This window comes from Bos indicus x Bos taurus, chromosome 2 (genome assembly GCF_003369695.1).
Source record: "Bos indicus x Bos taurus breed Angus x Brahman F1 hybrid chromosome 2, Bos_hybrid_MaternalHap_v2.0, whole genome shotgun sequence".
Lineage (NCBI taxonomy): Eukaryota > Metazoa > Chordata > Mammalia > Artiodactyla > Bovidae > Bos > Bos indicus x Bos taurus.
Window position 1 is genome coordinate 131,653,148 of NC_040077.1, and position 70,673 is coordinate 131,723,820.

Consider the following 70,673-nt stretch of genomic DNA (forward strand, 5'->3'; position numbering starts at 1 on the left):
GATGTATTCTGCATATAAGTTAAATAAGCAGAGCAACAATATACAGCCTTGACGTACTCCTTTTCTTATTTGGAACCAGTCTGTTGTTCCATGTCCAGTTCTAACTGTTGCTTCCTGACCTGCATATAGGTTTCTCCAGAGGCAGATCAGGTGGTCTGGTATTCCCATCTCTTTCAGAATTTTCCACAGTTTATTGTGATCCACACAGTCAAAGGCTTTGGCATAGTCAATAAAACAGAAATAGATGTTTTTCTGGAACTCTCTTGCTTTTTCCATGATCCAGCGGATGTTGGCAATTTGATCTCTGGTTCCTCTGCCTTTTCTAAAACCAGCTTGAACATCTGGAGGTTCACGGTTCATGTATTGCTGAAGTCTGGCTTGGAGAATTTTGAGCATTACTTTACTAGCATGTGAGATGAGTACAATTGTGCAGTAGTTTGAGCATTCTTTGGCATTGCCTTTCTTTGGGATTGGAATGAAAACTGACCTTTTCCAGTCCTGTGGCCACTGCTGAGTTTTCCAAATTTGCTGGCATATTGAGTGCAGCACTTTCACAGCATCATCTTTTAGGATTTGGAATAGCTCCACTGGAATTCCATCACCTCCACTAGCTTTGTTCATAGTGGTGCTTCCTAAGGCCCACTTGACTTCACATTCCAGGATGTCTGGCTCTAGGTGAGTGATCACACCATCATGATTATCTGGGTCATGAAGATCTTTTTTGTACAGTTCTTCTGTGTATTCTTGCCACCTCTTCTTAATATCTTCTGCTTCTTTTAGATCCCTACCATTTCTGTCCTTTATCGAGCCCATCTTTGCATGAAATGTTCCCTTGGTATCTCTAATTTTCTTGAAGGGGATCTCTAGTCTTTCCCCTTCTATTGTTTTCCTCTACTTTTCTGCACTGATCACTGAGGAAGGCTTTCTTATTTCTCCTTGCTATTCTTTGGAACTCTGCATTCAAATGGGTATATCTTTCCTTTTCTCCTTTGCTTTTCGCTTCCCTTCTTTTCACAGTTATTTGTAAGGCCTCCTCAGACAGCCATTTTGCGTTTTTGCATTTATTTTTCTTGGGGATGGTCTTGATTCCTATGTCCTGTACAATGTCACGAACCTCCGTCCATAGTTCATCAGGCACTGTCTATCAAATCTAGTCCCTTAAATCTATTTCTGACTTCCACTGTATAGTCATAAGGGATTTGATTCAGGTCATATCTGAATGGTCTAGTGGTTTTCTCCACTTTGTTCAATTTCAGTCTGAATTTGGCAATAAGGAGTTTTATGATCTGAGCCACAGTCAGCTCCCGGTCTTGTTCTTGATGACTATATAGAGAGAGTTTCTCCATCTTTGGCTGCCAAGAATGTAATCAATCTGATTTCGGTGTCGACCATCTGGTGATGTCCATCTGTAGAGTCTAAGCTCTAATTTTTACATCTTTAGAGTGACACCCACCCCACACCAGTATCCATGTCTTTGTGGAATCCCCTCCCCTTGACTATGGGCTGGACTTCAGGGACATCTTCTAAGGAATAGAATTTGGCAAAGTGACGGAATATTACTTTTGCAATCAGGCTAGCAAAACACTCTGGCTTCTCTCTGGCTCCCCCTCATGCTTCTTCTGAGGGAAGCCAGTTGCTGTGTTGTGAATTGCCCAGTAGAGTGGCTCATGTTTCAAGGAACTGAACAGTAACAGCAACAGCCTGTAGGAGTCCTGCCAACAGCACACATGTGAGCTTTGAAGTTGATCCTTCCCCAGTCGAACCTTCAGATGAGCCTGCAGCCCCGGTGATGCCTTAACTGCAGTCTTGTATGAGACTTTGAGATGACCCAGCTCATCCCAGACTCCTGACATGCAGGAACTGTGTGATAATAAATTTCTGTTGTCCCAAGCTGCTAAATTTTGGCATAATTTGTTACACAGCCATAGGTAGCTAGCACAATCATTACGTCTTTTTTTTTTTTTTTCTGTTTAGTCATAGAGCTTTTAATTTGTCCTCCCTTAACTTCCGCTTCCCATACCCCTCAACAACTATTAACAGACTAGGCATTCCTTCCAAGTATTTTCTGTGTTCACATAATTCAATAAAAAATATTATATCTGTGTGAGACTTACTGGACTTCCCAGTTAGTGTTAGTGGTGAAGAACCCGCCTGCCGATGCAGGGGATGTAAGAGATGTGGGTTTGCTTCCTGGGTCAGGAAGTTCCTCTGGAGGAGGGCACAGCAGCCTACCTTCATGCCTGGAGAATCCCATGGACAGTGGAGCCTGGCGGGCTGCAGTTAGCATGCGCTCACATATGTGAGACTGATTAGGCCATCCATTATTTATTCTTGAACAGCATTTTCTGGCTTCATTTCAGACACAGGCACCCAAAGTACCCCTGGCACCTGTGAATCATATTTGTTCCCTCCTCCCTGCCAAAAGGAAATCCTAAAGAATCTTGTAGTTTACATAAGCAGTTAGCAGCAGCTGGCAAGAGCAGCAGAGACATACATGCTTCTATTTATGTCCATGGGAATCTGGGACTTAGCTTTAGGGTCCTAAAACACACAGACAGCCTTAAACAATAGAACACATGCTGCTTGGAAATCACAGCCCTCAGAACAGCAGGACTGCAAAATGAAAGTGCTTTTATTTAAAACAAACATCCCAGCCTCTCTGCAGCCAAATGAGTGTCGTTCTTCCAAGGGGACATTGTTCGAACAATTTCTGGAATCCTTCTTTGCAAAGTGCCTTCCCCAGTCTGTTCCCATGAAGTGGTAAAGAACCTGCCTGCCGATGCAGGAGATGTAAGAGATGTGGGTTTGCTCCCTGGGTCAGGAAGATCTGCTGAAGGAGGGCATGGCAACCCACCCCAGTATTCTTGCCTGGAGAATCCCACGGACAGAGGAGCCTGATGGGCTACAGTCCATGGGGTTGCAAAGAGTCAGACACGACTGAAGCGACTTAGCATGCACGCACAGAACACTAGGCTCAGTCCTCCAGTCTTCATTCTTTGCCCCTCCTTCTATCCCACTCCTTAACTGGCTGACCTTTCTTGTGCCCCGGCTGAAATATCTCCTCCTTAGGGTTGGGTTGCCCTGCCCATTCTCAGGCTAGCTCCATTCCCCCTGCGACTTGTCCCCAGAGCACTTACTTCCCCTTGGGTGGCCCTTGTCATGATGGACAGAATCATTTATTTTTTAAAGATTTTTTAAAATGTGGACCATTTTTTAAAGATTTTTTAAAAATGTGGACCGTTTTTTAAAGTATTTTTTGAATTTGTTACAATATTGTATTTTTTTTATGGTTTGGTTTTTTTGGCTGCAAGGCATGTGGGAATCTCAGCTCCCCGACCAAGGACTGACCTTGCACCCCTTACATTGGAAGGTAAAGCCTTAACCACTGAATCACCAGGAAAGTCCCTAGAATCATTTAGATCAGGGATCTAATGCCTAATGATCTGAGGTGAAACTGATGTAATAACAGAAATAAGTGCAGTGCGTGCGTGCTCAGTTGTATCTGACCCCGTGAACTGTAGCCCACCAAGCTCCTCTGTCCATGAGATTTTCCAGGCAAGAATACTGGAGTGGGTTGCCACTTTCTACTCCAGGGGATCTTCTCGACCCAGGGATTGAACCGAATCTCTTGCGTCTCCTGGCAATGGCAGGCAGTTTCTTGACCACTGCGCCATCTGGGAACTCCCGACAGAAATACAGTGCACAGTGAATGTGGTGGGCGTGGCCCACCCCCAAACCACTCCTACCCCCTGGTCTAGGGAAGAACTGTCTCCCACTGAACTGGTCCCTGGTGCCCGAAAGGTTGGGAACCGCTGACTTAGATGTCTTTCCCACAGGTAGTCAGAACCCCGTGAGGACAGCGATTTTATCTGTCTTTACTGCTGCAACCCCAGGGTGTGGCCCCAGCCCTCCAACCCAGTAGGAACTCAATTAAAAAATTATTAAAAGAGTGTAAAAGCCTGTTTGCAAAAATCACGTCCACTCGCAAAGGACCCAGATTTGTCACCCTTCATAAGAGGAACAGCTGGCATGTATCAAGAGCTTACTGAGGGCCCAGCACTGGGCTCTCAATAAGGCATTCTTTCCTTTGATCCATAGACAATGCTGTTCCCTGGGAGCTGTCACCGCTGATTTACAGATGAGGAAATTGAGACTCAGAGTAATGAAATCACATGGTTAGGAGGCTGTTTAACTCCTACCATCTTTTTGTTGTTGCTGTTAAATGAAAAAGAAATATGTTGGGAATTTTAAAAATCTAGATATGTAGTAAGGAAAATAACCCACTACTCTAAATTTCCATTGATCAGAATTTTAACTGATGTTAATGTCTTGGCCCTTTTTCTTCCTGCTTCCTCTCTTTTCTTTCTTCACTTCTCCTGGTTGAGAACATTCAGAAGAGTGTGCTGAAGTTCTCGGCAACCATTTCTAGAGAAAGGCAGAATGTTGGAAATATTACTTTTCTGTCTCTCACGATGGCAGCGGGTAAGTCTGGGTGGGTAATGGAAAAGCCAGTCTTACCAGACAGTAGGGCTTCCTAGGTGGCGCTAGTGGTAAAGAACTAGCTTGCCAACATAGGCAGGTGTAAGAGACACGGGTTCGATCCCTGGATTGGGAAGATCCCCTGGAGGTGGGCATGGCAACCCACTCCAGTATTCTTGTCTGGAGAATCCCATGGACAGAGGAGCCTGGTGGGCTACAGTCCATGGGGTCACGAAGAGTCAGACACGATGGAAATGACTTAGCACGCATGCACCAGTAATCCCTGCAGATGCTCTGATCTCAAAAGAAAGGACTCCCAGGGAAGGGGTGAAACAGGAAACCCATGCTGTATTCTTACCCCAGCCACAAAGGCTGGCCCCAAGGCCAGTTCCTCCAGGGAGGACACCCAGAGCTGCCAGCCCCCTTTACAGAGCCAGCCCAGCTCCTTCCCTTTTCAGTCCTCACCTTCCTAAGTGCACCAACAAAACAGACTCCCTCTCCAACCCTCTTTACTCCCCAGAAGGCAGCGTGCTGCCCCCCTGCACTTGCTACCAGCCTGGATCACAGTGTGTATTTCTGAGCGTGAGTCCTATTTACACCTCTCTCCCTATCAGATTGCAAATTCCTCAAAGGCAGAGACTGTTTCTTATACATCTTTCTCTGCAGTATTTGGCATATAGAAAAGACTCAGTAAATAAAAGCAGCCAGACATCAGCTGCGGGAAAAGTAGAAAAAGACACTCAAGAGTCAGACCTGGTTCAGATTCCAGGTCTGCTACATCACAGCACATGGCAAAGAGCAGGCACTGTTTCTAGATCCTGGGGGTGAAGGAAAGAAAACAACAGTCTCAAAGGCCCTTGCTGAATCATCTAACTTCGGAGAAAACAAAACAGAACTTTAGGTCCCGCCCTGATGCTCCAGGCCAGTTTTATCTATCTGGGACTTATTACCCCCTGTCCAGAAACCTTCCACCCCCTACACCTGCCCAGAAGACTTATCACCCCCTGCCCAACTACAAATGCCACTCAACTAAAGAATACCCAAAACATCCCGCCTGATTAACGTTTCCCTTATCGTTTCCACAAACCTCCCTATAAATATGGAGCCTCCCTGATCCCTCTTGGGGCTCAGCCTGGTCGACTGTCACCCCTTCTTGCCTGAATAAAGGTAACCTACTTCCGTTGAGGTCATCTTTCCTTTTCTGCCTCGGCCCGAACTATACCTTACAAGGGGGAAGTGATGGGACCTGGATTTTGGTTTAAACTTTGCTGTGGTCCTAAAGCAAGTTACTCAACCTCTCTGAGGCCCAGGGCCCCCAACTGTAAGAAGGGGGAGATAGCTACTTTACTGAGTACTTTAAATACAAAATAATCCAGGTAAAAACACTGGACACACAGTAGGTCCTCAGAGAGATGTTTGCTCTCCCATCTAGACAAACAGCCCCCTCCGTCCCCTTTATACTTGGGGGTGACAGCATGCAGGGCCCAGGTCTGACTTAGCCCAGAACAGATTCTAGAAATGGCCGTTTGCAGTAAGACCCAGTCCAGCGGCCCCTCATCGGAAGAAGGCACAGAGACCTAAAGACTCAGCTCTCCACACCAGCTACACAGATCCAAGGTGCCTGATTCTTTTCCTGGCAGAGAGAGTCCAGGTCTTTCTATTTAATATAAAGACTGCCCCTCCTGAGAGCTCCAGCAAGGACAGAGATGGAGCTAAAAGCCTCTCTGGAATGTTTTGTGATGTTTATCATTAGAAAAGTCACCCAGGGCAGGACAGAACCTTGGGAAGGCAGATGGTGAAGCAGTCCAGACTAGGTTGGAATTTGAAAGAGGGCCCATGGGAAGGAGAGAGAAGGACCGGGTGCCCTGAGTTCTGGGGAGGACAAGAGGGGTTGCAAGGAGGGGCTGGAATGGAAACGCTGTATCACTTCAGGAGAAACCTGGTGCTCCAGTGTTAATTGCAAAAACAGTCTCCTTCCAGTGCCTGGGGGGTTGGGCCTGTTTGGCAGATGTCCCCAGGTTTGTGAGAATGTCTTCACGAAGTCCTCCAGGTGGTCGTCCCCTTTAGCCTGTGTAGGAATGCAGGGGCTCCGGGGCAGAGGGTGCTCTCCATCCCTCATTGGATCTTCTGCAGGTCCTCGGGCCCAAAAGATTCAGGCAGCAGTTCCCGGACTGTCCTGACAACATACGTGCCGTCCAGCTTGGTCATGTAGACAGCCCAGTCGGTGCCAAACTGGAAAAGAGGCAAAGCCAGCGTGAGGGAGGCAGTGTGGCTGAGGGGAGGGCTGCCCTGGTTTGAGTCTGGCCTGGGTTGAGTGCCTCTTACTGTCTAATGTGCCTCTCTGTGCCTCGGTTTTCTCACCTGTAAAATGGGAATGATAATAATCATACCTGGTTGATAGGGCCTGAGGGCGGAGCCAGTGAAAGATGGCATGAGCAGTTAGCACAGTGCTTGGCACATTGCTAAGGGGCAGTAAACGCTCTGTTCCGTGATGAGGACTCATCAATCCTTTGGCCACCTGATATGAAGAACTGACTCATTGGAAAAGACCCTGAAGCTGGGAAAGGCTGAAGGCAAACGGTGAAGTGGGTGGCAGAGGATGAAATGGCTAGATAGCATCACCAACTCAAGGGACATGAGTTTGAGCAAACTCTGGGAGATACTGAAGGACAGGGAAGCCTGGCGTGCTGCAGTCCATGGGGGTCACAAAAAGTCCGATGCAACTTAGCAACTGAACAACAATGGGGCTTTATAAGAACAATATCTAACCCCTGGGGCCAGATCCCCTCCTGTTGTGACAAAGGACAACTCATATCTTCCTCCCTTGGGGCTTCTCGATAACTTCTGAGAACCTGGAGAGATTGCGTGCCTGTCACACACTGTACAATGAACAGCAGGATTGCATCATCTGCGCTTTGAGGCAGGTGGATTTTATTCCCATTTTACGGATAAGAAAACTGAGGCTTTGCAGAGAAACATGGGGCAGATGATGAAACTCTTTGGGTTTCACTGTCTTGATCTGTGAAATGGCTTTAGAGACAAAAGACTTATCAGGCAGGAAGATAGGTGTCCTGGGTGGAGAGTTAGGTCAGCAGTGTAATGGAGCATAGCCTGGGGAGTTGGAGTCAACAGCCTGAGGCTCTACCTGGCCAGATGGAGAGTACTGGAGGCAGTGGGTGGGAGGGGCCCGCACGCAGTGCCTGGCATGTAGTAAATGCCCAGTGGAAGCCATCTGTACTGACAGCTAGGGCTCCTAGTGACCGCCAGCTCTGCAGCCTGCTCTTGATGCTTCGGCCTGAACCACCACGTTATTATCGGGCACAGTCCATCTTTTTAAAGCTAATGTTTTAAGGAAGGAAATTTCTCTGCTTGGCGGGCTCTGCCTGAGGGTGTGGGTGAAAGTTGAGTGGAGGCGAGTTTAAGTGCCAGGCCTCCAGCCCCCAAGCTTCAGCTCTTATTATTTGCATTTTGGTTTCCGTTTTGCTTCTCTCTCCTTCAGCTTTTCCATTTGCCATCTCTCATTTGCCAACATCTGATCTGCGTGGAGAAAACAGCCTTGAGCAATTAGACGGAGGCAGGGCCTGGGGAGTCAGGGAGCTGGCATCCTGATGTGCTTGCTGCCTGTGGCCTGGGACACGCCGTGGTACTGGGCGGCCATTTGCGCCCCTCTAACCTGGGGTGAATGAAGTCCCTAATGTGAATTCAGAGCCTTCCCAGTGGCATTTTTCATCTAGATTTGGGAAATGAGTCCTGCTAACTGTGCCTGATTTGCAGGCCTGGCGAGCAGCAGGAGGATGAGGATGTCTGTGTGTTCTAGAGATGCCAGTAACCCCCAAGACTCAACAGCAAAACTGAACCCCCCACCCGCCTCCCACCAAACTCCAGCAACTCCAAAGCGAAGCCCCCATGGAACAAGCCACTCTGATTCTGCACAGCGTCATGTTATCTCTACTGTGGCCAAAAATAATGTGTCCCTTTTGTAGGACCATGAAGGCAGGGAGGGGGCCTTTACGAGGGGAGCGTGGGCTTTGCTGTCGGCCGGAACGGCTATAGTGAGTGCCAGCTTGCCACTGACTGGCGGGCTGTGTGTCCTTCTGCAGGTCACTTGCTTCTCTGACAAACGGCCCACACTTCCCTCCAGGCGGGGCGAGGGGATTAAATGAGATGCTGTATTTAGAGGGGTCGAGGATGTCTCATCAGAGCTCAAGGCCTGGGGACCCTTCAAGTTGGTGGCTTTAGCCTTTGTGGGCTCTGGCCGGCACAGGCCCCTTTGAGAGTCCATCAGAGCTATTGACATCCCTCTTCCTCAAATGTACATGTGCATATCAAAAACCTCATTGAGCCCAGATTCAGAAGAAAGGATCGAATTCAGCCCCTTGGTTTTTAGAATTGAAGAAACTGAAGGCTTCCAACCAAGATCTTTGTAAAAAGTACATCAGATCCTTTGAGTCTCTTCTTTTTAAAAATAGCCACTGAATTCCCTTTATTCTTTTCTTCCCCCAACTTGTGTTTTAATATCACAAAATATACATAAGGTTTATCATTTTGACCATTTTTAAGTGTACGATTCAGTTCCCTTTATTCCTGGAGTGAAATATACCCTCTATCCAAGGACTACTAGACCCTGTGTGATGCGCCCCTGACCGCGTTTCTATCTTTACCCGTCACCTCCCCTCAAGCCCTGCCCGGTGTTCTAGCCTCTTTGGCTTTCAAACTGCTCATGCAACTCACCAAGCGTGTGGGCATTAAACTTGCTGCTTCCTCCACCTGCAAATCTCGAGATCTTGGTCTGTCTCATCTTTTCTCCTTATTTATATCTCTGATCAAATGTTATCTTCAAAGAGACTCCCTTCCCGGCCATCTAAAAGCAGGGGTTGGCAAACTGTTTCCCATAAAGGGCCAGATAGTAAATAGTTTATGCTTTGCGGGCCATTAGGTCCGTGTTGTAACTCTTCTCTCTCCCCTGGTAGGACCCAAGCAGCCAGAGGGAACGTGTGAATTGGTGTGTGGGACAACAACAAGCAGAAGTCTGGATTTGCCTGCGGGCTGTTGTTTGCTGACCTTTGACTCTGACCTAGAGTCAGCTCCACCTTCTGTCGCTCTCAACTCCTTTCTTCTGCATTTTTTTTTCTCTGTAGCCCTCTTCACTCTCAGCAACTCTAACTGTTGATTTATTTTGCTCCTTATTTGTCTGTCTTCTACACTAGACTATAATGCCTGTGAGGCTTGGCCTGTCTTTTCACCACTGTCTCGCCAGAGCAGGGTAAATGCCTAGCCCAGAACAGACACTCACTCAGGAAGTATTTGCTGAATGAAAGAATAATTTCCAGTGATTCATGCAAGCTTGGGAAGGCCTTAGGAGTCAGCCAACCCAGCTAATAGGACAGTCACTGTGTCTCTTCACTTGGCCTGGCTTGGCTCCCAGGGCCTGGAAGAGCAGGGAAGAGGAGGGGAGATCCATTCCAGAAAGAAAGGGAAGTTGCTTACCTCTCTCATGACCTGTCTGCAAGCCCCACAGGGTGAGATAAAATCATCTTGCAAGTCACTGGGGAAGCAGAGAAACAAAAACATGGATCAGTCTCTGGAAACTTGAGAATGATTGCTTAAATTCAGGAGTCCTGCCTGCCTGCAGATTAAGTCAAATCCCTCAAGGCAGTTCCTGGTTCACAGATGAGCCTGTCCTAGAGGGTGAGAAGAAGTGGACAGAACTTTCCACACTCACAAGAGGCAAGACCATGGCTAGGACTATTCTTTTCATTGGTGTGTTCAAAGAATGTTTAGTGAACATTTACTATCACCCACAACCCAGGGACACAAAGGTTAAAGCGAATTTGTCTCTGGCCTTCAGCCTAGTGGGTGACAAGGAAAACTAGATGAGTTATCATTTCAAACAACATACAGTAAGAACACATGGTAAGCAGGACATGATCCTTGACTAGGGAGGGAGAGAGAGTATTTCATGGAGGAGGTAGCATTGACCTGGTCCTTGGAGGAAGCGTAGAGTTCATAAGTCATCAATAGTGAGCACCTGATCTGCTCCAATCTCTGGACCAGGCACTTATAGACATTGTCTCATTTAATTCTCAGTATAACCTGAGCATCCAGATGACCATTTATCATCAAGGACACAGGTTCACTAAGATGAAGTAACAGAGAGCTATTCTGAAGCTCCGGGTTTTTCTCTGTTGCAGACAAGGGATATAGTACGTGCAAAGGTCCTGAGGCATAAAAGAATAAGACACCTGTGAGTCCTTGAGAAAACTGGGTACCCTGCATCTGAGAAAGTTGGAGAAGAGAAGCTTACAGCCAAGGGGTTGTCTCTGAGGATGAAGGCACCCGCAGGCAGCCCTCCAGGTCTGAGCAGGACAAAGGATGGTGTTTAAAGAAAGAGGAAACTGTAAGAACCTCCAAGCTTGATAAAGCGTCAGAGGTTAAGCCAGTGGTCACCATCATCTTTGCGCTTCTAAGACCCACAGTTCTCTGATGTCTCTGGAAGATCACAGGATTTAAGATTCAGTTCTTGATCAGTTCCTCCTTTTGTTAATTACATGTGATTTTGACCAAGTCATTTTAACCCGTGCAAGGATCATTTCTTTGCCTATAAAATGTGGGGAATAAGGTCATCCACACTGTAGAAATGCTAGGATAAAATGAACTAAGACGTGCAAAGAACTTCCTAAGTTTTAGAATGCAATACACACATTATTACTGCCTATACTAGTCACTGGGCATTATTCCTTTAGATAGATAAGGATATCTGTCATAATGTTTGTACCTTGTCATATACAGTTTTATTATACACGATGTGCTTTATGTGGTATAATATTATATAATTAACCTATTTTGTATTAACAATAATTATCACATTATTTAATAGATGCCTAGAATGTGCCAGACACCCTCCAAAGCATCTTACAGTGTTTCTCTCATGTTAATTGACAAACAGTTATTTACTGAGCACCTACTATACACCAGGCACTGTCTGTGCCGGGGATAGAGCCGTGAGCAAAGCAGGTGGAATTCACTGCACTCGGGAGTTTTTGACTAATCAGGTGAACCAGATAACCGGCAAACCATCAGCCTATCAGCCAACCACGTATCAATTACAGCTAGAGACAGATGCTGTGAATTGAATAAAGCAGCTGAGGGGAGAGAGAGTGGAGGGCTGCTGCTTTATTTAACCTTCATGACAACTCCCTTTTACCTCTGGAGGTCCAGTTAAAGAAAGCACCTGCTCATGGAAACGTGGGTCCTCACTGAGCACACTCACACTCCTAGCTATAGAGGGACCGCTTGGGGACCTGAGAGGGTGGGGACCGCTGCCCAGGATGCACACTGAGCCGGATGAACCCTTCTGGTTACCAAGCGGCTGATGTTGCAGCCAGAGCCTCTCGTTAGCTCTTTGGAGGATGTGCTTGGGTTTTTTTGGCTGCACCGTACAGCATTCGGGATCTTCCCCCGACCAGGGATCGAGCCCGTGCCCCCTGCATTAGAAGCACAGAATATTAACCACTGGACTGCCAGGGAAGTCCTGGACTCTGTTATTCTGTATTTATTTATTTTTGGCCGTGCTGGGTCTTTGTTGCTGCATGGGCTTTTCTCTAGTTATGGGGTGGGTTTCTCACTGCGAGGCTTCTCTCGTGGAGCGCAGGCTCTAGGGCGCCTGGGCTTCAGTAGCTGCGGCTCCCAGGCTCTAGAACACACACTCAATAGTTTTGACGCATGTGCTCTGGGATCAGGGATCAAACCCGTGTCTCTTGCGTTGGCAAGCAGATTCTTTACCACTGAGTCACAGAGAAGTCCACCAAGTTTTTTTTTTGTTTTTTTTTTTAGTTAATTACTTTGGCTGTGCAGGGTCTTAGCTGTGGCATATGGGATCTAGTTCCCTGAAAGAAAGTGAGAGTGAAGTCGCTCAGTCGTGTCCGACTCTGCGACCCCATGGACTATAGTCTGTAACCAGGCTCCTCCGCCCATGGGATTTTCCAGGCAAGAACACTGGAGTGGGTTGCCATTTCCTTCTCCAGGAGATCTTCCCAACCCAGGGATTGAACCCGGGTCTCCCGCGTTGTAGGCAGACGCTTTACGTCTGAGCCACCAGGGAAGTTCCCTTACCAGGGATCAAATCCAGGCCCCCTGCATTGGGAGCACAGAGTCTTAGTTACTAGACAACCAGGGAAGTCTCTGTTTTTTATTTCATTGCACGCATGTTGGCTGAGAGCTTGCTCTGTGCTAGGCAAGCCTGGGAGGGAGCAACAAAGACCTGTCCGAGAGTCCCGGCCTGCAGGACCTTGAAGTCTCAAAGGGAGATCAAATCTGTGTGTAAATGTCACAGCTACAGGCAGACAGTGGTTAGGCGCAGGGGAGAGGTGGGACTAGAAGCACCCCAGAAGGTGCTGGGCACACAGGGACCTTCCTTCCTCTCATCCCCCCCCTCTCCCTTTCCTCTAGCCTCTGCCTCCCCTGCCTCGTGCTGGGTATTGACAGTTTCCTGTGCTTTGTGCTGACCTTGGGCACACAATGAGGCCAGCTCATCAGACCTGACGCGCTGGAAACCTATCGACTTTGATGATGACAGCGGGGACCCCAGGGGGGAAAGCTCATCTCCTCGTTAGCCAAATCCCCCCTGAGCTGCACACATTGCATTTTACAGATCTCGAGGGGGCTCTCTGAGATGATGCACGCCCATCAGCACTAACAAGAGAGCTGGCACTTCCCATTCACTCTCTAACTCCACACTCTCAATTTAACAAATCATTAGAGCAGTAATGACTGCTTTTCTGGCTTGGGGATGCCAGTGCAGGCTGAGCACCCAGAGAGGAGCGGTTGGGCGCTGGAAAAAATGTAGTTTTTGTTTAAACAAGGACATTTACTAATCATCACAAACAAAACCCAGTCATGTTGAAGAGTAGACAATGACCAAGAGAAAAAGTCTTTCAACTGGAACATTCTGAACAGAGCAGGGCCACCTAGCCATTCTCCTTTTGTTGACTTTGGCCTCCTTTTCCCCAGAATATCATTATTTTCTTGGATCAGCTTTGAAATTGAGTTATCCCCTCCACCTCTTTTTTCTCCCCTGAAGTGTAATTCACATCCTGATCTCTGCTCATCTGCACAGAATGTTCCCAGGGCGGCCTCATTTATTCCTCCCAAAGCCGGAGGGAAGCCAGGACAGACCTTGGTCCCACGGAGAGCTCTCAGAAGCTGAGGCCCTCCTCCAGAAGCGCATCCTTGGCTCTAGTTACTCAGGGGAAAAAACCTTCAATAAAGTGGATCACCTCAGGGGCGAGACCAAGCTCCTTTGAGGATCTTATCAAAGAAATGGAGGCTGGTTTCTGTCATGCAGATCCCATCATCCTTGTTCCTGGTCCTCATATTTCTGCCAGAAAAGGCCTGCATCTCCCCGACAACGAAGACATCATTTACTCCTAGTCCACGACCCATACACCCAGATGTCTCTAAAGACCAACACCAGGTCAGCCCTGCAGTCTCTTTCTGGGTAGATTCAACATTTCCTACCTATTTTCCCTGTGCTGTTATCTTGCTAACAGAACTCTCTCTCAAAGACAATGCAACAGTACACACAAGAGTAATTTATCATTAAATCAGAAGTGTAATGGGGTCTGAATTAATAAAACAGCCCATTCATATCACTTGAATCCTGAAGCCACTGAGTCTGGGTCCGTGGCCAGAACTCAAAGAATTCCCTTTGAGGGCACACGTGGGAACTTGGATATTTATGTTTGGGGCATGTAGAGAGAGCTGATAAGTGCTCTTGTTCAGCCAGAACTCGGGCTGGAATCTGATCAGTTTAAACCATAACCTGGGTTGCCTGGCTGTCACCCCACCAGCCTGTCCTTTTATCCTGGTTCTTGCACCTAGGGGTGACTGATGCCAAGCAAAGGTGCCAGCTTGGACAGTGAAGACAGGATCCCCGGATTGGCTCAAGGAGAGCAGGGAAGAGGGTTTCATTTCCTGTCACAGCACAGCAAAGTGGAATGAGCTCTGGAGTCGGACTCTAGAGATCTATCTGTCCCAGCTTTGCCACTAATTCCTAGGAAAGCTGCTCATCCTCTCTGGGTCTCAGTTTCTTCAACTGTAAAATGGGTACAGTGGCCAGGAAGTCTAATCAGGTGACTTTTAGGTCCCTCTCACTTTAGGTTTCTTAGTGGCCTTTCTATTGTATCTTGTAGGGATGCTATTGTACTTGGCACTACTATCAGAACAAGAACACACCTCCCTTTGTCTTAGAGTTGTCCTGACTGTTTATCTGCTCTTTAGGCTTACCAAGGGCAGAGTCTGTTTCTTATTTATCTTCTACTTTTAGCCCTCAGCCCAGCGCCTAGAGTGCCTGGCACATAGGAAGTTCAGAATAAACACCACAGGTGAATGAATGAATGAGTGAGTAACAGGTGTGCGGTGGACGCTGGCTGGACAGATGAACGAGTATTGCTATGACTGGCCTTTCTCACTCACCTGGCAATAGCGATTGCCCTGAACTCTTTGTACCCTTCCGAGATGGCCTTCTGGATGGCAGTTCGTTCAGCACAGACGCTCAGCGGGTAGCAGGCATTCTCTATGTTGCACCCTGAGAAGAGAGGAGAGTCCAGTTGTGTTACCAGCAAAACCACTTCCTGTTGCATGTGTTGAGTAAGAAGCTTGCCCCATTCCAGAGCTGGGAGGGACCCGCTACTCAGAACAAGGTAGGGGAAGGAGAGGGCAATTTGACCAGAAGCACTGGGAGGCTTGTGACTCACTGGTGTGGTGGCTTTGCCCAGGGAATTCCCACTCTCGTCACTTCCCCAGTGCTGGCATCTTGAAGCAGAACCTGGGAGCAGGCGCAGCCTCACAGGGCTGATGACCCCACCCTCATTTTCCCAGCAGAGGTCAGGGCCAAGGGAGATGCTGAAGCTTAAGAAGGTGAGCAGAGCCCCCGCCTGGGTCTCAGAGACGGAAACCACAGCCTGGGACATGGTGGCGATGCTGATTCAAAGATCGGGCCTGGGTCAAATTCTTGATGTGGATACCAGCTGTCAGGGTTCTCTGTGAGTTGATTTGCAAAACAGAAGTGTCAAAAGCAACAAAATAAGAAACAAAAAGCTCCCAGGCTTTGCAAAGGGTGACTGTGATTATACAAGCCTTAAGGCCATCCATTTCCTCCAGTGAAAGGTGGGCTGCCAAGGTGGCACAGTCCGGAGTAAGGGAGTCTTCCCCGGTGGCCCTCTGTGGAGTGTCCCTGGGGATAAATGGGCAAGGGCTCTTCCCAGGAGACAAAACACTGGCATAGCCAGAGTGGCTGACCAGCAGACTTGCCCTTTGCAGGCAGGTGAGGCCATGAACCGATGGCCACAGGAGCTGGACTCTCCCAGGACCATCAGGGTGTGATAGACAGTACGTCACTCTTCACAGCTTGCCCTTCTCCCTGAGGCAGGATATTCATTGTTCCCCAGTATTCATTTTCTCCTTCTTCCTTTAAGTAATACAGGTCATTTTCAATCCAATATGGCTGACCCCATGGCTGCTCAGAGACTACATTTCCCAGCCTCCCTTCCAGCATTTCACCTAATAGGATGTGGCACAAAGTGAGGTAGGAAACTCCGGATCTCATCTTTTGTAAAGAGACTTGCCTCGTCCTCTCTTCTCTCCTGCAGAGACTGGGGCGGGGTGGGACAGCTTTGACCATGTGCTTTATGCTCATGAGGATGGAACGGCAACAAAACAGAAGGAACTTGGAAACCTGGTCAACTCGTGGAGCAGGGTCAAGTTGCCTGCTTGCCCTGGTGCGTGTGTGCCCAGTTGCTTCAGTCGTGTCCGACTCTTTGTGACCCCACGGACTGTAGCCTGCCAGGCTCCTCTGTCCGTGGGGATTCTCCAGGCAAGAGTACTGGAGCGGGTTGCCATGCCTTCTTCCAGGGGGATTGTCCAGACCTAGAGATCGAATCCACATCTCCTGTCTCCTGCACTGGCTGGTGGGTTCTTTACTACTAGTGCCACCTGGGAAGCTCTAAGTTGCCCGGGACCAGCTGCCTGCTCTGAATCATTATGGGAGAGAAAAAGAATTCGAGTCTCTGCATCTTGGGATCTTTTGGTTAGAGTAACTTAATCTATATCCAACTAAAACAGAGATTTGCAGTAAAAATAAGATGTAGCTTTGACAAAAAGAACAAAACGAAACTAGGTGGCCTTGGCTCAGCAGTTGGGAATGGGACTTCCCTTGTAGCTCAGTTGGTAAAGAATCTGCCTGTAATGCAGAAAGCCCGGGCTCGATCCCTGGGTTGGGAAGATCCCTTGGAGAAGGAAATGGTGACCCACTCCAGTATTCTTCTCTGGAGCATCCCATGGACAGAGGAGCCTGCCAGGCTAAGTCCATGGGGTCACAAGAGTCGGACATGACTTAGCAACTAAATCAATGTGAAAGAAAACAAAGATATGGCAAGAAGGAAATCTGATGGCCCTTGATACTCCTGGCAGATTATTTGCTAAAGCCCCAACCTGGAATAAACTGGAAGGCAAACTATATTACTGACTCAGAGGATTTTCTACCTGGCAACGGGAGACACCCTGTGGCAAAGATCTGGTTAAGGCTGTCATTTCCACCTAGCCATTGTTTCGGGAGCTTCAAGGTAGCCACCGTTCAAAAGAGGCAGCAGGGTAGGGCTGGGCAGGGAAACCAGTCAGTAAAACAGGGGAGTTGGCAGGCTGAAGAACTGTTGCACAGAAAGGATTCTTTGGGTGTGACAGAATTGGGTAGCCAATGAAGCCAAAGGTCTGGCCTATAAAAGCCTGCAATTGTTCCATCCCTAGAAAATACAGCGCCCCCAGACCCTACCATCAGAAGTAAGCTCAGAGAGCTGTGTGCCCTCCAGGAGGGTATTCTCTTGGACACTCACTTTGGCTGTATGGCCGAGGATGATAAATGGTCAAGGAAGAAGCCCCCAGAGGGCAAAGCCAGCAGCCTCAGTGGACAAGGGGGTTACCCCCAGGGCAGAAAAGGGAGGCAAGGTGGACTCCAGCGCACCAGAGTCTTCACACTTCTTGCCCCACAGACTTGGTAACTGCATGGACTGGTGGTCCACGGGTGTTCCATTTGCCTAATGGGAGATTTGATGACGGTTAGTCTTTCCTACTCCACATTGCGTGGTGCCCGAGCGGGAATGAAGTGAGGGGCAGATGACTATTTTTTAGTTTTCAGGCCCCTGGATGATCAGGGCCACATCTCAACCTGAGAAGGGGGACTGTGCACCACCAAGGGATCCTGCTGCTAGGGCTGGATGCAGCGGCTGGGTGAACTTTGGGTTGTCACCCACAGAAGTTGTAAGTGGGTCCAATGTGTGTGAAGAAAGAAGTACACAGATACTCACAGGCCACAGGGGGTTTTATGGCAAAGACTTAATTGTTCTCAGTGTTCACACTTCCAGTAGAACCCACTGAAGTTTAGGGATTTCTCTCTGGCAGTCCATTGGTTAAGATTCGGCACTTCCAATGCAGAGGGGATGGGTTCAATCCCTGGCTGGGAAACTAAGATCCCACAGGCCAGGAGGTGTGGCCAAAAAAAAAAAAAAAAAAATCCACTGGAGTTTAGCTGGGCACGTCCCTACCTAGCTAGAAACTGCTTTCCCAGCCTCCCAGGAAGCTTCGTAGAGTCCTATAGGTTTAGCCAATGGGATGTGAGTGCAAGTGTTGGATGAAACCTGACCCGCATTGGATCAATCAGAGCAGAGCAACTGACCCACACTGGGCCAATCAGAGCTGAGCACCTGACCTACCCTGGGCCAATCAGACTATCCCTCTGTGAGGGAATTTAAGTTGTTCTCTAACATTGTGAGTTGGGCCTGGGTCCTGGTGGCGGGCTAGTTTCTGTTCTTTACAGAGAAGACCAATAGGACACGGTGAAAGGAGAATCAACTCAGATGAGAGACGGTGGCAAGAGTCTGGCCTTCTGCTACCGGTTGCCCCTGAAGTACAGAAACACTCCAGCTCTGCCACCGTTTAGTTATAGGAACCGACGTACCCTCCTTTTGCCTAAAACAGTTTGCATGCCTTTGTATCATTTGTAGCCCCACGGGAATCAATTAATACAGTTGGGACACAGGACAGCCAGCAGTCAGGCAGTTGTAACCCTGAAAGGAGTGGTTGATGTTTATGGACTGCCTGCTTTGGCAAAGCACGTGTTCATATTCACATGTGAGTTACTGCAGCCTGGAAAGCGGGCGCCTGAATGCTCAGCCCCTCTGCTAGGTCAGTGAATAAATGAACGAGTCTTTCTTGCTTCCTACCTAGTCTCCCCAGCCAGGTTTCTGATCCCTGTTGGAAATGACTTCCTTTAAACATATCCTTGCCTGCTCGCACCTGCCTGCCCCTCCCACCTTTGCTGACCTGTGACCTTGTTTAAGCACCAACTCACCTTAAAACACAGCCTCACTGAAATGCCACAAAGAAAAAGAACCGCTCCTTGTGTCTGTCAGGCCGGGACGAGAGTCGGCTCCCTTGTGTTTGACTTTTGCTGCTCCCAGGAGCAGAAGAATTGCTCCCCACTCCACTTCGGTCTAGCAACCCTCCCAGCCCCTGCCTTGTCCCTGACTCAGGAACACTCTTCCCATTAGACATGATTCACATAAATATTGGGTTTTGCTGAGGTGCTCTTAAAGCAAATTGTCAGACTTCCAGAGGTCCAGACTCTGAAGACAATTGCCTGTGTCTGCTTTTGAAGTTCAGAATGACCTCTTATAGAGAACTCTTCCTTTTCTGTGTGTGAAAACGTTAACAATCCAGTAAAGGAGATGGAGAGAGTGTTTTAGAAGGGAGCGTGCTCACATACCCTACTGTTCAAATAGAATTTTGTAGAAAGAGTCCGTGGGTTCTGTTCTGCCTTGGGACCCTTTGCCCTCTGGCTCTGAGAATTTGGGAAAGGGACTGAACCTCCTTGAATGTCTCATTTTCAGTTTGTAAAACGAAAACGACAGCACCTTCCTCTCAGGCCTCTAGTGGGAATGAGTTGAGTTCACGCAAGTAAAGCAATGAGCATAAGCTCTGCTGCTGCTGCTGCTGCTGCTGAGTCGCTTCAGTCGTGTCCGACTCTGCGACCCCATAGACGGCGGCCCACCAGGCTCCCCCATCCCTGGGATTCTCCAGGCAAGAACACTGGAGTGGGGTGCCATTTCCTTCTCCAATGCGTGAAAGTGAAAAGTGAAAGTGAAGTCGCTCAGTCGTGTCCGACTCCTAGCGACCCCATGGACTGCAGCCCACCAGGCTCCCCCATCCATGGGATTTGCCAGGCAAGAGGACTGCTTCTCTGGAGCACAAGCCCTGGCACAGACTAAATGTCCAGCAGCTGGAGCTGCTATTCCTAATCGCCTGAATGGCAAGGCTTTGGTGGTGGTGGGACTGAGTTTCTGCTGCTTCTACTCAAGGTGTGACAGTTACCCTGTCTCTGCCCTTCAGGCCACTTTGAAATCCTTTCCATGATTACAGAAAGTCCCTCATCATCTGGTGCCAACCTGCGTACCTCTTGGACTTCATCTCCTTTTGCTTCCAAGTATACACCTGCTACAGGGCCTTTGCACTGGCTGTTCTAACTGCCCGGGACTCTCTTCCAAGCTCTAAGCACATGGCTCACTCTACCTAGGTCTCTGCTTAAATGTCACCTCCTCAGAGAAGCCTTCCCTGATTATCTAAAATTTCTTCCTCCCTCTACCACCTCCAACTCTCTCAATCCATTCCTCCTGCTTTAACACTTAACACTTTCCTGGAACGTCTCTATTCTCTAATTTCCCCATTACTCCCCAGGTATAAGTTCTTGAGGGCAGGGACTTGGTCTGTATAATGCATTACCGTATGATCAGGGCCTGGAACAGTCACTGGGCCCAGAGCCGAAAACAGTGATGCTCAGTTACTTATTATCAAAGGGCTGGATTTTTGCACTTTGATGCTAAGTCTCTGAGGTGCGAAGGAATAAGTGTATTTGAGGCCTCTAGCAAGTTCAAGTGTAATTTCCCAGTCTTGCTTTAAAAAACAGAAAGAGGAGGAAGGGAGGAAGGAAATCCTTGGCCGTGAACTGTAATCCTGAAAGGCAAGACAATATTGTTTTGCTTCCCTGAGCCCAAAGAACAAAAACATCATCTATCCAGGCAAACCAACTCCATTTCTGGTGTTCGCCTCACTGACTCAAACATACAGGAGAGACGGCCTGGGATGGTGCCAAGCTAGGGATCCATAATTAGAAAAGATTGTACCAAAAATAATACTATAAAGATAGTGCTATTACTACTAATTGCTTTCTTTTAATCTTTTCTTTTATTGCTTTCCTTTGGGCTTCCCTGGTGGCTCAGCTGGTGAAGAATCCGCTTGCAATGAGGGGGACCTGGGTTCGATCCCTGGGTTAGGAAGATCCCCTGGAGAAGGGAAAGGCTACCCACTCCAGTATTTGGCCTGGAGAAAGCCATAGACTGTGTAGTCCATGGGGTTGCAAAGAGTCGGACATGACTGAGAGACTTTCAATTTCACTTTATCTGCCAGGCACTCCATGGAATTTTTAACAGTTCTGTAGGGCAAATGCTATTATAACCCCATTTTACAGCAGGTAAAAGCTGAGACTAGGGGCAGGAAGGCAACTCATGTCCTGGCCTGACAGACACACAGAGTGTTCTTTTTCCTTGTGGCATTTCAGTGAGGCTGTGTTCTGAGGTGTTTTGGTACTTAAGGTAGAGCTGGGGTTGGATATCATCAAGACAACAGCAGGGAAAGGAATTCACAAGGAGGTGACTGGGACCAGTCCCCCAGAGAAGTGAGCACTGTCCCCTGAATCTGCATCTGCTCTGCCTTCTGAGGGATCTTCAGATTAGAGCAGGGCTTCCCACATTCAAGCAAGTGGGCATCTCCTGGAGGGCTTCTTAAGAGATTTCTGAGGGACTTCCCTGGAGGTCTGGCGGCTAAGACTCTGTGCTCCCAATCCAGGGACCCGGGTTCAATCCCTGGTCAGGGAACTAGATCCCACATGTCGGGAGGAAGAGCAAAGATTCCACGAGCTGCAACTAAGACCCTGCACAGCCAAATAAACTGTTTTTTTTTTTAATTAAAAAAAAACAACAACAAGATTTCTGAGTCCTACCCCTTGAGCTTCTGCTTTAGCAGTTCTGGATCAGAGCCCATGAACGGAAACTTCTAACAAATTCCCAGGAGGTGTCAGAGGCTGTGGGTCTGGGCCACTCGTGAGAACCACTGCACCAGACAGATGTCACAGCCATGTGTTTGAACACTCCCCTCTCTCCGTGTTCCCGCCTCCCTGCCCGCTGCAAATGCAACGCGGCAGTTTCACTAATGAATTCTATCCTAACTCAACCAGAGAGCTGAGGGGTGTTAGCGAAGCCTGTCTTTGTGATAAGCTGCTTTTGAGTGACAGTGGAGAGGACCAGTGGATGAGGCTGGGATGGGAACGGGTGGGCAGGGCTATACGGAGAGAAAGCTGGTTAGGGAACCTGGAGGCCTGCGGTATAAAGCATAAAGAGTGGTCCTGAGGTAGAAAGGGAGCCCCCGGGAGGGAATCCGGAGGGCAGGGACTGGATGGGGGAAGATAGATGAAGGATCGGGTTTAAAGGTTAAGTCAAAACAAGCTGCATTCAGCAGTTAACCAGAATGTCCTTAAGTTTTTTTTTTTTTTTTAAAATATGGTTTTTCCCTCCCAAATTAATTACAGCTGATCCAGTAAAGTGACTCCATGACCTCCCCCCTCCATCCATGGCAACGAAACATATAGAGCGCTACAATCGTTCAAAGAGAGGAGGAAAGGGAGGGGCAGACCATCATTCCAAGAGCTTGAGCTGAAGAAGAGGAAGTCCCCCATCTGTTGGGTGGTGCCCACAGGGTGGTCCTCCGTGAGTCTCCCCCAGCCCCTCCCACCTGGGCGGCCCTGGCTGGCCCCACCTCCACCCCCTTGGGTCCCATCCTAACTCTTCTCTGGGTCCTTGCTGCCCCAGTCCCCCAGCAGCTCTCTCTCCCCCACAAGCACCTCCTCTCCTCTCCCCACGGCAATGAGAGAAGGTAATTGTTGGAGTTATTAATTACCATCCTGGTGGCCCAGCTGCAAGGGGCACAAGGCCCTGGCCAGGGTCAGGGATAACAGAGGAAATAAAGCCATTATGAAGAGATCATGACGGCAAGCCTATCAGACTTGCTTTTGAGTTGGCCGAGACACCAGCTGCCCCTGAGGGTGGTAACTCCATGGAGGGCTAGTCTTTTGTGAGGCTGGAGAAAGTCACAGAACTGGGCCGATGCATCCCGCTATGAGCTATAAACTCACAGCGTCTGAGTTCAGCTGTGCCCTGTCTTCTCAGTTCAGTCGCTCAGTCCTGTCTGACTCTCCGTGACCCCATGGACGGCAGCACACTGGGCTTCCCTGTCCACCACCAACTCCCAGAGCTTGCTCAAACCCATGTCCAATGAGTCGCTGATGCCATCCAACCATCTCATCCTCTGTTGTCCCCTTCTCCTCCTGCCTTCAGTCTTTCCCAGCATCAGTGTCTTTTCCAAAGAGTCAGCTCCTCACATCAGGTGGCCAAAGTATTGGAGCTTAGTGTCTGTGTCCTAATCATCTCTGATTCACCCCCTGATGCCCTACCAGGTTTCCTCTGGTTGTTCAAGGTCCCCTTCTCTCCAAGCCTGGCCTTCCTGCCGTCTGCTCTCCCTTTCCTTCTAAGTAAGGAGACCCAGGGGTTCTGGTGAATGCCCTCCATCGGTCCCCTCTCCTCAGCACAATTCTCTCTGCCCTCTTCTGCACATCCATGCTGCAGTGAGGGGCAGCAGAAGGAGCAAGGAATTTGGAAACAGATGAAACTGATCCTCAGTTATCCCATTTGTAAATGTGCATTTGGCTCTTGGTTAGGTCTGCTTGTTACCTCCACACTCCTTCTGGTAGTAACAGATCACTCTCTCTGCATCGAGGCGGAGCCTGTGTATGAATCTGCTGGCCCCATCATACTATTCCATTGTGCCAACAGTGATTGGCCCAGGGATGTGCATGTGACTGGAGAGGGACCAATCAGAGCCCTTCCTTGGAATTTTTCCATCTTGAGCTAGTGGGAAAGAATTCTTCCCTCTCTGCTTTTAAGGCTGGAAGAATGTAAACTAGGGATGCCTGAGCTCATGTTCCCGATGCCTGGAGAAAGCCCACCTTTAGATAAGAGGAAGGAACCGGCATCCAGGATAAGGAAGAGCATGGTGGCGCTTGAGTTCCTGGATCCAGCTGTCCCTGAGGCAGGATCTACTTTTGCCCATTACAGTGCTGGTTGGTTTCTGGTGTCTGCAACTTGAAGTGCTCTAACGCATGTGGCACCCACTGTCTCCTCTCATGTGGTGGCTATGAAATCGCAAAAGATCTTTCATAGACGTGTTTGTGTGTGAGTGTGTGTGTGTGCTCAGTCACTCAGTTGGGTCTGACTCTTTGCGACCCCATGGACTGTAGCCCACCAGGCTCCTCTGTCCATGGGATTTTCCAGGCAAGAATACTGGAGTAGGTTGCCATTTCCTCCTCTAGGGATCTTCCTGATGCAGGGATAGAACCCACCTTTCCTTTATCTCCTGCGCCGGCACGTAGATCCTTTACCCCTAAGCCACCTGGGAAGCCCCATAGAACTGCTGCTGCTGCTGCTGCTAAGTCGCTTCAGTCGTGTCCGACTCTGTGCGACCCCATAGACGGCAGCCCACCAGGCTCCGCCGTCCCTGGGATTCTCCAGGCAAGAACACTGGAGTGGGTTGCCATTTCCTTCTCCAATGCAGGGAAGTGAAAAGTGAAAGTGAAGTCACTCAGTCGTGTCCGACTCCTAGTGACCCCATGGACTGCAGCCTACCAGGCTCCCCCGATCATGGGATTTTCCAGGCAAGAGTACTGGAGTGGGGTGCCATTGCCTTCTCCGATAGAAGTGCTTAGAGAAGGCTTAATCCATTGTAGTTATTAATATGACTGTTGGTCCCTGCCCACGATGTCCCAGCACCATCCAACTCTGTCTCATCCTTCCCCTCGTCTCCCTGGCTGGAAACCCTAGAATGATATTCTTTCCTTTCATTCTCATATGGCCCACCCTAGGTCCAATCCATGTGTTCCATACAACCCTCCCAGATAATTCCTTCCTCTTCACCCCACTTGCCAGTGACCTAGGCCAAACCACTCTCTCATACATTCAACGAACCTGAACTATAGGCCAGGCAACATGTAGTCAGCAAGCAAGACATGCATCACCCCCTTGACACTCTTCCCTCTGCCCCCGTCCTCCCTGAGCACCTGTCAGACGCACTGTCCTCAAACCCCCTTTCATGTTACTTTTCTTGGCTCCCTACTTTCTACCTCATCAAATCTCAGTGTCTCCACTCGGCCTTCAAAAGTCCTCCACAATCTGCCTCTAAGCCATCACCACCATGCCATTAATGGGAGTGGTAGAAGCAGTCACTAGTGGTGACAGTCCTATCGTGGGCCAGAAACTGTGTGCTAAGCACTGTCGCCCCTTTAAAGGCATGAGCTCATGGAAAGCTTCACACCCAGGGGTGAAATCCGACATCTTTCATGACTGAGGCGGCAGGGGCACCGCCCACCAGGGAGGACTGCTGGGCCAGGAACACCAGCTCTGCTCACAGCCATCCTGAAAGGCAGGCCCTGTGATCCTCCGTTTACAGATGTGTAAGCTGAGACCCAGGAGGGTTAGCCTGGGGTCACACACAGCCAAGAAATAGCTGTGCGGATGCAAACTCAGGAGACTCTAACTCCTCCAGGGCCTGTACCCATCCCATAATGCCTCCACAAATGCCCACTGCACGACCCTTTTCCTGGTGACATCAGGTCCTTCCCTGCCATTTAAACAGGCCCCACCTCTGCTCACTTCATCTGTTCTCTCCTACAGTCGTTGGCTGAGGCTCCCACTTGGAGCCATGGCCTGTACAAGAGGAGTGGAGACCTCCGTGGGGGCAGGGACCGTCATTTCTGCTCCCAGCGGCATCTCCAGCACTTGATACATTATCTAGCACATAATTGGTGTTTGGCAAACATGTGTTGAATGAATAGATCAATGCAAGGATGCGGAGGGCCCCTCTCTGTACACCATCCATAGGAGATATGGAGGTGCTGGACGAATCAATAGCAGATTGCATGTTCAAGGCCCTGAGCCTGTGGGTTGCAGTGTTGTTTGAGGTAGTGGTTAATGTTTAATGCTCATCTGAGCCACTGGGCCAGGCCTGAATTTCCACATGATACTCAGAGATTTTTGTATCCCCCACAGGAAAGCAAATTTGGGAGTCAGGGAAACTCTAAGTTCCAATCTCAAAAGGCAAGGGATGAGATGAACATCAAGGACAGCCCAGAAGGGCCACCATAGAGGGGGAGGTGTGGGACTCCAGCCAGGCTCCCAGCTGAACAGTGGTGGGGGCAAGGGCCTCACATTTGAGCCCGGGGTGCTTGGGGTGGGTGTGAGCTACCAATGAGATTACACATGTAAGCCTCTGGTCCTTCAGATGGCTGCCGCCAGGTGGAAGGGGGATTCTGGGCGGCAGCACTGGGCAGGCTAGGGATTCGCATCTATCGTCTGGACCAGTTCTCATCTGCGTGGGGCAGCAGTGGGAATGCGGGGGGAGGGGCAATTGGCATTTCCGCTTACCGGCCACCTCCACGCCCTGTTCCCCACTGTCATTAAAGGGGATGTCCCTAAGCTTAGCAAAAACAAGTCTGAATTATTGTTCAAGTGAGCTTTTCTATGAAGCCAGCAAACCAAAGAAAAGTCGCTTAGGAACAGATGTGTGCCGGCTCAGATTCCTGTCTCTCTCTCCGCAGGAGGGCACTCAATACTGGCCACCTGAAACCCACCTGGCTCCTTTTCTGCAAGGCCCGCGCTCGACTAAGGAGTCAGCCCTGGATTACTCGATCTCACGCCCAGCCAGCCCCCTGGGTGGTGGGTGACAGGAAGAAAGCAGGGTTTGGGGCGCCTTTGCCCTGGTCACTGAAACCCGTGAGACCTCGAGCAAGCCGTGTCACCTCTCTGGACCTTCTTCACTACAAAAAATGGGTGTAACTCCTAGGTTGATGGGTGGGGGGTGGGGGCGGTGAGGACTTGCACTTGTAGCCTTGAAGTCTTTGCAGGGTGCCAGACACAGAGGCGGGGCTCAGGAAGTGTTAACCCTCTCCCTCCCGGCTCCAGCGGGAGCTGCCCGAGGCTCTGCATTTGTGGCCTCCCCTTCCCCACTTCCTTCCCCATCTCGCCTCCGCTTCCCAGGCCCCCCAGGAATGGAAAGCCATGGGGCTTGAGCAGTATATTCATCCCGGCCGTCTGGAACGGCAGGCAGGGCCGGGGGGTGTGGCGGCCCTGCCCAGCGGAGAGGGGAGAGGGGAGACGGAGCACCCCTGTTGCCCGTCCGCGTCCTCCTCTGACTTTCCGCCCAGGCTGCCGCGGAGGGGACCCCCAGGCGCCGCCCTTACCCGAGAAGATCCTGCCGTCCCCGGTGAGAAGAGCGGCCCCCACGGGGAAGCGGCTGTAGGGGCAGTAGGCGGACTTCTTGGCCTCTTGGCAGGACAGCAGCAACCGCTGGACGTGCTGGGGCTCCAGGGCGAGGCTGGGACGCTCCTGGGCCATGTCGATCCACCGGGGCCGGCGGAGAAGCGGAACGCGAGCTCGCAGCCGGTGTGGGCTGGGCCCCACCGCGACGGCAGCTCCTCCCCCGGGGTGTGTCCTTGCCGGGAGGCGGCCAGGTGCGCGCCCCTGGGGGTGCTGGGCAGGGCGGGTGAGGGAGAGGGCTGGGGACAGAAGGTGTGTGTGTGTGTGCTCGTCCCAGCGTGGATGCCCAGGGTCCACGGGTGCTTTATGCGCTCCCGTGGGGACCACTCCCACTGCTGGCACGCTCTGATGAGTCAGAGGGTCGGGACGGATGCCACTGTGTCGGATGTGACTGTGGACACGGTGGCTTCAGGGAAGAGGCCGTGGAGTGGTCAGCTTGTGGTCTGGGAAATCCAAGCTCCAAGTGTTGACCAGCCTGTTTGTTGAATGACTCCTTCAGTGAGGGGTGTGGTGAGACTGAAAGGGCAGGGCTGGGGCAGCCCCACTGGCTTCCTGAGTCAGGGAGTGTGAGGCGCAGCCAGAAGACCAAGTTGCTTCTTTATTTACACTCATCCTCCTTGCAATTCCTCTTTGTCCCAACCCAGAAAGTAAAAAGATCTCAGCTGGAGAGAATCTCTGAGCTCATCTACTTAGGATGCCTCACTTTGTTATTGTTGGCAGAATAGACTTTGGGCTGCTGGTAAAAGAAGTGAGTTTGCATCCTGGCTCCACCACTTCCCATTTGTACCACCATTGGCAGTGACTTGACCTCTCTGAATTGGTTTCCTCATCTGTACGGTGAGGCTAGTGATCATCTCTTTCCTCCATCTGGGATTATAGGAGAGCTCACACTTTGGAGTTGAGTTGAATTCCAGTTCTGCCATTAATTAGCTGTATGACCTTGAGAAATTAACGCCACCTCTCTAAGTCTCAGTTTTCTCTTCTGTAAAGTGGGTGCACTAACAGAATCTTGTAGAGTTGTAATGAGGATTGAATGAGATATGATGTGTTATGGTGAGCATGGCTGGAGGATCCCATGAGGTCATGATGTGAACACCCATGCAAACTGGGTTTCTATCCTTAAGTGATTTGATCAGGATGACACAGGAGGGGCAGAATACAGCTGGGGCATCCAGAGGCATCCACATGTCCCCAGACCCCCAGCAAACAGGAGTGAATCTGCGTCTTCTCTCAGCTTAGATGGGTGGTGTGGGGAAGAGGAAAAGGAAAGGGGAGGAGAGGGGGGAAATGAGGCAGCAGCTTCAGGCTCCGCCTGCTGACATCTCTGGTTCTGTGGCCCAGCATCTCTGTGTCCTGGGCCTGGGGTGCTCAGCCTCATGAAATCACAGGACCCCCGGCCACAGAGATTCCTCTCCCCCACCCTCCCTCCCCTTCTTCTGATCCCCCACCCCCTTTCCACACATCCACCTTTGTATCTAGAGTGGCTTCTAGATCTGAGGCAGGGCTGGCCCAGAGAAAAGAACAGGTGGGCTCCTGTGCCTCCCCTATTCCTATGCAGCCAAGGTACCCCAAGGCCCTGCCCTCAAGGCTCGAGGGGAGAAAGCAAAGGCTGTTCTGGGACCATGTGTGCCCACTTGACGCGGGAATAATCCTAAAGCTTTTGGTGGCCAAGTAGAATCCCAACTGGGAAAAAGAGTTATGTGCCCTACTGGCCTGCCAGGCCTGTCAGAGACCTCACTGAGCAGTCCTGTTCCTGTCCCCTGCCCTGTCTTAACTCACCCCAGCTCAGCTTTGTGGCCCTACCCAAGCCAGGGGCTGGACTCCTAGGCTCCACAGTTCCAAGAGAACATGGATGACCTCCAGGCTACTTATGGCTCTTGGAGCCTTCCAAGCTCATTACCTACCCATGGTCATAAACGGAGACAGTGACCATTGCATACCCAGCTGTGTGGAGCTTGAGAGTCAACAGCGGTTCTAGAATTCCTTATAGAAGGGGAGAGTAGGACTGGAAATTTGCTTAGAGTTAAGTTCTAAATCAACAATATATATTTTTGACTGTGCCACATGGGTTGCAGGATCTTTGCTTCCCAACCAGAGATCGAACCCAGGGCCCTGGCAGTGAAAATGCTGAGTCTTAACCACTGTACTTGGAAGAAAAGCTATGAACAAACTAGACAGCATATTAAAAAGTAAAGATATTACTTTGCCAACAAAGGTCCATCTAGTCAAAGCTATGGTTTTGCCAGTAGTCATGTACGGATGTGAGAGTTGGACCATAAAGAAAGCCGAGCGCCGAATAATTGATGCTTTTGAACTGTGGTGTTGGAGAAGACTCTTGAGAGTCCCTTGGACTGCAAGGAGATCCAATCAGTCCATCCTAAAGGAAATCAGTCCTGAATATTCATTGGGAGGACTGATGCTGAAGCTGAAACTCCAGTGCTTTGGCCACCTGATGTGAAGAACTGACTCATTTGAAAAGACCGTGATGCTGGGAAAGATTGAAGGCAGGAGGAGAAGGGGATGACAGAGGATGAGATGTCTGGATGGCATCACGACTCAATGGACATGAGTTTCGGTAAACTCTGGGAGTTGGTGATGGACAGGGAGGCCTGGCGGGCTGCAGTCCATGGGGTCTTAAAGAGTTGGACACGACTGAGTGACTAAACAACAACAAGGCCATACTGGAGTAGGGTGGACTCCTAATCCCAAATGACTGGCTTTCTTTTTTTCAAACTGTATTTATTTATTTATTTTTGGCTGCACTGGGTCTTTGTTGCTGCGAGCAAGCTCTCTCTAGCTGTGGATAGCGGGGGCCACTCCTCTAGTTGTGGTGTGAGGGCTTCTCACTGTGGTGGCTTCTCTTATTGCAGATCACGGGCTCTAGAGTGCAGGCTCAGTAGTTGCGATGAGGGGGCTTAGTTGCTCTGTGGCAGGTGGAATCTTCCTGGACCAGGAATCGAACCTGTGCCCCTGCATTGACATAGGTGTATTCTTAAATCACTGGACCATTTTAGGGAAGTCCTAAAATGACTGATCTTCTTATAAGAAGCTGATCATGTGAAGATACAGAGACACATGGAGAATACTACGTATAGATGGAGACAGAGATTGGAGTAATGCTCCTACACACCAGGGATCGCTGGGCATCAGCAGAAGGTGGGAGAGAGGCATGGAACACATTCCTCCTCCTAGCCCTCAAAGGAGCCAACACTGCTGACACCTTGAGTCTGGACTTCTAGCCTCCACAAGTGTGAAGGGTTGCATTTCCATTGTTTTAAGGCGCTCAGTTTCTGGTACTTTGTTGTACTGGCCCTAGGGAACTAATAAGTGGGTATAGCAAATGCTGCCAGCGCTTCCCCTGTACCCTTAGCCACCCCAGAGGTCACCTCCAGCTTTCGTGGAGAGATCCTGGCTGCCAAGCTTAAGCATACCCTGGGCTCAGCCTATACTTAATACCTTAAGAAATGTTAGGGAATTAGCACCCTTAGAGGGATTAGGATCCATAATTTATCAAGGATCCCTAAAATCAGTAAGAAAAAGATGAATGTTTCAGGATAGTAAGATAGTATGCAGAAGACTTGAACAATTTTACAGAAGAAATGGGGGTGAAAAGAAGTCTATACATTTCTAAGATTTCAGTTCAGTTCAGTTCAGTCGCTCTGTCATGTCCAGCTCTTTGCAACCCCATGGACTGCGGCACACCAGGCCTCCCTGTCCATCACCAACTCCAGGAGCTTACTCAAACTCATGTCCATCGAGTCAGTGATGCCATCCAACCATCTCATCCTCTGTCGTCCCCTTCTCCTCCTGCTTTCAATCTTTCCCGGCATCAGGGTCTTTTCTAATGAGTCGGCTCTTCTCATCAGGTGGCCAACATATTGGAGCTTCAGTTTCATCATTGTACAAATTAACTGGAGGCTTCTCTGGTGGTCCAGAGGTTAAGGATCTGCCTGCCAGTGCAGGAGGTGCAGGTCGATCCCTGGTCGGGGAAGATTCCACGTGAGGCAGGGCAACGAAGCCAGCACACCGCAGCTACTGCGCCTGCACGCCTGGAGCCCGTGCTCCACGGCAGGAGAAGCCACGGCAACGGGAAGGCCCTGCTCACCGCGATTAGAGAAGGCCTGTGAGCAACAGCAAAGACCCAGCTCCTCCATCCGTGGGATTCTCCAGGCAAGAATACTGAAGGGGGTTGCCATTTCCTTCTCCAGGGGATCTTCCCGATGCAGGGAGCGAACCAGGGTCTCCTGCATTGCGGGCAGACGCTTTACCATCTGAGCCACCAGGGAAGCCCAGCACAGCCAAAAGCCTTCTGATAGTCTTGTCTATGAAGTTAATTGAACAAAACTCCTTAACTTAAAAAAAAAAAAAAAAGATATAAGTTTATTTTTAGCACAGCCAAAAATAATTAAACAAATCTTTTTTAAGAAATTGAGGAGTTTTTTTCAATTAATTTCATAGACAAGGCTATCAGAAGGTTAAAAAACTGGGAAAGAGAAAAAAGGTGGGAAAGAACTCTTTTCCATGGCTGCTACTAAGTTGTTAAGTCGCTTCAGTTGTGTCCGACTCTGTGCGACCCCATAGACGGCAGCCCACCAGGCTGCCCCGTCCCTGGGATTCTCCAGGCAAGAACACTGGAGTGGGTTGCCATTTCCTTCTCCAATGCATGAAAGTGAAAAGTGAAAGTGGAGTCGCCTAGTCATGTCCTACTCTTCGCCACCCCATGGACTGCAGCCCACCAGGCTCCTCCGCCCATGGGATTTTCCAGGCAAGAGTACTGGAGTGGGGTGCCATCGCCTTCTCTGTTTCCATGGCTAGATGGTAACAAATGAATAACACAGTGACTGTGTGACAAAATCATGGCAAATTAATAAGAAAAAGACAGGAAATTCTGTGGAAAGATGGACAAAGATTATGACTAGGCAATTTACAGAAAGGGAAATGCACATGGCCAGGAAGAGTTTGCTCAACCTTCTTAGAGTCACAAAAATGAAATTGACATAACAAGATGTTACTTTACATCCATCAAAATGGCAAAAAGAGAAAATAAAGTAGTAGAAGGAGAAGTACTGGAAAAGACAAGGTGAGACTGGCCCTCTCTGGTACTGCTGCTGGAATTTCAAACTATTGATACTTCTGGAGAGCAACCTAGCAGGACTTAATGAAATTATGTGTGAGTTTAACCTTGAGATTCATTGATCTCACCCCTAGGTAAACTGAGACACTCTCACAGGTACTCGTAAAGGAACATGTATTAGGATATTTTCTGAAAAGTTATAAAGTGCTACTTTTCACTTTCAAGTCTTTCATTCAGCTGGAATTAAAATTGTTATTAGTTCTGTTGTGAGGTAGAGGTCCATTTTAACTTTTTTGCCATATGGATACCCAGTGATGCCAGTACCACTAATTGAATACTCCAGGTTCAATTCCTGGGTCGCAAAGTTCCCCTGGAGAAGGGATGGGCTACCCACTCCAGTATTCTTGGGCTTCCCTGGTGGCTCAGATAGTAAAGAATCCGCCTACAGTGTGGGAGACCTGGGTTTGATCCCTGGGTTGGGCAGATCCCCTGGAGGAGGACATGGCAGCCCACCCCAGATTTTTGCCTGGAGAATCCCATGGACAGAGGAGCCTGGTGGGCTACAGTCTATAGGGTCACAAAGAGTCAGACACGACTGAGCGACTAAGCACGTCCTTTCCCCAAAGAGCCACAAGGACAGCCATGTCAAATTTCAATTCTATATGTGAGTAGGAAAGGTTTTGGACTCTCTAGTACGTTCCACTGGTGAGTTTTTCCACTCCGGCTCCCATACCATACCTGTCTTTGTGTGTATTTGTTTCTCTGCACTGGGTCTTAGATGCAGGGTCTTCTGTCTCCACTGCGGCATACAGGGTCGTTTAACTGAGGCAGTCGAGCTCTTAGTTGTAGCATGTGGGATCTAGTTCCTCAGTCAGGGCTCGAACCCTGGCCCCCTGCATTGAGAGCGTGGAGTCTTATCCATTGGACCACCAGGCAAGTCCCATCATACCTGTCTTTTATAATAAAGACTGATTTCTGGAGAAGGAAATGGCAACCCACTCCAGTATTGTTGCCTGGAGAATCCCAAGGACGGAGGAGCCTGGTGGGCTGCTGTCTATGGGGTCGCACAGAGTCGGACATGACTGAAGTGACTTAGCAGCAGCAGATTTCTGGAGTCCAAATACCCTCAACTTCCTCCACACCCCCTCCACTTGGACCTTTGCTCTTCTCCATACGTTTTATAATTAATTTTTCATTATCTGCTAAAAACTCTAGCCTCTGAAGGAATTTCTAAAAAGTTGGAGTAATGTATTCTTTGACTTTTGGGAAGAATTTTCCTGTAAAACCATACTGAGCCTCATGTTTTCTTTTAAGAAAAAAAAGTAAACCATCAACTGAATTTCTTTACATATTATAGAGCTATCTGGGTTTTTTATTGCTTCTTGAGTCAGTTTTAGTAAACTGTGTGTGTTTTTTGTTTTAAAGCTTTGTCAATTTCATCTAAATTTTCAAAAGTGCTGACATAAAGTTAAACATGGTATTCTCTTATTATTGTTGAAATTTTTGATATTGTCAGTCTTTGTCTGTGATTTAGCACATAGCTGATCTTTGTGAATGTCCCATAGGTACAGGAAAGCTTGTGTATTTTAGGTTTGTTGGACATAAGTTTCTATGTGATGTTTGGGACTTATTAATCATGCTCTTAAAAAAATTATACCTTTCTTATTTGTGTTTAATTGGTTTGTCAGTTTGGGGGAGAGGTCTAACTACAACTATTCATTATATATGTGTTTACTATATATACTTTTCATATATTCCTATCAGTTTTTGCTTTATTTTTGAAGCATCTTATATCATCTTTTGGTGATATATATTTGTGATCATTATATCTTTTTGATTTATTGTATATTTATGTATAACATCCCTTTTTGTTTCTCATGATTAAAAAAAAACCCTATATCATTTCTCCTGATATTAATGTTAACATTCTAGAAATCCTCTTTATTTTAGGAGTTTACTGTGTCATAGACGCCTCTGGCAGCCTGGTGAGTCTATAAACCTCTTCTTTTCCCCCTCCTTTGGTCATGTTGCACAGCTTTCGGGATCTCAGTTCCCTGACCAGAGACTGACCCCGGGCCATGGCAGTGAAAGCCTAGTATTCTAACCACAAGTCATCCAGGGAACTCCCCTACGAACTGTTGTGGCAATCCAAACCCAAGTTGGCAAAGAATTTCCTGACACAGACTATTTCAGAAGGGAGCGAGCTTATTAAGAGCAAGGAGCCAAGACAACGAAGGCCCTGCAAATGCAGCAGCCCAACCTCCTGATGGACCAGGGAGAGACAACAGTTTTCATGGATTAGTAGCCAATGTTTATAGCCTCAAGACCAAGAAAATTCTTGCTGGAAGGCTGGCATTAGGTGATTGGTTAGAGAGCTATAGGGTAAGTACTGGGGTGGGCATTTTTGCCTAGTATGGGGTCAGGAGAGACAAGAAAGTCTTCCTCAGTGATCACTACAAAGAAATAAAGGAAAAGAATAGAATGAGAAAGACTAGAGAGCTCTTCAAGAAAATTAGAGATACCAAGGGAACATTTCATGCAAAGATGGGCTCGATAAAGGACAGAAATGGTAGGGACCTAACAGAAGCAGAAGATATTAAGAATAGGTGGCACACAGAAGAACTGTACAAAAAAGATCTTCACAACCCAGATAATCACAATGGTGTGATCACTCACACTCACCTAGAGCCAGGCATTCTGGAATGTGAAGTCAAGTGGACCTTAGGAAGCATCACTACAAACAAAGCTAGTGGAGGTAATGGAATTCCAGTTGAGCTATTTCAAATCCTAGAAGATGATGCTGTTAAAGTGTTGCACTCAATATGCCAGCAAATTTGGAAAACTCAGCAGTGGCCACAGGACTGGAAAAGGTCAGTTTTCATTCCAATCCCAAAGAAAGTCAATGCCAAAGAATGCTCAAACTACCACACAATTGCACTCATCTCACATGCTAGCAAAGTAATGCTGAAGTTCTGAAAGAAATGGGAATACCAGACCATCTGACCTCCCTCTTCAGAAATCTGTATGTAGGTCAGGAAGCAACAGTTAGAACTGAACATGGAACAACAGACTCGTTCCAAATTGAAAAAGGAGTACATCAAGGCTGTATATTGTCACCCTGCTTATTTAACTTATATGCAGAGTGCATCATGAGAAATGCTGGGCTGGATGAAGCACAAGCTGGAATTAAGATTTCTGGGAGAAATATCAATAACCTTAGATATGCAGATGACACCACACGTATGGCAGAAAGCAAAGAAGAACTAAAGAGCCTCTTGATGAAAGTGAAAGAGGAAAGTAAAAAGTTGGCTTAAAGTTCAACATTCAGAAAACTAAAATCATGACATCTGGTCCCATCACTTCACGGCAAATAGATGGGGAAACAGTGGAAACAGTGTCAGACTTTATTTTTGGGGGCTCCAAAATCACTGCAGATGGTGACTGCAGCCATGAAATTAAAAGACGCTTACTCCTTGAAAGGAAAGTTATGACTAACCTAGAAAGCATATTCAAAAGCAGAGACATTACTTTGCCAACAAAGGTCTGTCTAGTCAAGGCAATGGTTTTTCCAGTAGTCACGTATTAATGTGAGAGTTGGACTATAAAGAAAGCTGAGTGCCGAAGAATTGATGCTTTTGAACTGTGGTGTTGGAGAAGACTCTTGAGAGTCCCTTGGACTACAAGGAGATCCAACCAGTCCATGCTAAAGGAAATCAGTCCTGGGTGTTCATTGGAAGGACTGATGTTGAAGCTGAAACTCCAGTACTTTGGCCACCTGGTACGAAGAGCTGACTCATTGGAAAAGACCCTGATGCTGGGAAAGACTGAAGGCAGGAGGAGAAGGGGACGACAGAGGATGAGAGGGGTGGATGGCATCACCGACTCAGTGGACATGAGTTTGAGCAAATCCAGGAGTGGTGCAGTCCATGGGGTCACAAAGAGCTGGACACGACTGAGCAGCTGAACTGAACTGAACCGATGGGGTCAGGAAGCCTGTGGGTGGTGATCAGGGAGGCTTTTGGCAGAGGTGACATAGGAGCTCAGCTTCAGAGGCAGCCTTGTTTCTGGCCTTTGTGTCCATGGCTTTGGTACAAGGCCTTGCAGGATTTGCAAGGCAGGACTCCACATAAATCTCTTTTCAAATTTTTTTAAAAAATATTTTTATTTGTTTGTTTGGCTGCCCGGGATCTTAAGTTTCAGCATGTGAGATCCTTTTAGCTGTGCTGTGTGGGATCTAGTTCCCTGACCAGGGCATTGGGAACATGAAGTCTTGGACCACCAGGCAAGTCCCTCAAAATGTTTTAAATGTTTAGAATTATAAGCAAGCTAAAAAGTGAAAGTGTTAGTTGCTCAGCCATGTCTGATTCTTTGTGACCCCATGAACCTCTCCCACCAGGCTCCTCCGTCCATGCAATTTCCAAGGCAAGAATACTGGAGTGGGTTGGCATTTCCTTCTCCAGGGGATCTTCCTGACCCAGGGATCAAACTCAGGTCTCCTGTGTTGCAGGCAGATTCTTTACCATCTGAGCCACCAGGGAAGCCCCAAAGCAAGCTAGTTGTGAAAACAGGTACCAGAAATACAGTTACCAGAAGAGTTAAAATATTTGTTTACTTTTAAGTTAATGTATTAAATAGCAAGTTCTAACAGTAAACCTAATAACTACTGTCATTTTTGAAGTCATGATAGGAATAAAATGTATTTGGGAATATTGTAATAAAATGATGTGAAAATATATACGGTTGATATTAGTGACAAAGTCATAGGAACTGTAATACTTCCATGATTTGTTGTCTACCTTTATAAATGATGGGAGTGCTAAATTTTATTAATAGTTAGAAGTGAGTGAAAATAAGGGCAGAATTTTTCCTTCCTAGTTTAGGACCCCCTGAATTGTATCCAGTGACTCAGTGGATGGGCGGGGTGGGTCCTTGTGTCTCACAGTGAGAACCCTTGCCTGGCCTTTTAATATTTTGGTTCTTTAACAGTTGTGTGTCTGTTATCAATATCTTTTCTATAAGTCTCTGTCTCTTGATCAGACACTTCAATCCACTTATACTTACTGTAATTATTGCTATATTTTTTATTTTCCCTGCCATCTTGTTTACTATAAATATCAATTAAAATGAAGTTTGACTTATACTATAGAAAACTCCAAATGATAACGGTTTAATTAAGATATAATTTTATCTCTCTTTTAGTCTAGGACTCCACAGTCATCAGGGATTCAGTTTCCACCTTCTTAGTTGTAACTTCCATCTTCAAGTTTATCTTGTGACTCAAGATTGCCGCTGGAGCGTTAGCCTTCACAAACTCATTCCAAGCAGCAGGAAAGAAGGATGGGGGAAGATTTAAAAGAGGTACACCTCTACTTTCTACTTCATTAGCCAGGACTTAGTTATTTGGTCTTACCTAGTAGCAAAGGAGAAGAAGGAAATGGCAACCCACTCCAGTATTCTTGCCTGGAGAATCCCAGGGACAGAGGAGCCTGGTGGGCTGCCATCTATGGGGTCACACAGAGTTGAACACGACTGAAGCGACTTAGCAGCAGCAGCAGCAGTAGCAAAGGAAACTATGAAATGCTTTCATTTGGCTGGGCACATTGATGATCCGAATGGCATTAGGATTATTTTATTAATACTAAGGAAGAAGAGGATGCTGGACATTGAGCAACTATTAGCAGTCTCTACTTTAGTCTCCCAATCACAGGCGTGTCCAGCTGTCAACAGCAGTGGCTCTGAACCTTCAAATATGGTACTTGACCCATAGACGCCCGGCCTGCCATCTGGTGGCAGGTTCGTTACACTGGATTCCTTTCATCACACAAGTAGCATAGACTTGCTCTCAGTATAATAGACATTTATTCCAGCTAAGGTTTTACATTCTCTGCTGGCCGTGCTTCTGCTAGCAACTTCATTAGTAGATTTACTGAATGTCTTATTAATAACCATGGTACTATTATACAGAGTGAAGTAAGTCAGAAAGAAAAATACCAGTACAGTATATTAACGCATATATATGGAATTTAGAAAGATGGTAATGATAACCTTATATGTGAGACAGCAAAAGAGACACAGATGTAAAGAACAGACTTTTGGACTCTGTGGGAGAAGGCGAGGGTGGGATGATTTAAGAGAATAGCACTGAAACATGGATATTACCATATGTAAAATAGATCTCCAGTCCAGGTTTGATGCATGAGACAGGGTGCTCCGGGCTGGTGCACTGGGACGACCCTGAGGGATGGGATGGGGAGGGAGGTGGGAGGGGGGTTCAGGATGGGGGACACATATACACCCATGGCTGATTCAGGTCAGTGTATGGCAAAAATAACTACAATATTGTAAAGTAATTATCCTCCAATTAAAATAAATTAATTAATATAAAAAAAATCTACGGTAGTCCAAATAACATTGCTTTTGACCAGAGACCTCGTTTTTCAGCAAGAGAAGTAAAGAAATTGGCAAATGAACATGAGATTCACTGGTGTTACCACACACCCTTATCACCAGAATTATCCGGCTGTATGAGTGGGTGACGTGGCCTCCTGGGACTTGGTTAGTACTGACCAGAAGGCAACCTGTGTGAATCTGAAGTGCTGGCCCCAGTTGGCATATGCTCTGATTCAGCAGCCAACGCAAGCTGATGTTTCTTTCTTTCCCAGCATCCATGGGTCAGGGAATCTTGGGCTGGATGACTTAAAAATTTTTCCCTCCCTTTTCCCAAGAGTGTGGACTCTGCTAGTTTAGAGGTCTTGGTATGCAAAGGAAGAGTGTTTCTGTCAGGATATCACAGAAGTCCCATTGATTTGGAAATTGAGACTGAGTGCCAAGTCACTTCAGCTGTGTCCGACTCTTTTTGACCCCATGGACTGCCATGGGGTCCTCCGTCCATGGGATTCTCCAAACAAGAATACTGGAGTGGGTTGCCATCTCCTCCTCCAGGGGATCTTTCCAACCCAGGAATCGAACCAGCGTCTGCACTGGCAGGGAGGTTCTTTACCACTAGCAACACCTGGGAAGCCCAGAAATTGAGACTGACACCTGGCAGTTTCAGATTCCTCGTGCCCTGGATGAGCAGGGAGGGAAAGGTGGGTGGATGAGGATTTGTGTTGACTGGAGTGATTGACTCTAGTTATCAAGGGGGAAATACATTTGCTGTTGCACAGGAGGAACAGGGAGAAGTGTGTCCCTGGGTTCTGTGAAACCGTCTGGGGCTGCCTTCTAATTCCATGGTCAGTGGTCAAAAGTAACGGGAGATGCCAGCAACTCAGGATGAGTAGGACAACGTGGGCTCAGTTTCCTCCTGAATGAAGCTCAAGTGATCCCCCCAGGTAAACACCTTTGACCACATGAGGTACTTGCTGAAGGCAAAGGAAAAATGGAATGGATAGCAGAGGAAGGATGTTATAAATGCCTCATGACCCATAGCAGAGATGAGAAGGACACCGCTCACCTACATATTCTTCCTCCTTGCTATGCCATGCGTACAGTCGGTGGTGGTGCTAACTGTCCTTCTTCTACCGTTTACTTTGTTCATTTTGGCTCTGCTGAGTCTCTGTTGCTGTACACAGGCTTTCTCTGGTTGTGGTGAGTGGGGTCTCCTCTCTGCTGCGGTGTGCAGCCTTCTCACTGACGTGGCTCTCTTGTGGAGCGCAGGCTCTAGGCACGCGGGCTTCAGTAGTTGGGGTGCACGGGCTTAGCTGCACCGAGGCATGTGGGATCTTCCTGGACCAGGGATTGAACCTGTGTCCCCTCACTGGCAGGTGGACTCTTATCCACTGTGCCATCAGGGACGTTCACTTGGACCATTTTGTAAGGCGTGGTTGTTGGTGGGAATGTTTACAGTTCAGTGCTTCTCTCGTTGCAGAGCCCAGGCTCTAGAGCTCACGCTCAGTAGTTGCCACATGTGGGCTCTGCGTGTGGGATCTTCCCGGATCAGGGATCGAACTTGTGTCTCCTGCACTGGCAGTGGATTCTTTACCGCTGAGCCACCAGGGAAGCCCCCATCTGATCCTTTCTTGAGTCCCTGTCCTTCCTAATCTTCCTATCCTGTCTTCCTGGGGCCCACGGACAACAGACCCCAAGCTCCAAACATCCCAAGGGAGCTCCCAGGCCAGGCCGTTCCCCATTGGAAGCCCAGGGACAGGGGGGTTGAGGGCCGCACTGGTGCAGGAGGGACAACTCCTCTGGAACGCTCTGCAGTGGCCTACTCCGGGTAGCACCAGGCACTTGCAGATTAATTTTTAACGTGGCCCAGGGGAGTCCAAAGGGCTGAGTTCCCGCCCCTGAGATCATGAGATCCCATTCCCTTCAGGGGTCTCTGGGAGGGGCCGAGGCTGGCCTGCGGGGTAGGCGGCAGGAGGGCAGGACCCCCCAAGATGTGCCAGATGGCGTCTGCGGTGTCTGCCTGACCTCACCAGTCACAGCCGTGAGGCCAAGGGGAGGAGGAGTCTGTCTGCCCCGGGAGGGCCACCGGGTAAAGCCCCAGAGAGGACCCAACACTGTGGCCGGATCTTGTAGGAGGCTGACACCGTGCAGGGCCCTGAGCTCAAGGCTGCTGTGCCCCCATCTCTTTGGTTATAGGAAACAGCCTTCATTCAGCCTCCATGAACCTCCCTGAGTTCCGATGGGCAGATGCAAGCAGCTGTTACTGAGGGAAGGAAGGGGATGCGAGACCAGGGAGAAAGAGTCAAGAGCAGCCTTGGGGCAAGCTCCTGTTTCCCCACCAGTGGACACACACAACAGCATCTTTGAGCTGCTTTTCAGATACTGAAAGCCCGTCCACGTGGTAGAAGTTGTGGTCTGCTGCCCACAAGCACATAGACCTCAGACCAGTTAAACCTGAGGTTGACTCCTACGAACCTCACTGCCACCCCATCAGAAGACTGTCCACGAGCTGATCACACCCTCCTTTATAATAAAACTTGTCACTATCTTCCCCAAGTTGGGCCATGGTTTTGAGGGTTTTAGCCTGCTATGTCTCCCTTTTCTCGGCAAAGCAATAAAACTATCTTTTTCTACTTCACCCAAAACTCTGTCTCTGAGAAGAGGGAACAGCTTGAACAGTGGCTCAAAGATGGTGTCCGCCTCTGTTTCCCTACAGCGATTAATGGTAAAATCTTGTTTCTGTTTTTGGCAATGCTGCCGAGCATGTGGGATCTTCGTTCCTTGACCAGGGATGGAAACCATGTCTCCCGCAGTGGAAGCTTGGAGCCCTAACCACTGGACTGCTAGGGAATTCCTTAATGGTAAAATCTCTAAAGTGTCACGTGTGTGGCTTTGTTCTGGGGACGGCAGAAGAGGATGCTGGGGAGGGTATTCTGAACCCTGGCCAGCTGAAGATCAAACACACCCCAAATGATTGATTGAAACAGGCGACTGTGAAAGGAAACTGTCCCAGTTTGATGAGTGCCCGTCAAGTATGAGGTCCCGCGCTGCCTGCTGTGACAATCTACCGTCTTCACAGCCACCCCGCAAGGAAAGAAGGCTGCCCATTGTACAGATGAGGACACTGAGGCTCTGAGAGGTGAAATCAGTGGTGCCGGGTCCTTCAGTGAGCAACACAATGGCAGAACCAAGATTTGACCCAAGATTTTTATGACTCTAAATGCCATCCAGGGAGAGGAGAACAGGAGAGGAAAACAAAACATTTGGCAAAAATGCAGCTGCATTTTTCTCCTGCTCCTGGGCAGCTCAGTGGAGCTTGGGCCATTCCAAAGCAGGGCTGATTCTTCAAAGGGAGGGGCTTCCTGCTGTCCCTGGGGTGGGCTCTGGGGTGCAGAGGGTCCTCGTGCTACACCAGCTAAGGGACCCAGCACGCAAACTGCCTGCAGCCTCCACGCTCAGGGAGACCACATTCTGCTGGTTTTCCCCCACTTTGCTGTCCCCATTCCTGGCTTCTTTCCTGCTCATGTAACAAGCACAGTGGTCTCCGCCTGTCTACATTGACTCCTCTCCTCTCCCAGGCCATGCACCCGGGATTATGGCTTGAAATTCCCATAAGAGTCATCACTTCCAAACTTACCTGCCTTGTTCTTGGAAACAGTCTTGTACATCCAGCTGCCCACTTAGCCTCTCCACTTGGATGTTTATTAGCCTCGTGATTCGAGGAGATCTGAAATAAAACCTCTATCCTCAACCGACCCCCAACCTGTCCCTGCCTTGGCCCTGGTCTGTGCCTCAGTTAAAGGTCTAATCAGTGGCTCAGATCACAAACCTAGAAGCGACCCTTGAAGCCTTGCTTTCCTTCATCCCCCATTCACTCACCAGGCACTGGCTCTATCTTCAAAATCTGTTTTGAATCCAGCCGTGCCTCCACGTCTTCACCGCTGCGGCCCTGGTCTAAGGCACCACCGGTTCACAGCTAGACCTCTGATCAGTTCTTCTGCTTCCTCTCTGACTCCTTCTCCCAATTCTATCCTTTAAATAGTGGTCCGAGTGAGCTTTTGAAAACACAAACCACCCACTAGCTTCCGCTGCTTGGAATGGAACCCAAAGCCTTCTGCATGACTTAGGCAGCCCGCCCCGCTCTCTGGCCTCCTGCCCAGCCAGTCTCTATCACAGGCTTGTCACATCCAACACGAGAGCCATGTTCTCATCATAAAACCTTTGCCCAGGTTGTCCTCTCTCCTCGATGTCTCTTCCTGGGGGTCTTCGAACAGCATCTGCTTTGAGAGCTTGTCCTGACTGCATCTCCCCTTGACCCTCTTGTTACCCTCCTTCCCTTCAGAGGGCCTATCGCTATCTGATAGCATCTGGTATGAGCTGATTGTCCGTCTGTCTAGAATGACAGATGAATGTCTATCTTGCTTCCTGGGCACCCAGCGCCTGGTACACAGTAGAGGTTTAAAATATATATATGTGTGAAAGGGAGGAGGACGCCCCCAAAGCAGCTGCACCTATGTTCAGTCACTCATTTGTGTCTGATTCTTTGCAACCCCATGGACTGTAGTCTGCCAGCCTCCTCTATCCGTGGGATTATCCCAGTAAAGATACTCAAGTGGATTGCCTTTTCCTCCTCCAGGGGATCTTCTGGACCCAGGGGTCGAACCCACACCTCCTGTGGCTCCTGCATTGGCTGGTGGATTCTCTACCACTGAGCCACCTGGGCATCACCACCCACTCCTGCCCAAAGTACGGGTCAGGGCAAATTCTGAAGCTCCAGAAAGGACCCCAGAGTCCATAATAGATTTGTCAGTCTTGGTTACTTAACCTTAAATAACTGCCAGTTGGGGCCACCCAACCGAAATCCCTTTCTGTCCCCATTCAAGAGTGGTCAGGCTGAAGTCCACCCAAGGCAGCCCTTAACCTCGCCATCTGCCGCCACCACAGGCAGGTTTAAGGTGACCTCACAGAATTGTCCGGTGTCAGCGCACTCTACGCTTAGGTAACTAGAAAGGCCAACAGAGAGGGTTCCACGAACCAAGAAACGTGGCTCCATCATTTGATAATAACAAGGACTACATTTGACTGAGCTATCATTTCATGCCAAACACACTTTCACATGCTTTCCGGACATTTTCTCATTCAATCCTCAGAGACACAGTTTGAGGCCATTACATGAGTAGTTACCTATTGGCATGTAACAATCCACCTTAACACGGAGTGCTTTAAGGGAACAACCATTTTATTTGCTCACAATTCTGCAGGCCAGCAATTTGAACTGGACTCGGCCAGGCAGTTCATTTGCTGGTCTTGCCTGGGGTCACTCACGTGCAATCATCCAAGGGAACAAATGGGTTCAAGAGGATTGCAGCGGCCTCGCTCACATGTCTAAAGGCTGAACGGTCGACCGGGCCACGTGTCTCCAGCAGCCCAGCTTGGGCTTCTTTCAGGGGCTGGCAGAGTTCCAGGACACCAAGCCCCAGAGTGCAGCATTTTTCGAGCCTTTGCTTGAGTCACATTTGCCATTGCCAGAGGAAGTCACACAGCCAGGCCCAGAGTCAAGATGAGAGGGGACTTACACAAGGAGAGAGAATTCATCAGAGGCCACTACTGAACCATCCATCAGAGAGGTTAGTATGTTCTTATCCATGTTTTTCAGGGGAGGAGACCGAGGTTCAGAAAGGGTAAGAAACATGCTCCAGATCACACAGCTACAAAGAGGCAGGGTGGAACATAAATCCTTGGCTCACAAGCCTCAAGCTCTTTTTGCAAAAGCCAGTTAAGTCCCCACCGTGAGGGTCCAAGTTCCCACCAAGGAAAATGATGTCAAGTTCATCTTCACCAGGCTCTCAGGTATACTCCTTTTATTATCGTCAGTCAGAATCAACCCAGCTTAAGTTATTTAGCCTCTGCTCCTCAGGCTACTCAGCTGTAAAATGGGTCTAGTAACAGAACTCCCTTTTCCTTCTGTTTTATTTTCTGTTCTTGCCTGGCTAGAATGTAAGCCCCTTGAGAGGTGGGGTTGTTGTTGTTGTTTGATAGGTAAGAAGCAGATTTATTTAGAAAGAAACACACTTCACAGATAGAGTTTGGCCATCTCAGAAAGCGAGAGAGGCCAGAGGGGTGGGATCTTTGTCTGTGCTCTTCACTGCTCTAACCCCAGCACCTAGAACAGTGCCTGGAATATTCAGTTCAGTTCAGTCGCTCAGTCGTGTCTGACTCTTTGTGACTGCCATGGACTACAGCCTCCCTGTCCATCACCAACTCCTGGAGTTTACCCAAACTCATGTCCATTGAGTTGGGGATGCCATCCAACCATCTTATCCTTTGTTGTCCCCTTCTCCTCCTGCCTTCAATCCCTCCCACCATCAAGGTCTTTTCCATTGAGTCAGCTCTTTGAATCAGGTGGCCAAAGTATTGGAGTTTCAGCTTCAACATCAGTCCTTCCAATGAGTATTCAGGACTGATCTCCTTTAGAATGGACTGGATGGATCTCCTTGCAGTCCAAGGGACTCTCAAGAGTCTTCTCCAACACCACAGTTCAAAAGTATCAATTCTTTGGCACTCAGCTTTCTTTATAGGCCAACTCTCACATCCATACATGACTACTGGAAAAACCATAGCCTTGACTAGATGGACTTTTGTTGGCAAAGTAATGTCTCTGCTTTTGAATATGCTGTCTAGGTTGATCATACCTTTTCTTCTAAGGAGCAAGTGTCTTTTAATTTCACGACTTCAGTCATCACCTGCAGTGATCTTGGAGCCCAAAAACGTAAAGTCAGCCTCTGATTCCACTGTTTCCCCATCTATTTGCCATGAAGTGATGGGACCAGATGCCATGATCTTCGTTTTCTGAATGTTGAGCTTTAAGCCAACTTTTTCACTCTCTTCTTTCACTTTCATCAAGAGGCTCTTGAGTTCTTCTTTGCTTTCTGCCATAAGGGTGGTGTCATCTGCATGTCTGAAGTTGTTGATATTTCTACCAGCAATCTTGATTCCAGCTTGTGCTTCTTCCAGCCCAGCGTTTCTAATGATGTACTCTGCATAGAAGTTAAATAAGCAGGGTGACAATATACAGCCTTGACGTACTCCTTTTCCTATTTGGAACCAGTCTGTTGTTCCACGTCCAGTTCTAACTGTTGCTTCCTGACCTGCACACAGGTTTCTCAAGAGGCACGTCAGGTGGTCTGGTATTCCCATCTCTTTCAGAATTTTCCACAGTTTGTGGTGATCCATGCAGTCAAAGGCTTTGGCATAGTCAATAAAGCAGAAATAGATGTTTTTCTGGAAATCTCTTGCTTTTTTGATAATCCAATGGATGTTGGCAATTTGATCTCTGGTTCCTCTGTCTTTTCTAAAACCAGCTTGAACATCTGGAAGTTTGTGGTTCATGTATTGTGAAGCCTGGCTTGGAGAATTTTGAGTATGACTTTGCTAGTGTGTGAGATGAGTGCAGTTGTGTGGTAGTCTGAGCATTCTTTGGCATTGCCTTTCTTTGGGATTGGAATGAAAACTGACCTTTTCCAGTCCTGTGGCCACTGCTGAATTTCCCAAATTTGCTGGCAATACTTTAGGAAGCATCACTACAAACAAAGCTAGTGGAGGTGATGGAATTCCAGTTGAGCTATTTCAAATCCTGAAAGATGATGCTGTGAAAGTGCTGCAGTCAATATTCCCATCTCACATGCTAGTAAAGTAATGCTCAAAATTCTCCAAGCCAGGCTTCACAATACATGAACCACAAACTTCCAGATGTTCAAGCTGGTTTTAGAAAAGACAGAGGAACCAGAGATCAAATTGCCAACATCCATTGGATTATCAAAAAAGCAAGAGATTTCCAGAAAAACATCTATTTCTGCTTTATTGACTATGCCAAAGCCTTTGACTGCATGGATCACCACAAACTGTGGAAAATTCTGAAAGAGATGGGAATACCAGACCACCTGACGTGCCTCTTGAGAAACCTGTGTGCAGGTCAGGAAGCAACAGTTAGAACTGGACATGGAACAACAGACTGGTTCCAAATAGGAAAAGGAGTACGTCAAGGCTGTATATTGTCACCCTGCTTATTTAACTTCTATGCAGAGTACATCATGAGAAACGCTGGGCTGGAAGAAGCACAAGCTGGAATCAAGATTGCTGGTAGAAATATCAACAACTTCAGACATGCAGATGACACCACCCTTATGGCAGAAAGCAAAGAAGAACTCAAGAGCCTCTTGATGAAAGTGAAAGAAGAGAGTGAAAAAGTTGGCTTAAAGCTCAACATTCAGAAAACGAAGATCATGGCATCTGGTCCCATCACTGTATGGGAAATAGGTGGGGAAACAGTGGAAACCGCGTCAGACTTTATTTTTTGGGGCTCCAAAATCACTGCAGATGGTGATTGCAGCCATGAAATTAAAAACGCTTACTCCTTGGAAGGAAAGTTATGACCAACCTAGATAGTATATTCAAAAGCAGAGACATTACTTTTCCAACAAAGGTCCGTTTAGTCAAGGCTATGGTTTTTCCTGTGGTCATGTATGGATGTGAGAGTTGGACTGTGAAGAAGGCTGAGTGCCGAAGAATTGATGCTTTTGAACTGTGGTGTTGGAGATGACTCTTGAGAGTCCCTTGGACTGCAAGGAGATCCAACCAGTCCATTCTGAAGGAGATCAGCCCTGGGATTTCTTTGGAAGGAATGATGCTAAAGCTGAAACTCCAGTACTTTGGCCACCTCATGCGAAGAGTTGTCTCATTGGAAAAGACTCTGATGCTGGGAGGGATTGGGGGCAGAAGGAGAAGGGGACGACAGAGGATGAGATGGCTGGATGGCATCACTGACTCGATGGATGTGAGTCTGAGTGAACTCCGGGAGTTGGTGATGGACAGGGAGGCCTGGCGTGCTGCGATTCATGGGGTCACAAAGAGTCGGACACGACTGAGCGACTGAACTGAACTGAACTGAAGTTGCTTCAGTCATGTCTGACTCTTTGTGACCCCATGTACTGTAGCCCACCAGGCTCTTCTGTCCATGGGGATTCTTTAAGCAAGAATACTGGAGTGAGTTGCCATGGCCTCTTCCAGGGGATCTTCCAGGCCTGGGGGTCGAACTGGCATTTCTTATGTTTCCTACATTGGCGGGTGGGTTCTTTACTACTGGCACCACCCAGGAAGCCCTGGAATATAGTAGCTTCCCAATAAATCTTTGTTGAGCGAATAAGTGGATGGATGGATGAATGGGGGATTCAAAGAAGGATAGGTAGGAGAATATGAGGAAAGAATAGAACCATGGCTTTAAGAAAGCTTAAAAAAGTAAGACCAAAAAGCCACTGTATTCGCTTCTCTGCCTGGAAGCTTTTGCAAACCGTCTCCTTGGTCTTTAAGCCCTGCGGAGAAGCCCCTCATGGAAAGGCTAAGCAGGTGAGGCAGGAGCTTGCCTCTCTTCCGGACTGCCCAGGTTTGTGGCTCTGCCCTCTGCAGTGCTCAGTGGGCTCTGCATTCAGCTGGCAGATGGGGAAAGCAGAAACAGGGCTTGCTCAGGGCAGGAATGGTAAAGAGGCTCTCGTGCCACTGGCTAGAACACAGTCACATGGCTGCACCCAGCAGCAAGGGGAGCTGGGAAAGGTGCAGCCCCGTCCCTGCAGGGAGAGGGGACGGTTTTGGGGAGCATCTTGCCAGTCTGCCAGGACCATGTCCAGCCCAGAGATTTTATAACCTTGGAATTTTCCATTTCACGGCACCCATTTTCCTTATACCACCCTACTTTTTTTTGTGCATACAAATATCTCCTTCTAACAGAGATTTATTCATTTCCTGTTTCTTATTTCTTGTTGGCCTCTCCTCACTGGCACAGAGCTTTGGCGTTCTGTTCACCACTGTCTCCTTGGGATCCTGGATGGGGCCTGGCCTGCAGAAGGCACTTGACATTTATCAGAAGAACATTGAATGATGTGGGTCCTTGGCTTGCAGCCTGGTGGTGAGAGCATGGTCAGCCCTAGACTGATGGTCAGTTTCTGCCTACTGGGAAGCCTGTGCTGGGGGGTGGGGAGTGGCCAGGCCTGGCTGGGAAAGGGCGCTGTGAGTGAACTTTGCCAGGGTCATGGCAGGTGACCTGTGCGGGCCAGTGGCCCTGTTCCCCGACACGGTCCACACCCAGGATGCCGGACCCTTGAGTCCATTCAGGTCAAGAGGCTTACTGCTCTGAAGAAGAGGCCGTGGGGCTGAGTCACTTGTCATGCTGTCCTCATGCACAGGGCGGTCTGTACCAGTCCGTTTCCCCAGCCAGAACCTGATTTTTAGAAAATCAAATCTCCCTATTTATTTCTCTTTGGCTTTTCTCTCGTCGCTGTGAGTGGGGTCGCTCTCGAGTTTCCACGTGTGGGCTTCTCATTGTGGGGGCTGCCTTTGCTGTGAAGCACAGGCTCCAGGGATGTGGGCTCAGGGCTTAGCTGAGATCCCCCTCGGCACGTCGGATCTTCCCAGACCAAAGATCGGACCCCTGTCTCTTGTATTTGCAGGTGGATTCTTTAGCACTGAGCCACCAGGGAAGATTTGATTTTTTTTTTTAATTAAAAAAATGTATTTTACTTTAAATTCTGAATTTTTTTGACCGTGTCGCACGGCTTGTGGGATGTTAGGTCCCCGACCAGGGATTAAGCCTGCACCCTCTGCAGTGAAATTGCGGTATCTTCACCACTGGACAGCCAGGGAATTCGCTAGAGCCTGATTTTTAAAAATGCAAACCACAAAAGGGAGCCCGGTTCTTCTTCTCCAATTATGAGGGACAAACATGTCCCTCAGGTGGTAACTTCAGGCCACCCGGGCGATAGAGCCGTCCAGCTTTGGGAGCCTTCCTGTGCCTCATTTTTGAGAGGAAGACACAAAGCCCAGAGAGGTGAAGAGACATGGCCAAGGTTGCCCAGTGTTCTGGGGACTGAGGACTCCCAGAGGCCAAGGTGTCCAGTTCCCCCTTCTGACCTTCCCCCTTCCCTGGGGACAGCACCAGGAATGTCCGTGAGCAGGAGAATGGGGAGCCAGGGCACAGGAGACAAAAAGAGGTGGCTTGGGAAGGGGCCACTCTGAGCTCTAGTTGGAAGCATGTGGTGGGGTCAGTGACCAAGCAGAGAGGAGGGTGGAGGAAGCAGAAAGGGGCTCTGGTCCTGGCTTTGGAAGTGGAGAAGTCATCCAGATCTGTCACCTTTTAATCCTTGCAGGATTGAAGAAAGGCAATGCCAAAGAATGCTCAAACTACTGCACAGTTGCACTCATCTCACACGCTAGTAAAGTAATGCTCAAAATTCTCCAAGCCAGGCTTCAACAATATGTGAACCATATTCAGATGTTCAAGCTGGTTTTAGAAAAAGCAGAGGAACCAGAGATCAAAATGCCAACATCCGTTGGATCATTGAAAAAGCAAAAGAGTTCCAGAAAAACATCTACTTCTGCTTTTTGACTCTGCCAAAGCCTTTGACTGTGTGGATCACCACAAACTGTGGAAAATTCTGAAAGAGATGGGAGTACCACACCACCTGACCTGCCTCTTGGGAAATCTGTATGCAGGTCAAGAAGCAACTGTTAGAACTGGACATGGAACAACAGACTGGTTCCAAATAGGGAAAGGAATATGTCAAGGCTGTATATTGTCACCCTGCTTATTTAACTTATATGCAGAGTACATCATGAGAAACACTGGGCTGGATGAAACACAAGCTAGAATCAAGATTGTTGGGAGAAATATCAATAACCTCAGATATACAGATGATACTACCCTATGGCAGAAAGCAAAGAAGAACTAAAGAGCCTCTTGATGAAAGTGAAAGAGGAGAGTGAAAAAGTTGGCTTAAACTCAACATTCAGAAAACAAAGATCATGGCATCTGGTCCCATCACTTCCTGGCAAATAGATGGGGAAACAGTGGAAACAGTGACAGGCTTTATTTTTGGGGGCTCCAAAATCACTGCAGATGGTGACTGCAGCCATGAGGTTGAAAGAAGCTTACTCCTTGGAAGAAAAGTTATGATCAAAGTAGACAGCATATTCAAAAGCAGAGACATTACTTTGCCAACAAAAGTCCGTCTAGTCAAGGCTATGGTTTTTCCAGTGGTCATGTATGGATGTGAGAGTTGGACTGTAAAGAAAGTTGAACCCTGAAGAATTGATGCTTTTGAACTGTGGTGTTGGAGAAGACTCTTGAGAGTCCCTTGGACTGCAAGGAGAGCCAACCAGTCCATCCTAAAGGACATCAGTCCTGGGTGTTCATTGGAGGGACTGATGTTGAAGCTGAAACTCCAATCCTTTGACCACCTCATGCGAAGAGCTGACTCATTTGAAAAGATCCTGATGCTGGGAAAGATTGAAGGCAGGAGGAGAAGGGGACAATAGAGGATGAAGTGGTTGGATGGCATCACCGACTCTATGGACATAAGTTTGAGCAAGTTCCAGGAGTTGGTAATGGACAGGGAGGCCTGGCATGCTACAGTCCCTGGGGTCGCAAAGAGTCGGACATGACTGAGCGACTGAACTGAATGAACTGAATCCTTATAGGATCACTGTGCCCTTCCTCATGGAAGCTGGCAGCCAGCACTCTCTCCATGAGCCAGGGCCCGTAGCCTCTGCAACCCCAATGTAGCCCAGACACCTCTGGGTGCAGTGGGAGCATCTCTGCACAAGCCACCAGGAGACTTGGGCTCCATCAATTCAAATCGTTACGAATCAACAGCCACGTGCCAGGCGTTGTCCTCTGCAGGCGAGTTCTCTGCCTCATGGGCTTCTATTCTAATAGGAGACTGTTAATGAGCAGACAAATACACGCATGCCCAAGGTCTTTACAGATGATGACAACAAGCAGGATAATGGGATACACGATGGCTGAACAGGTTGGTTAGTTGTGGGGAGGGTGGAAACAAGGAGGGCCTCCCTGAAGAAGGCATGGTGGAGCTGAGATCTATGTGTGAGAAGGCGGCAGCCAAGCAAACATCTGAGGGAAGTGTGGTCCCTCCCTGGGCAGTGGCAAGTGCAAAGGCCCTGAGGCAGAAATGAGCTTGTGTTTGGGCAAATTTGCCTGCAGAGAAGGGCAAGAGGAAGAGTATAAAAAGAGGCCCTGTCACTTTGTCATTATCTCTAAGGGATTTGAGTACATCTTATCTCCTTATTCAACCCCTCAATTTTAGGCATCTATAGCTTTGTGGTTCAGTGGTAAAGAATCCACCTGCCAATTCAGGAGACGCGGGTTTGATCCCTGGGACGGGAAGATCCCCTGGAGAAGGAAATGGAACGCACTTCAGTATTCTTGCCTGGGAAATCCCATGGAGAGATGGCCTGGTGGGCTATAGTCCCTGGGGGTCACAAAGAGTAGGACACGACTTAGAGTGTCCACCAACAAGCTTAAACAAACCTTTCTTGGCCCTATTTCAAATTTTCATTTTAATGGATTTTGTACAGAAGACAGGATATTATTGGTTTGGGAGTCAGAAGACCTAAATTGTGCCCCAGATTTTTTAGTAGTGAGCTGTGTGACTTGGGACAAATCCCCTTTCTCATCTTTAAACCAGGAGATTGGACCACAAGGTCTAAAGGCCTTTCTGGCTGAGAGAGCCCAGCTCCGGGAATCCATGTTAACTCTCCTTGATCCTGTTTTCAGCCCACTTATGGATCTTCTCAGCACACATCTGCTCCTTCATCCAGGATCTGCACACGGCAGACATATATTAGATGTTTTTTGAAAACAGGAGACAACTTGCACAGACATTAGCAGGGAATGGTCAGATACATCGTGCAGCTATTAAAAGACGAATGAGTTAAGCCAAGAGCCACTGAGCTGGAGGGAGGCGCGTGATGTAAGTGATAAAGCAGGACGTGTTAGAGAAAGACTCTGTTTTTGTGAAAACCAAACAACAAAGATCTCTGTATGTACATATGTGGGTTTGTTTGTGCTCACAAGTCAGGAGAGAGGTGGGAGAGAATAAGCTGCAGTCTGTAACATCAGTTATCTAGTGTGTGTGTGATCACACTTTCCCTAAAGACCGCAGCACACCTCCCAGAACCCAGCCCATCATCTGAGCCTGTGTATCACTGCGATTCTGCCCAAGGGGCGCTGTGATGCCAATCTCTGAGCTTATGTCCTTTGGAGACTGAGGCAGGTAGGGAAGGACAGGTGTGGGCGGTATCCACTTGGACCTTGGAATGTCCCTCTCCCCTCCTGGCATCTGGGCCTCTATTTCAAAGGCTGCTGATCACTCACAATCTGAGGCTGGTTTTGGTGCCCGGAGATGCACGGGAGCTGCCCAGGGCCTGTGGGATCTGAGAGCACAGGTGTGATGACACCACGAGAAGCGGATGCCTCCAGCCCGCTCTTTCCTGCTCCTTCCTGCCCCTGCTTTAGGGCTTCAGAGGCAGCTTGGGCTGTAAGGGTCTTCTGGGGCCTCCCCGGCCACCCCTCTGGTTGCAGACTGATTGAAACCAGCCATCCCTCAAGGCTTCCCTGGGGGGAGGTGCGTGCGTAGCTTATTGTCTGGGCTCCAGAAGCTGCTTCCAGGTCACGGCACTCTCTCCTTCAGGGAACCCCTGCAGATGTCTACTTTGGATCTGCTTTGCTGCGGTCTGCGTCCACCTCCTTGGCTGTGGGCTTCTCTCCCCACATAGGAGCCCTTCAGCCTGGATGTTGCGGAGTGGCCTCCCTCCAACTTGCTCGTCCTGGTGTCAGGAAGGAAGCACCCTGCCACTTGTGGGGCGCTTGATGCTTTTCAAAGCCCTCTCATGCTGCATCCCACTGGAATGGCCCCTGACAATAGTCGTCTGTGGCAGGAATGGCTGGGAGTGTTGCCTCTGTGTTACAGAGAAAATGGGGGTGCAGAGCAGTCAAGTGACTTGTCTGTGTCCCACAATGAGTAACAGGCATTTCCAGGCCTTTGACTCCAAAGATCAACCTACTGAGACCTCACACTATCGTCAGAGATGCCCCCTCCTTGGTGGTCCAGTGGTTAAGGCTCCAAGCTTCCACTGCAGGGAATGCAGGTTCGATCCCTGGTAGGGCGACTAAGATCTCACAATCTCACAAACCGCACAGTGTGGCCAAAAAAATAGGAAAGGAACTTCCACCATTGAAAGTCCCCTGAGAGACTGGCTTAATCAGCCACACTTTCATCTGATGAGCCGACTCCCCAGTCTCAAGAGAGCGGCCCAGGGTTTGTTCGTGATCTGGGGGTGACCGTCCTGGGCTGTACCGATCAGCCTTGAGCTCTAGCGTTTGAACGAAGGCCAGAGACTGGTGAGATTGAGTGCAGTGGCACGTGGAGTCAGGGTCAGACAGGGAAGGAGGCTACTCGGGGAGAGGGGCCTGGGAGGTGCACGCGGGGCAGTCCGGATGGACGACCTGGTGACCTGAGAGGGAAAGAGCCGGGAATGTTTGGATCCGGAGAGCCGGCTGGATGTCGCACAGTCGGGCATCATGGCAGACGCTGCAGCTCTTCAGCAATCCCCCGTTTCCAGAGCTGCTGACCTGACGAGAACAGAGAACAGCTGTCAGGGCCAGAGCCATCTCAGATGCAACAGCTGAAGGCCCAGCTCACGCTGGCTTAGGCAAAAAGTAGACCTCACTGGCTCCAGGCTCGTTGGGAAAGACCCTGATGATGGGGAAGACTGAAGGCAAAAGGAGAAGGGGGCGACAGAGGATGAGGTGGCTTGATAGCATCAGTGACTCAATGGACACGAATCTGAGCACACTCCCGGAGACAGTGAAAGACAGGAGCTATGAGTGCTGTAGTCCACGGGGTCGCAAAGACTCGGACACAACTTGATGACTGAATAACATTGACAACAATTGGCTCAAGGCACTGATATTCCAGGGGCAGACCTGGGCGGGCCTGGTGAGATCCAGGGCCTCAAACAAATGCCGTGGGGCTTGTGGCCCACTCTGCTTTTCCCTGCTGGCCTCTCTGCCTCTCTCTCTCTCCTCATGGTGGCAAGATAGCTGCCAGCACCACCAGACATTCTCCCTACCTCTCAGCAACTCCAGCAGAAAGTGAGCATTTCTCTTCCCACAAGTTTCCCACCAAAGTCCCAGGACGAAGTTCTAGTGGCTCTGACCATGTCATATGCTCATCCCAGAACCAATCTCTGGGGCTAAGGATACGGGACATTCTGATGGGTCAGGCCTGGATCACACATCCTTCTCTGGAGCCCACGTGTGTGAAGTCAAACTCCACCTGAATCCCAGGGACCAGAAGCAGAGAATGATGGTTTTACCAGAAGCATCAGGGCAGTGGGTCTCAAGAGCATGTTAGTCCAGGTAAGCCACGTGCTGCAGTAAACACTCCAACGTGCCGGCAGCTAACACAATACAATTTCATTTCTTGCTCCCATTGGTGTCAGGGCTAGGGCTCTACTTTTTATGCTCATCCAGGGACCCAGGCTGGTGGAGGCTCTGTCATCATCAACACTTAGCTTCCAAGGACAGCCTGGGTTGATGATATCCAACAGGTTGGCAGGAGAATAAAGCAAAGATTACATTTTGTTTGGTCCAGGCCCCAGGAGAGGTGCTCATCTATTGTACTGGCCACAGCTTAGTCACATAACTACATCTCAGTGCCAGGGAGAAAGGGGAGGCAGTCTGCACCTTAAAAGAGGCGTGAGTGAATCCCGGGCAGACAAAAACAAGACCCACCTGTGCTTTCTGGCACAGTCCAAGTCCTTCAGCCTTTGTCCCCAGCATGCAGCAGGACCGGCCCAATCTTCCCGGCTGAGGTCTCCTTTATGACGGCTGGATCCACCTGCCCCCTTCATCCCTCGCCTACCCAACCTCCTTTGCGCTCTTAATTTGCGTGGTGAGGAGGCTTTCTTATCCTGGATCAGCTGCCAAGCCCATAGATTCTCTGCGGACAGGCGGGCAGTAGAACAAAGGGACAGAGAGAACGGTTTTGATCCAGAGACTCCTCAGATCCACATGTCGGCCCCTCAATCCTTTTCAGCTACCTTTACTGGTCCCTAAGCCAGCAGCACCATCCTCTGCTCCATGCTTGCGGGCGTGCGAACTCACTTCAGTCGTGTCTGACTCTTTGTGACCCCCGTGGACTGTATAACCCGCCATGGGGTTCTCCAGGCAAGAATACTGGAGTGGGTTGCTGTGCTTTCCTCCAGGGGATCTTTCTGACCCAGGGCTCGAACCTGTGTCTCTTATGCCTCCTGCATTGGTAGGTGGGCTCTTTACCACTAGCTGCCCCCTGGGAAGCTCTCCTCTGCCCCACAGCCCATAGCTAAGGGCAGATAGGAGCTGGAGGGAAGTTGACCCATCACCACAAAGGGCTGGCTTCCCAGCTTTCTTAAGACCTTAACTGGGAAGACTATGTGCCAACACTGCCCCTGGGCAGCTAATCATTCATTCTTTCGTTCTTTGACCTCTGACGTGCTCACTTGCGCCTGGCATTGTGCCGGGTGCTCAGGCGAGAAGCAGATGCAAAAGCATAAGATATTAGATCTAATCTAATGTTAAGGCAGTCACGCTCATGAGGCTGAACAACTGGAGATGAAAATAAGACAAGCTGAAGCTACATCTTCTACCTTGCTTTAGAGATGATGCCACCCCAGGGCACGAACAAGCGGCATATTTAGGGCTTCAGGGACCTGATCTCCTCATCCCAGGGCTGTCAGTAAGGAGAGCGTCAGTTAAAAATGATAACAGTCAACACAAGAGCAGTAGTTACAACCTTTTGTGTGCATTGGGCACTGCGCTAAATTATTCAAATGTGCAAAGCTTTCATTCTCCCAACAACTGTATAAAATCTAGAACTCACCCACCCCTGTTTTTGCAGATGGAAAATCAAGGCACCAAAAGCTTTCAGAAACCTGCTCCAGGTTATAAAGCCATCATCAAGTGGCAGCTCTGGGACCGGCAGTCAGGTCCATCCTGTGCCCAAGCCCGGTCTGACCGCCTGTGTTAAATTAGAGACGGCATCTGTCTGGATGATCTTCCGGCTGCCCAGACTGCAAACCTGGAGGGTGGCTGGTGTCTGCCAGGAGCCGCTCTGTATTGTGAGTGGCAGCCCTCTGCCGGGGCTGGACTAGACCCGAGATGAGAAGACCCCAACTTGGGGCTTTGGAGCTCCGAGCGGACCCCAGGGACGGGCTGCAGTCTCTTCCACTGGCCTCATCTCTTGGGCCACAGTTTTCCTCCCCAAGAATAGCCATCCCTCTGAGCAGGGCATCTGAGGATAGCTCCCCTTCAGCCTCTCCAGGCAGAAGCCTGGCAGAAGGAACGCTCCTCCACCCACTTGGTTTCCTATCCCGTGATGGCTCTTCCGTCTGGCTAGTTCATTCACATATTTATTCAACAAGTTAATATTGAGCCTCACTCTCTGCTCTGTGGTGATCAAGGTATTGAAGTTCAGTTCAGTTCAGTCGCTCAGTCGTGTCTGACTCTTTGAGACCCCATGGACTGCAGCAAGGCAGGCCTCCCTGTCCATCACCAACTCCCGGAGTTCACCCAAACTCATGTCCATTGAGTCGGTGATGCCATCCAGCCATCTCATCCTCTGGCATCCCCTTCTCCTCCTGCCCCCAATACCTCCCAGCATCAGAGTCTTCTCCAATGAGTCAACTCTTCGCATGAAGTGGCCAAAGTACTGGAGTTTCAGCTTTAGCATCATTCCTTCCAAAGAAATCCCAGGGCTGATCTCCTTTAGGATGGACTGGTTGGATCTCCTTGCAGTCCAAGGGACTCCCAAGAGTCTTCTCCAACACCACAGTTCAAAAGCATCAATTCTTCAGGGTTCAACTTTCTTTACAGTCCAACTCTCACATCCATACATGACCACTGGAAAAACCATAGCCTTGACTAGATGGATCTTTGTTGGCAAAGTAACGTCTCTGCTTTTCAATATGCTGTCTGGGTTGGTCATAACTTTCCTGCCAAGGAGTACTGAAGGGGGCGGAGAAACGAATACAAATCTAGGAAGCAGTATGAGACGTGAGAGGCTTCCATACAAACAGGAGCCCGAGGTGTTACCTGATGAGGACGACGAGAACAGCACAGGCCCCGTTCCGCGTGAGGCCGAGAGGAGAGGTGGCCCTGGATCTGGCAGGAGTGGAGCAGGGCTGCGCGTTAGGAAAAGTTCCGAGGAGGTGGGATTGGGCCTGTGAGAGGGTAGGACTGAACACATGTGGCCAAAGGAAAGGACATTCGAGGTGGTGAGAATGGCAGGCCCGGGCCTGGACGCTGGTGCACACGGCGAGGTCTGGGGACCTGGGAGCACGTCCATGTAAGAAGGGGAGGAACAGGAGTCAGGACAGCATGGGTGGCTGGAGCTGTGAGCTGGGCCCAGTCACTCCAGTCATGGCCCAGCCCCTCCCGAGTGGGGTCAGGAGAGCAGGAGGTAAGGCCCCAGAGGTCCCGGGAAGAGGCTGGGCCCTCTGGGACACGCTGCCTGAGTTGTCCCTGGCTGCGTGTTGTTTCTGGAAAGCCCTCTGTAGCCATGTTCACATCCCAGCATCACTTCTCAGGCCCAGGTGGTTAAGACTCCATGCTTCCAATGCAGCGGACACAGGTTCCATCCCTGGTTGAGGAACTAAGATCCCGCATGCTGTGTGGTATGGCCAACCTCCACCCCCACCCCCCAAAAAAGAAAAATCTGTAGGGTTCCATGAACTTGGGCAAACTCTGGGAGATGGTGAGAGACAGGGAAGCCTGACGTGCTACAGTCCACGGGGCAGCAAAGAGTCGGATGTGATGTGGCGACGTAGGCTCCCATTATTCAACTGGAACCCCATAAACCCCAAGGGGAAAACAGAGAAGACGTTCCAGTTACAGCAGGTTGGGGCGCCCTCCCCATTCCATCTCCCCATCACTCCCCACAGCAGCTTCTGGGGCACACCTGGGAAACCCAGAACTCAGAGAATGCTCCCGTTTTTATTTTACAGGTGGGGAAAAAGATGCCGGAAACGAGACACGGGGGCGCTGGGTGGCTTGCTCAACGGCTCAGGGATCTTCTTGAGCTTGCGTCTAAGCTCAGGGGATAAAGGCAAAGTCAGTGCAGAGGAGGAGGGGGTGTTTCCCAGGCTGGATCTCCCTCCCTTGGGAGCAATGGGGCCTGGGGCCTGGGGGGCTAGAGCTGCCCCCAACACCCCCTCTGTGGGCTGGTGGCCTTTGACACTGTACCGGCCAGCTTGTAGCTTATCTCATCCTTAAATGGGAGAGGGAAGGTGGACCAGGGCCTTCCTCCGTCACACACAACGAGAATGGAGGTGTGGGAGCTCCCTGGTGGTCTATGGTTAGGATTCGTGCTTTCACTGCCCTGGCCCGGGTTCAATCCCTGGTTGAGGGGAGCTGAGAAGTCACAAGCCATGCAGTGTGGCAAAGAGAGAGAGAGAAATAAAAACAGCTTATAATCACCATTGCCAGGGATGAGTGGAGTAGGGGTCGGGGGATGGGACTAAAAATCCTAACCTAAACAGAAGGATCCTATGGGTGAAATAGGAAAAGATCCTGATGCTGGGACAGATTAAGGGCAGGAGGAGAAGGGGAGACAGGGAATGAGACGGTTGGATGGCATCACCCACTCAACAGACGTGAAGAGGAGCAGACTCCGGGAGACGGTGAAGGACAGGGAGGCCTGGCGTGCTGGGGGGCCTTGGGGTCTCAGAGACTCAGACACGACTTAGTGACTGAACAGCAGCAAACGGGTACAATGGCGCTTCTTCACATGGGCATTCTCTTATTTGCCAAAGCTTTTCCACAGACGTGATTCTGTTTCATTCTTACAATCAGACTGTGAAGTAGGAATCAGCCCCCTCCCGCTTTACCATCGATAAAGGCGGGGCCCAGAGAGGCTGAATAAGTTACCCAGCATCACACAGCTGGAAGGAGGCAAAGACGGTCCTTTCAGTCTGGTCCTGTAACTCCAGATCTAGAGAACAGAGCATGAGCGAGGGAAGGAAGGCAGTCGTGTGTGTGTGTGTGTGTGTGTGTGTGTCTGTCTGTCTGTCTGTCTATATTTTGGGAGGCTGCCAGCGACAAAAGGAGGAGCAGAGGCTAAGGTTGGGAGCCTGCTTGTGAATTATTACCTTGCAACTGTTCCTTTAATTATGTGCATTTCACTTGAGAATGTACGGGGGAGGGACTCCGGACTGCTAGGACCTAGCTCAGTGTCTGTCCCAAGGCAGGCGTTCAGTAAATTTCTGCTGCACACATCTGATTAAAGAGGGTGTGCTTGCGACCTTGTTTCTGGGTGAGATTGCCTCCAACACCAGAGGCTGCCTTGCAGCCCATCCTCCGCTCCCTCATCTTTCCTTTTTCTCCTTATGGGGAGAAACCCCAGCAAATCCTCAGCTGTGGATAAGAGGGAAGCAATGAACATGCAGTGAGTGGCAGCGGGCCCCTGTCTCTCCCCAAACATGTGATGAAGTCAAGCCCAGCTTGCCCCTTCAAAGTCCCCTGACCCTGCCTGCGCCCCGCCAAGCTGAAGTGACAGGGGTGCCCTCTGTTCCAGCAGCAGCGGGACACAGTACTGTCCTGACGGCGGGTGACTGCAGAGGCCGCTTGTCTCGGCTCTGGACAAGCCTGGGATCAGTGCCCAGCTCAGCACAGAAATAAAGAAGATATCCAAGCTCAGGACTCAGGCTGTCCTAAAGGTCTGGCTAGACCTCTCCAGCTCCTCTGAAAGCAAACAGAATTGCTCACCCCTCTCTTTTACATCCCCAAGGAGACCCAGCAAATACCATTTGCCTAGACACACACATACACACACGAATCTTCTCAAAGATACACAGCTCATGAGAAGGCCCCAGCCCCCTGCCCCCTCCCTGCCCAAATGCTCCAGAGACACTTGGGTTTGGTGCCCAGGCAGACAGACATTCCGGGAGGCCGAGACAGACAGCTGACACCCCTCCCAGGCTTAGCCCATGTGATTTGCAGGCAAGGCATCTGCTACTGTCTCCTCTCCTGACATGAAGGGAACAGCTTCCTGGCAGCAACTCCCTCGTCCCCTGCACTCCTGAGGGTGGGCTCCAGTGGTGCAGGGAATACTTCCTGGGACCTCTCCTGCCCTTCAAGGGTCTGATGATCATCTTTTCACCGTCAGCAGGCCTGGCATCAAGCACTACACAAGAGTGGTGACAGGCTGAAAAAGCAGGAATGGTTTATTTACAATGATCATTTGGTAACACATAGATCTTTGGGCTTTTAGTGACCTTGTTAAAAGACGTGTGGGCAGGGGCCCGCTCCCCCGGTGGCGTCACCGCACTCTCCGGCCTCATCTTGCTGTGAGCACCCAGGTGCTGTCAGGACCCTCCGGCTCTGACAAGCCTTGGCTTGGGGACATCCCTCCCCTGTCCATTTGCTGGGTGGTCAGTGCCTCAAACACCTGCCAGATGCCCTCTTACCTCCCTTGGAGGCCACGTCTTGGTCCTAGCTGTGGGGCACCGAGCGGGGACCCACACACATTTGTATGCAGAAAGACAGGGTGGGTGAGGGGTCCTGCGGGTGCCAGGACACAGGCTTGGGCAGCAGCCTGATGCAAAGAGCTGTTCCTGGGCCGTCTGTAGTTGGGGGTGGTAGGAACACCCCCGTTTTCTCCACAGGCAGAGCAGCGAAGTCCCAGAAGTCCTCCAAGGGGTGGCGAGGCCAGGCACAGAGGCTGGGCACTCTTCCTTGTGTGGGTTGGCAGTACTCAGGTGCCACCTGGGGCCTGGCCTCAGCTCTCCGGGGCCACTGTTCTTCCCGCTGTAAGAATGCCTGCCTAGGGCTGGTCTCTCCAGGAAGGCCAGCCTGGCTACGGGCAGACCCACTGTCTCCCCTGGGGGCCAAGATCCAAGGCCACCCTCCTGGTTTTCTGGAAGAGTCTCCTCCCCAAGCCCCCTTCTCTAGAGAGGATGTGTGGGGAGGTAGGGCGTGGCTTATGGGCAAAGCAACTTGGTGTTAAGCATGGGGGCAATTCCACAGTGGAGGGCGCCGGCAGGCTCTGGGGGTGGGGGGCGAACACGGAATACTGCTGCTCCCCCAGCTCGCCGCCCCGCACACTCAAGGGCATGTCAGGCGTCACCCTGAGCCAGGATGAGGCGCGGGGCGGACAGCCACAGAGACCACGAGGGAGGCAAGGGCGGGGTGGGGGGACCACGGGGGAGCCGTAGCGGGCAGGGCCGAGGCCGGAGGCTCTACGTCAGGCCGGCCGGGTCTGGGGCCGCGAGGCCTGTCCATCACCCCCGCCCGCGCCCCCCGCCTCCGGCTCTCAGCGCGCCTGGCCCGCTCGCTCCCGGGGGCCGGCCTTCCAGCGGCGGGGCTGCGAGGGCGGCGGAGGCGCCGGGGCGGCCCGCAGGCTGCACGTCCTCAGCTCGCGGGCCAGGCTGAGCACCTCCGGCCGCTCGCGCGGCCCCGCGTCCTCGTCCTGGTCCTCGTCCTCCTCCTGGATGCTGCTGAGGCGCGGCGCCCCGCGGCCGCGCTCGGCGGCGGGGGGCGGCCGGTAGGCGCACTTGGCGTTGAGGAGCCGGCGCAGCGGGGCGCGGGGCAGCGAGGCGGCGGGGGCGCCCCCGGCGCGGAGGTGCTGCTGGCGCACGTGGCGCGCGTCGCTCTGGCGCTGCAGGCGCTTGAAGTCGGTGAAGGCCGCCAGCGCGGTCTGGCGGAGCAGGCGGGCCAGGGCGCGCGCCTTGTGCGCCCGCGCCAGCAGCACGGCGTGGCAGCGCAGCACCACGGCCTTGTGGCGCGCCTGGTGGCGGTAGACCCAGGTGAAGACGCGCGGGTGGCGCGCGTCCGCCGCGCAGTAGGTGATGCGCGGCAGCAGGTAGGCGTGCGCCGGCCGGCGGCCCCCGGGGCCCCCCGAGCTGCTGCGCTCGCACGGCTGCATGCGGAGGCCGTGCGGCCCCAGCGTCAGCTTCATCTTGGTGCCCCCGCCCGGCCCGCAGCGCGCCCAGATCTTGCCCACGGCGTCGTCGGTACAGCCGTCGCCCTTGGCGTGCAGGGTGACGGCGTTGCCGAGGTACCACACGGTGTAGGTCGGGTCCTCCTTGTTGAGCTCCACTTTCTGGCGCCGGCTGCGGAACACGCGGCCCAGGCGCTCCAGCGGCCAGTCGGGCAGCAGGTCCGGGCAGGAGCGCAGGAAGCTGGAGAGCAGCGACGTGTAGGCGAGCCCCGGGCTCAGGCTCTTGGCCTTGCGCTTGGCGTCGTCCTCCACCAGCACGAATTTGTTACGCCTCCAGGGCAGCATCGCGGCGGCGGCGGCGGCCCGAGGGGCTGGGGGCGCCGGGAGCTCGCGGGCGGCCGGCCCAGCGGCCGGGGGAGGGGTGCGCGCCCAGAAGCCCGCGGCCCAGGGCGTACGAGAAGCTGGGCGGCGCCGGGGACAATCGGTGCCCGCAGATGCCCAGTGCCAGGCAGGGCTGGCTGGCTTCGCAGATGCCCGGTGCTCAGCCGGGCTGGCAGCCGAGATGCCCGGGCGACGGCCCCGAGCGTCCGGGAACAGCTTCCCCCGGGAGTCGCTCCAGCCGTCCGGGAAGCCAGGAGGGGCAGGGGCTGGGCGGGGTGGAGACGCGCCCCTCCAGATCCGAATAGGGGGGCACCCCGCGGTCCCTGCCGCCCCTGTGGCGGCAGGGAGGTCGCCGGAGCCGGGGCTGGAGGCTGGCTGCTCAGAGGGGTAGACCGAGAGCCGCGACTGCGGTGGGGACTCCTCCAGGCGTCGCGGCTCCACCTCTCCCGGCTGCCTACATCACCGGGCGGGACCGCTAGCTCTCTCGTCCCCTCCTCTGTCTCCTCCCCCCGCGCCGGCTAGCGGGGCTCTTCGCCCGAGACCCAGCACAGGCGCGGTGGATCGGGTTTAATCATTATTGTCGGAGATTAAGGAGCAGGAAGCTCTTGAAATCGACCCAAGGGCTTTGCCAGTGCAAGTTTCCCAGGTCGCCCTGGTGGTCTCTCAGCCCCTCTGGGAGGGTTCGGTACCCGCCTCCGCTCTCTCGGATGCCCACTGCCCCTCACCCTCAGCTCCTGCCTCCCCGCATCTCTGAGCGTGAGTTCGGGTGGGTTCCTCCCGGGGCCGACCTGGCTCCCTTCATCTTCTATCTGCACAGCAGAAAGCCAGCCGAGGTGGCCGAGCAGTGCAGTGGAAAAGTACTGTCTCTCGGTGAAGCTTTCTCTCCCGGGTTCCTCCAAGGTCGTGGGCCAGCCCAGTGCGCCGGAGCTGGGAGACCAGTCCCCCCGCTGCAGCGGCTGGTACTGGCCCTCGCCTGGACTAATGCCAGAGGGTACGCTTTGCGGGTGGGGAACCTTCCAGAGCCTACAGGGGTCTGTGGGGGAATTGCAGATTAAAAGCTCCTTTGGCCAAAGGGCAGCCTTTGGACCCTCCCAGGATTAAACAGATTACATTGCGGTTTGTGACACCTCTCCTGCTCCCCACCACCTGGGCAGGGCGGGGGACGTTGCATTCATGACCTCTTTATCTCAGGATAGCCTAGCCTCAGCTAAGCGACTTGCCCAAGGTCACAGGGCTGATAGCAGGTGGAACTAGAGTTCCACTCAGGCTTGACTGACCCATGTGGGGACCCTCACTCTTCTGTGAGTTCATCATATACTGGGTATGGATGGGGGGGTGTTCTATCCTGCCCTGAGACCCTCCAGTGGGGGCTCTTACTAGGGAGGGGGTTCTCCTGCACTGGGAAAGAGGCAGTGGTCCCTGGGCGTGGGGCCACATCTCCCCCTTTCCAGGATTTGTTAAACCACAACAAACTCCCTAGAACCCCAGGACTGCTCCGATGGGGGTCCAGGAGTCTCCCACACCCCTAAGGAGCCCACCCCTAAGCCCTTTCTGTGGCTTTAGAACAGGTCATTTGGGGAGTCTTCCAGGCCAGGAATGAGCCCAGAGCTTTGGGCTAGGCCCGGTCACACCAGGTGACCTCCCAGAGTGGGGACATTGGGAAGATGATATGTCCCACAGCCTGGCAACATACATCCAGGGCCAGCCGGCTGGGCTCAGCATCCGTGGGGAGAATACAAGCGTACCCCCCACCCCCCACACACAAGACTGCTTCACCAAATGCTCCTCACAGGATGTGCAAATAAAGACCAGGAAATTACTTGGAATTGCAGCATCTTAGCTTTGGAGGGGGCCTCAGAGATGGGCAGGTCTCCTGCAGCCTCGTTTTATTTTCAACTTGGAAATATCTTTATTCTTTGTTCCTCATTATAAAAGTAATATGTGCTTGTGGTTAAAAAAAAAAAAAAATCACTGAAGAAGGACATGGAAGCCTCCTACTGTCCCGCTCTGTCCTTTCTCCATGAGAGAACAGGCTCTGGGAGGCAGGAGGAGCCACCCCGTGAACCTCGCTGCCTCTGGGGTCCTCTTCCCCACAAGCATCACGAGGCAGGTGGGAGCAGCCAGCAGCAAAGTCTCCACTTGTGCGGGGAGGCTTGTGTCTCCACAGGCTTTGGGGAAGGCAGAGCCTCCTGGCGTGGCTGGAGTTCCGCTATCGTGACACGGGAAGCCCAGTTCAGTTTAGATCTCTGCTAACCAACCATTTCTTCAGCGTCAGGTGTGTCCCAAGCATGGCCTGCCTCTGATCCAGTAACTGAGCGCCCTGCCTCCCGGAGAACGGACGGGGTGCTGCGGGTGGGAGCGTGCTGCACTGGGGAGCCTAGCATAGATGCCCTCACCTAGCCCTGCTTCTGTCCCTTCTCGTTGTTTTTGGAACAGCCTCATGTGGGTGGTGGTGGTGGGGAGTCACCCGGGACGGTGTGAGATCACAGAGGCAGTGCTGTGTCTCTGTGTTAAGTCCTCGGGCCACAAAGCAGCATTTGACATCGCTAGCCACTTTGTTACCTTGTGGACAACTCACCCTGGCTCTTCTCCCTTCAGGGGCCTTCTTACACCCCTGGGCTTGGTGTCCCTGCCGCCTCCCCCCTTCAGCTCTTCCACCTCTAGACTTGTTCCTTGGAAGGGCCCAGTTGCCCAAGAACTTCCACCGTTCTTTGTATTCAGAAGGCTGGAGAGGCCAGCCTGGTCCCATTCATCCAGGCAGAGTTCAAGGCTGTCTCTCTGCCCTTAAGTCTTCCTTCCCTTCTCTCCCGTCCCTGGCTGTTGTTCTTTAGTCACTAAGTTTTGTCTGACTCTTTGCCATCCCATGGACTGCAGCGTGTCAGGCTTCCGTGTCCTTCATCATCTCTCGGGAGTTTGTTCCAACTCATGTGCATTGAGTCAGTGATGCCATCCAGCCATCTCATCCTCTGTCGTCCTCTTCTTATCCTGCCCTCAGTCTTTCTCAGCATCAGAGTCTTTTCCAGTGAGTCGACTTTTTGCATCGGGTGGCCGAAGTGTTGGAGCTTCAGCTTCAGCATCAGTCCTTCCGATGAATATTCAGGACTGATTCAGCAGACAAAACCCTGCTTGAGACTTGAACCCATGTGGCTGAGACTCGAACCCAGCCAAAACCCAGTTTGGGACTTGAACCCACCTGGCTGGGACTCGAACCCAGCCAAAACCCAGTTTGGGACTTGAACCCACGTGGCTGGGACTCGAACCCAGCCAAAACCCAGTTTGGGACTTGAACCCACCTGGCTGGGACTCAAACCCAGCCAAAAGCCACAGTACCTGATTTCAGGCCTTAATGAAGCTCAGGTTCTTGATATCTCATCACAGAAAGAATTCAGTGAGAGACAAAGTGATAGGTAAGATGTGGATTTATTCAGATTCAGAGAGAAGTACACTCCACAGACACAGTGTGGTTAGTTTTTATCAGTTCAATTCAGTCCAGTCGCTTAGTCGTGTCCGATTCTTTGCGACCCCATGGACTGCAGCACATCAGGCTTCTCTATCCATCACCAACTCCCGGAGCTTACTCAAACCCATGTCCATAGAGTTGGTGATGCCATCTAACCATCTCATCGTCTGTTGTCCCCTTCTCCTCCTGCCTCCAATCATTTCCAGCATCAGAGTCTTTTTGAGTGAGTCGGTTCTTTGCATCAGGTGGCCAAAGTATTGGAGTTTCAGCTTCAACATCAGTCCTTCCAATGATTATTCAGGACTGATTGCCTTTAAGATGGACTGGTTGGATCTCCTTGCAGTCCAAGGGACTCTCAAGAGTCTTCTCCAACACCACAGTTTTTTTTTTTTTTTTAATAGCCTGGGTAATTTCATATGCAAGTGAGTGGAAGGATTATTCCAACTACTCTGGGGAAGGGGTGGAGATTTCCAGGATTTGGGCCACCGCCCTCTCCTTGGTCTTTTGACAGTGCCTCGGAACTGTCAGGGCACCTCTGGGTGTGTCTTTCACTTGCTGACTGAGGATCAAGGTCTAGTCTTATCTGCCATCTTGGTCCCATTTGACCCTAATCACTTTATGTTGTGTCTCCACAGGCTTTGGGGAAGGCAGAGCCTCCTGGGGTGGCTGGAGTTCCCTATCGTGACACGGGAAGCCCAGTTCAGTTTAGATCTCTGCTAACCAACCGTTTCTTTAGCATCAGGTGTGTCGGAGAAGGCAATGGCACCCCACTCCAGTACTCTTGCCTGGAAAATCCCACGGATGGAGGAGCCTGGTGGGCTGCAGTCCATGGGGTCGCTAAGAGTCGGACACGACTGAGCAACTTCACTTTCACTTTTCACTTTCATGCTTTGGAGAAGGAAATGGCAACCCACTCCAGTGTTCTTGCCTGGAGAATCCCAGGGATGGGGGAGCCTGGTGGGCTGCCGTCTGTGGGGTCGCACAGGTCGGACACGACTGAAGCGACTTAGCAGTAGTTTATGTTGTGTCCTTGGGCTATGTCATTCTTCCAAAAGTTGTGCCCTGCCCCTTTCCCTCCTGTTACACTTCCAGTGGTGTTTTTGAACTGTGGAGCTGGAGAAGACTCTTGAGAATCCCTTGGACTGCAAGGAGATCCAACCAGTCCATCCTAAAGGAGATCAATCCTGAGTGTTCATTGGAAGGACTGATGTTGAAGCTGAAACTCCAATACTTTGGCCACCTGATGCAAAGAGCTGACTCATCTGAAAAGACCCTGATGCTGGGAAAGATTGAAGGCAGGAGGAGAAGGGGACGACAGAGGATGAGATGGTTGGGTGGCATCACCAACTCAATGGACATGAGTTTGAGCAAACTCCAGGGGATAGTGAAGGACAGGGAAGCCTGATGTGCTGCAGTCCATGGGGGTTGCAAAAAGTTGGACATGACTGAGGGACTGAAGAACAACAGCCTTCTTTATGGTCCAACTCTCACATCCATACATGACCACTGGAAAAACCATGGCTTCAATTTATGGATCTTTGTCATCAAAGTTATGTCTCTGCTTTTTAATATGTCATCTAGTTTTGTCATAGCTTTTCTTCCAAGGAGCAAGCATCTTTTAATTTTGTGGCTGCAGTCACAGTCCAAAGTGATTTTGGAGCTCAAGAAAATAAAGCCTGTCACTGTTTCCATTGTTTCCCCATCTATTTGCCTTGAAGTGATGCGACTGGATGCCATAATCTTAGTTTTTTGAATGTTGAGTTTTAAGCCAATTTTTATTACTTTCCTCTTTCACCTTCATCCAGAGGCTCTTTAGTTCCTCTTTGCTTTGTGCCATTAGGGTGGTGTCATCTGCATATCTGAGGTCATTGATATTTCTTCTAGCAATCTTGATTCCAGCTTGTGCTATATCCAACCCGGCATTTCTCATGATGTACTCTGCACAGAAGTTAAGTAAGCAGGGCGACAATATACAGCCTTGACGCATTCCTTTCCCGATTTGGAACCAGCCTGTTGTCCTTGTCTGGTTCTAACCGCTGCTTCTTGTCCTGCATACAGGTTTCAAAGCAGTACCATCACTGCTTCATAGACTTGGATGTAATTGGAATTTTTTTTTTCTTTTTTCAGTTTAATTTTTTGTACTTAATAGGGCATAATTTTATTTTCTAAGCAATAAAAAAGTAATGTGTGCTTTTTTTTGTAAATGGATTTACAGATGACAGTGATAATCTAAGTGTTTATAGGAAAAGTAATTGTTTTTACAGCCGTCTGCTGCGTGAGCATTTAAACTTTTTACTGCCAGGAGCCACCACGGGAGATCCCACCCATGACTAAGGTCATGCGGAAGAGACCTGACAGGCAAAGGTGGATCAGGCCTCAAGGGACCCTCTGAATCTGCTCGAACATCCATCTCAAAACCAAAATCTGTCTGTCTGACTATTTTGTGTCTTTCACCAACTCTTCTGACATTAACAGGGGGCTATCCCCGACCACCTTTCTCTGGAAAAAATCAACTTAGGGATTTAGTTAATGGGCATGAAAGAAATATTTCTATTTTAACCCCTCTGTTGGCATTCTAGCTTGCCTGACAGGTTTATCCATACTCTTGCAAGTAACACACATGATTGTTCACAACTCCCCAACCTTGAAAGGCACAGGAAGCCAAAACATTCTAAAAGTCCTAATGAGCGTAGAGCCCTTTAAGGGATGAAAAATTATTAGAATAGATAGTACTGGTAAAGGGCTTCATTACTGGGCCAATGCTTGCTGCCTAGTTCCCATATCCCTTATCCACTGGGCACCTGGGAGTGCATTGGTTACCATAGTTGGAATGTAAGGAAAACAAGCAGCAGCCTTGGAATTAACCACATCAGACCTTTGAGCTGATTGGTTCTTTCTTTGTTGTGACCCACTGCACCTTTGCTCTGTGAGAATGTAATTCTGTTTAGTACTTTCTGAGCCTGGGAGAAATAAAGAAGAAACACTTTAAGGGAAAATAAGTTTTCTGGGTGATCAGCCTTTATCAAAAAAGGGTAAAAAATGTCCACAGGCCTCTGAGGCCAAAAGATACTGTACACAACATTGTTTATGGAAAAAGTATACAAAAAAAATCCTGGTTTCGATAATGACAAAAACAGATGTAATGTTTGGGCTGACTCTGTATCACTTTACATCTTTCATTTCCCTCTATGTACAAGTCAAGGTATAAAAGTTATGGGCCTCGCTCACCGAAGCTTGGTCTCCCCATGTCATTCTTTTTTTCCTTTTCCCTCCTTTTTTTCTCTCTGTTCTTCTTTCAGGATGACTCCTTGGAACACAGGAGCTTTATTGGCTTTCTGTGTTCATCAAAGAAGATCAAGCCCTACTCTCCGCTTTGCTATCCTTATCGCCTAAGCTGTCATCCTGAGGGTACCCCTGGTTCCTGCCGGGGCTGGACCCCGACATTTTACAAAGCAATCTCTACCTTCAATTTATTTCTATAATTGATTTATTTTGGGCTGTGCTGGGTCTTCACTGCTGCCTGGGCTTTTTTGTCTACTTGTGGCCAGTGGGGGCTCCTCTCTAGTTGCTTGCATGGGCTGCTCATAGCGGTGGCTTCTCTCAGCGCCCAACCTCAGGCGTTGCCGCTCCAGGGCTCCGGAGCACAGGCTCAGGTGTTGTGGTCCACAGGCTTGGTTGCTCCACCGCATGCGGGATCTTTCCAAATCAGAAGCACCATTCTGTGTCTCCTGCACTGGCGGGTGGATTTTTTATCCCTGAGCTACCAGGGAAGCCCATCTATCATATTTACACTTGTATTAGTTGAAGAAGTCAGGTAACTGACTTATCGTAGGTGTATAATTAAAAAACCAGTCGTTTGCCCCATCCGTTCCCCAATCTCAGTTCTCACTTCCAAAGACAGCCCCTCTTTTACACATTTAGATGGCACTTCTGTCATATGCCTTCTTATTTTTAAATAACACACCTAATCCAGATTTTCCACTTTTTGAAGCTGTGTCTATTGCCTCCCTCCTATGGAAGATGAAGATGTAATTCCCTTCATCCATCTCATCCCGCACGGGATTTTCCCTCCCTGCCTCTCCGTTTAGTTGTAGCATGTTACTGCTGTTGCACCAGCATTCAGTGTTTAAGTATAATATTAATAACTATGGAAGTATTGTTCATAGCTGAGCCTTGAAGTGTGTTATGATTTCATTTTTTTCTTATTGGACAACATTTTTGCTTTTCTGGAGGTATTTAATCACCTCATTGAAAACAAACAGACAAACAGGGACTTCCCTGGTGGTTCAGTGGCCAAGACTCCAAGCTCCCCATGCAGGGGGCTCAGGCTCCATCCCTGGCCAAGGAACTAGATCCCACGTGCTGCAATAAACAGTTCGTATGCTCCAACTAAAGACCCAGCATGCCTCAGTGAAGAATAAATTTTGCTTCCCCCCAGCCAGAATTTATTTACTTGTTTTTGGCAGAGCATGTATTCCAATAGCTTTGACTGATATTTTTGCTAGGCTAGAAATACATTGCCCCCAGAATTTGGGGGAGATGATCCA

At 50.0% G+C, this 70,673-nt stretch overlaps 2 protein-coding genes across 2 annotated transcripts; both read right to left on the reverse strand.

The window, feature by feature from the left end:
- Window positions 1-2,614: 2,614 nt before the first annotated feature.
- CDA (cytidine deaminase) lies at window positions 2,615-27,302 on the reverse strand. The gene is made up of 4 exons (XM_027521572.1): window positions 26,927-27,302; window positions 14,953-15,064; window positions 9,967-10,024; window positions 2,615-6,711 (listed from the first exon to the last, which is right to left on the reverse strand). The coding sequence occupies exons 1-4, from the start codon at window positions 27,078-27,080 to the stop codon at window positions 6,595-6,597; spliced, it is 441 nt and encodes a 146-aa protein (XP_027377373.1). The 5' UTR covers window positions 27,081-27,302; the 3' UTR covers window positions 2,615-6,594.
- Window positions 27,303-60,544: 33,242 nt separating this feature from the next.
- On the reverse strand, window positions 60,545-63,682 carry FAM43B (family with sequence similarity 43 member B). Its single transcript, XM_027521584.1, has one exon. It carries the CDS (start codon window positions 62,628-62,630, stop codon window positions 61,659-61,661), a length of 972 nt encoding a protein of 323 aa, XP_027377385.1. The 5' UTR covers window positions 62,631-63,682; the 3' UTR covers window positions 60,545-61,658.
- Between the last annotated feature and the right edge of the window lie 6,991 nt (window positions 63,683-70,673).

Bases quoted from the DNA above. Each gene is read 5' to 3' on its own strand.
- CDA (XM_027521572.1), bottom strand. From the start codon at position 27,080: ATGGCCCAGGAGCGTCCCAGCCTCGCCCTGGAGCCCCAGCACGTCCAG. The intron at 15,065-26,926 runs GTAAGGGCGGCG...CTCTCTTCTCAG, and splicing joins GGACGGCAGGATCTTCTCGG to GGTGCAACATAGAGAATGCC. The intron at 10,025-14,952 runs GTGAGTGAGAAA...CTGCTTCCCCAG, and splicing joins AGGGCAATCGCTATTGCCAG to TGACTTGCAAGATGATTTTA.
- FAM43B (XM_027521584.1), bottom strand. From the start codon at position 62,630: ATGCTGCCCTGGAGGCGTAACAAATTCGTGCTGGTGGAGGACGACGCC.